We start from the raw sequence: 65,729 nt of genomic DNA, 5'->3' as shown, positions 1-65,729 counted from the left end.
CCAAACCTTTTTCTGACAATTGTTGCTTACAAGTTAAAAAACAAATTTTTTGATAGAAAATTACTTAAGTTGTACTCCACCCACAAAAAAAAAAAAGATGCTTAAAATTCTTTAAAAAAAATAAATAAAAAACATTTGGAATTTTTTTTTTAACTCACCTCTAAATGCCTGTTGCTAGGGGGTCCCTCGTAGTCTCATATTATCCAGAATCATGCAGCTCTAGCCTACATCATAGGCTCTTCACCGTGATCGGAGCTGCGGTGTGTCCGAGTGCCACACACCGCCACTCTGCAGGACACCGGGGACACATGCAAGCGGCATTTTCTGAAGGACATCATAAGACATCCAGTCAGAATGGGAGAGCCACCACCTGCCCATCATTTTGCTATAGGCCAGGCGGGATGTGGTTAAAAAACATTTTAGGGTTTAATATTGTTTGAAGTAAAACTTTATCCAAAAGGAGAAGTTCAGCTTTAAGGTCTTCTACCCCTCTCCTCTTTAACAGGTGGCACATTATTTGAGGGTGGGGCAGGGAGGGAGCAAGTACCTAGGGGAACGCAGTAGTTCTCTTCTTTCCCTGCAGTCTTCTGGGACACGTCACAGGTCTGAGACCATTGGGGGACTATTCACAATGCATGGCACACACATTCACAGTGTGCAGCTGGCTGTGAAGTCACAGCCGGGTGCAGCGTGCCCACAGATAAGAAGCCAGCACCAAAATCAAAAACGGTCCCCGATGCCCCCTTGGGTGAGCATATCGCTTGATTCTGGGACAGGCGAGTGTCCATTTATTAAAAGTCAGCAGCTACAGTTTTTGAAGCTGCTGACTTATAATTTTCATAAATATGGCTGGAGCTCCTTTTTAAAACCCCCAAATGTTATCCATTATCTTGAAAAGCAGACATCCTATAGGACAAAGATTAGGCCAGTGGTTTAAGAAACACAAAAGTCAAAAGTATACTAAAGTTAACTTTAGGGCACAGTGACGCAATATATCTTCCAATTTTCTATTATAAAATAAAAAAAACTGGAGGTTGCACAGAGTAAATTGATACCCAACATGTCAAACCTTAAAATTGTGCACACTCGTGAAATAGCAACAAACTTCAATACCTCTATACTTTCCATAGGTGATGCTTTAAAAGCCCCTACAGGTCATCAGTTTCAAGTTAACCATAATGGACCTAGAATTATTGATCTCACACTAGCGTGCACGGTGATATATAGCATGTGAAGGACAATCGTGATTTTTTGTACATAGATGCTCCAACAAGATTTAACTTTTTCTTAATTCTCTTTGAATTTAATTTCACACTGGGACGGGAGCAGCGTCGGCGGTAAAGCGGCGCCATTTTTAGCACCGCTTTACTGTTTTAGTGGCGGTATTCGGCCGCTAGCGGGGGTGGTTTTAACCCCTGCTAGCTGATGAAAAAGAGTTAAAACCGTCCGCAAAGCACAGCTGTAGCGGTATAGCCACACTTCTCCATTGATTTCAATGGGTAGGAGTGGTTTAGGATCGGCAAATACACCGCTCCTTCACCGCTCCAAAGATGCTGCTAGAAGGACTTTTTTCACTGTCCTGCTAGCGCACCGCTCCAGTGTGAAAGCCCTCCGGCTTTCACACTAAAGTGAAAGGGGCCGTTTTTTTTTCCAGGCGCTATTTTTAGCGCTGTAGCGCCTGAAAACCGACTCAGTGTAAAAAGGGGCCTAAATGTTTAAAACCCTTAAAAAGACCCCTATGTAATGGCATAAAGGTGACAAGTTCTCTTTATAGAGACATCCGGGTCTATTAGACCCTGGATGTCTCCGCTGCACTCCACTGCATCTAATGGAACACAAATTGTGTGAATGACAGCACAAGACCAGAAAGTGATGTAAAACATATTGCTTCTGTGTCTATTCACAGGAGGGAGGATCATCAATCGGATATTCATAGAGCTCCCTCTGCACCACCCAGTGAAAACCACAATGACAGCTCCAGGCCAACAGGCAGGACATCAGTGCTCAGTATACATGGCGGCGATGGTGAAAGTAAATGGGCAGCTTCATAGACGCTTGCCTTGTATCACTTCTACCTGAGATCCAACAATCTGCTTTACAAATGTATACAGTAAAACCTTGGATTGCGAGCATAATTCGTTCCGGAAACATGCTTGTAATCCAAAGCACTTAGCGAATTTCCCCATAAGAAATAATGGAAACTCAGATGATTCATTCCACAACCATTTATTCATTAGGTCTTTCAGTTTATAGTCCATATAAAAAGATTATAGCAATGTGATAGGTTGTATAACCATAACATGTCCATTCACAAATGGCAGCCTCCACAAGGGGATTAGATAGGGTTGCCACCTCATCCCTTTAAAACCGAACACATATGAATTACACAGGTTCTGTGGCCAATTAAGGTGGTAATTAAACTGACTTGGTGCCTTATCTGCATTCAATTAGCCTCAGAACCTGTGTAATTCACATGTGTTCAGGTTTAAAGGGATGAGGTGGCAACTCTAGGATTAGAAGCAAAATCCAGTAAGAGCTACAGAGTATAAAAGAGAAGAGAGGAACCTCTAAGTGTAGCAATATGGTTACATTTAATGAAGGTCATTTAGCAGCTCACATGGTTGATTAAAAGAGGTACATCTAAATATGCAAGCACCTGGGTAAAGCTGTCCACATAGACCGTCCTCCGGACTCATTGCTGTCAATCTACAATCATGACCGGGAAGACTACCCTGCAGTAGAGCAATCTGAAAATGAGGCTTGAAGCACTCAAAGCTCAACGTGGAAGGGATGATGTCAATGCTGGTGTGGAGGATGATCTATGTGGACAGATTTACCCCGGATGCCTGCATACACAGAAGTGCCTGTTTTAATCATCAACCATGTGAGTTGCTAAATGTTGAACCTTCATTAAATGTTGAACCTTCATTAAATGTAACCATATTGCTACACTTAGAGGCGCTTCTCTTCTCTTTTATACACAGTTGTGACTTGACGCTACTTGTATATCAAGACATTACTTGTATATAAAGTCAAAATTTGTGAAAAAAAAAAAAAAAAACTGCTTGTCTTGCAAAATGCTCTCAAACCAAGTTACTCTCAAATCAATGGTTTTACTGTACACACTCCAGGCCAGTATAGAAGCTGGGAGTTTGTTTAAAAAACTCCTGATTCCAGTGCCATTTTGAAACAGCACTGATACTAAATATTTATCACAACTGAATAGAGTAGTGTTATGTGCTCTACCTGCCTGGGTGGCCAACTTATTTGTATGAGCAAAAGGCAAAGACTTCCTGGATAATTGTAACAGACACCTTAAACTCATTATTAGGTATACCTTGCTAGCACCGGATGAAATCACTTTTTCCTTCAGAACTGCTGTAATTCTTCATAGCATAGATTCAACAAGGTGTTCCTCAAAGATTTTGGTCCATATTGACATGATAGCATCACACAGTAGCTACAGATTTGTCAGCTGTACATCCATGATGTGAATCTTCCTTTCCACCTCATCACAAAGGTGCTCTATTGGGTCGAAATCTGGTGACGTGGAGGCCATTGGAGTTCAGTGAACTCATTATCATGTTCAAGAAACCGGTGGTGAGATGATTGGAGCTTTGTGACCTGGTGCATTATGCTGCTGGAAGGAGCCATCAGAAGATGGGTACACTGTAGTCATAAAGGGATGGACACAGTCAGCAATAATACTCAGGTTCTGTAGGCCATGGCATTTAAATGATGCTGGCATTAAGGGGCTCAAAGTGTGCCAGGAAAATATCCCTTACACTATAACACCACCACCAGCCTGAACTGTTGAAACAAGGCAATATGGATCCACGCTTTCACGTTTACACCAAATTCTAACCCTACCATCTGAATGTTGCAGGTGAAATCGGCACTCATCAGGCAACATTTTTCAAGTCTTCTATTGTCCAATTTTGGGGAGTCTGTGTGAATTGTAGCCGCAGTTCCCTGTTCTTAGCTGGCAGGAGTGGCACCCAGGGTGGTCATCTGCTGCTGTAGCCCATCTGCTTGAAGGTTCAATGTGTTGTGCATTCAGAAATGGTATTCTGCATGCCTTGGTTGTAAAGAGTGGTTATTTGAGTTTCTGTTGCCTATCATCTCAAACCAGTCTGCCTATTCTACTCTGACCTCAACAAGGTATTTTCATCCACACAATTGCCACTCACTGGATATTTCTATTTTGGACCATTCCCTAGAGATAGTCATGTGCAAAAATCCAATTAGATCAGCAGTTTTTGAAATACTCAGACCAGCCCATCTGGCACCAACAACAATGCCACATTCCATGTCACTTAAATGCCCTTTCTCCCCCATTCTGATTCTCAGTTTGAGCTTCAGCAAGTCGCCTTCACTACATTTAGATGCCTAAATGCATTTAGTTGCGACCATGTGATTGGCTGATTAGCAATTTGTGTTCCCAAGCAATTGAACAATAAAGTGTCTGGTGAGTGTATATTTTATAGGATAGCACAATATGGTACATGTAACCATTAACCACTTAACAACCGCCCTATAGCCGAATGACGGCTACAGGGCGGTTTCTTAACTCTGGGAGGCCGTCATATGACATCCTCCCAGAATTCCGCTCTTGCGCGCCCCTTGGGGCGCGCACTCGAGAGCATCTGTGACCGCCGGGTCCACAGGACCCGGCGCATCACGATAAACGGCCGCTCATAGCGGCCGTTTACCACGTGATCGCTCCGTCAAATGACGGAGTGATCACTTGTAAACAAACCGGCGTCATGTTATAACACCGGTTCCTCCCTCCCCCTCTCTGTACTGATCGGAACAGCGGAGGGGGAAGAGATCGGTGTCAGCAGCGATGTGGGCTGCATCTGCAGTGCCCACATCGCTGCTCACCGAAAATTAACCCCTCAATTCCCTGCCAATACTCTGCAATACCCTGCCATTACTCTGCAATACCCTGCACTACCCTGCAATGCTCTGCAACACCCGCCAATATCCTGCAATGCTCTGCAACGCAATACTCTGCAACGCCATACTCTGAGATACCCAGCCATAGTCGGTGATACCCTGCAATACCCAGCCATAGACACCCCCCCCCCCCCTCCCGCCGCCCTCCGGTGCTTCTACTGACTCGCCAATACGATCAGATCCAGAATCTTTTTTTTTCAGGCTTCCCAGCTTAGAGGTGAGATGCGGGGTCTTATTGACCCCATATCTCACTGTAAAGAGGACCTGTCATGCCATATTCCTATTACAAGGGATGTTTACATTCCTTGTAATAGGAATAAAAGTGATCTAAAAATGTATTTTTGGGGAAAAAAATGTCTAAAATAAATAAAGTAAAATTAAAAAAAAATAAAAAAATTTATTGTTCAAGCGCCCCTGTCCCCATGTGCTCGCATGCAGAAGCGAACACATACGTAAGTCCCGCCCACATATGAAAACGGTGTTCAAACCACACATGTGAGGTATCGCTGCGAACGTTAGAGCGAGAGCAATAATTCTAGCCCTAGACCTCCTCTGTAACTCAAAACATATAACCAGTAAAAAAAATTTAATCGTTGCCTATGGGGATTTTTAAGTAGCGACATTTGGCGCCATTCCACGAGCCTGTGCAATTTTGAAGAGTGACATGTTAGGTATCTATTTACTCTGTGTAACTTCATCTTTCACATTATGCAAAAATTGGGCTAACTTTACTGTGTTTTTTTTTTTTTAAGCACAAAACGACCACCATTGTATTCTCCAGGGTCTTTGCTAAAAAAACATTTATAATGTTTTGGGATTCTATGTAATTTTCTAGCAAATAAATGATGATTTTTACATGTAGGAGAGAAATGTCAGAATTGTGCTGGGTGCTCCAGAACACCTGATGGCGCTCCCTGCATGTTGGGCCTCTGTGTGTGGCTACACTGTGTAAAAGTCTCACACATGTGGTATCACCGTACTCGGGAGTAATAGCAGAATGTGTTTTGGGGTGTAATTTGTGGTATGCATATGCTGTGTGAGAAATAAACTGATAATATGACAATTTTGTGAAAAAAAAAAAATCTTGATTTTGCAAAGAATTGTGGGAAAAAATGACAACTTCAAAAAACTCATCATGCCTCTTACTAAATACCTTGGAAGGTCTTCTTTCCAAAAAGGGGTCATTTAGGGGGTATTTGTACTTTTCTGGCATGTTAGGGTCTCAAGAATTGAAATAGGCCGTCAGTACTTCAGGTGTGATAAATTTTCAAATTTTGGCACCATAGCTTGTGGACTCTATAACTTTCACAAAGACCAAATAATATCCACCAATTTGTACTTATTTTTACCAAAGATATGTAGTAGTATAAATTTTGCCCAAAATTTATGAAGAAAAAATTACTAATCTGCTAAATTTTATAACAGAAACAAAGAAAAATTCATTTTTTTTTACAGAATTTTCTGTATTTTTTCTTTTATAGCACAAAAAATAAAAAACCGAGCGGTGAATAAATACCACCAAAAGAAAGCTCTATTTGTGTGAAAAAAAGGACAAAAATTTCATATAGGTCCAGTGTTGCATGACTGAGTAATTGTCATTCAAAATGTGAGAGCACCGAAAGCTGAAAATATGTCTGGTTATTAAGGGTGTTTAAGTGCCCAGTGGTCAAGTGGTTAAAGGCTTGTTAACACCTGATCCGTGGTGGCTTTTCAGAGAACCGTTCAGAAGTGGCTGACAGAAATGCAGGAGGTGATATTTGACGCTTGAAAATCTATCTAACCCTGTGCAGCGGTGTAGTTGCCACTCATACCAAACACCCCGCTGCCAGACTCCAATATATCACTTCCAGAAAAAATAAAAATTTATTTGCTGTGTCTTGTTTATTGGGGGTACAACTTGGTTAGGGGGAAGGGGTATATGAGATGCCCATAGAACAGATCACTTTGACATCATATTTAGATATTTTACAGATATAGCACCTAGTTTGAGTCTGAAGGAATGATGCACATGTTTAAAAGCTACAATCTTTTTTTTTTTCCTGCATCAACCTGCAGACTATTGCTAATCCTCCTGCTTAACTCCCGCAGACTATTGCTTCCATAATCGTGTAATGATGAATACATCACCCTTGACCGTGTAAGGGTGATAGTCCCCGAAATTCTCTATGCAAAAGAACCCACTGAATAGATCCTCATGCTGACTGTAGTTGTTTGCTGCTGCTAGGCCTGTAGTACCTCTCCCCAGAGGCCTAGTAGTTTAAAAGCATGGTCTGGATGGTGGACTACTGTTCCCAGACAGCCTAACTCCCAAATCCTGTGCCCTCAGGCCACATTGATTTGACACAACTCCCCACAGTCTCTGATCCAGGACTCCTCATCAATGAGAGTGTAATGATGAGGACTTCACTAATGACCGTGTAAAAGTGAAGTTCCCTTACAGCCTGCCTGGCACATCCAGCCCTCCACTGTGGTACACTCACCGACCTTTCTCTAGCCCGAGTCCATGATGGAGAACTTAACTGTACAGTACATTCTGACAGCTTCACTTGCCCTTCTGCAGGAATTCCACATCAATGACCCTGTAAAGATGCACTCTCCTCCAATGACCATGTAAAGGTGGAGTTCCCTCACAGTTCTCCCCGGGCCTCCTGCTGCTCTCCGTGCACACCCCCGCCCCCAAGGGGGCGCCCTCCTGCTGCTGTCTAATACTCCATTCTCCACTTCACCCAGCCGACAACTCTGCCCAGTGACATATTACCTCAGCTTATATAGGAGGCCCATCCCCTGCCAATACCAGTTGGGGATTGGTCAGGGCTCCCACGTGAGCTGCCTGCCACTCCAGTTCCAGGCCCTGCCCCTCTTCTAGAACATTCTCCCTGGAAGCAAGAGAGGCACCTCAGAACTAAAGTACAGATAGTCACATCCTCTGCTACAATAACCACTCCCTGCCCCCAGATCAAAACAAACAGGGCTAGCGCAAAGAATAGGCCTGCCTAAATTTACAGACGCTGATAGTCTCCCTAGTAAAAATCCCTTACTAGCACCTACATAGTGGTAGAGGGTGCTACACCCATAAAGAAAACAAAAAGCTGGTCTCCAGCAGCAGCTGCTGTGTGCAGGACAGAACCGACAGCGGCTATGAAATGCTTACTATGGTGCTTCAGTTGTCGGCCGCCTTACCTGCACACTCCCGCACACTGAAGCTGCCGCTGACAACGCAGCATGCAACTGGAGCAGGCACAATGCAGGTAAGTATATTACAATTTCTTCTTTACAGGGCTAGAAAGATTATGCTTAGATTGTGGCAGAGTGGGTTTAGTGTCTACTGTGTAAAAATGAAAAGTCAGCAGCTAGGTGATCCAAGTGGAAGCGGGTTGTGGTACCTGTAAAAATTAGGGAGGACTTTACCCCCTGCCTAAAAATTCCACTCTTGAAAGCGGATTTGGGGTTAGGAGGCCTATAATATATGACATTGGTTTTAGGTTTAATATTGCTTTAAAGCCTCTTCTGTTTTACTTTCTTTTGGTCGCAGGTCCTCCGATGCCATCAAATGCAATGCATTATCCATAGCCTTGCGTTGTACATGAGGACATCAAGGCACAATTCACTGCCGAAGCACAGAGGACAGGATAGGATAGGATAGGATTTGGTAGGCTGAAGTGTTTTATGAAGCCCCCTAGACCTAAACAAGCATTTACCAGTTGCAGTGCAGAGGCAACCCCATTGCTCCCCAGACATGTCTTTTAGGTCAGGAAATCCACTTGGTGGACTTTTATCTGAGTCCCATGTAATCCATTTCAGCCAGGGAACTGGAGAGTCTGCAATCACTAAGAGGGTGTGGGGTTAATTCATGAACTACAGCAATGCTTAGTGAAAAACCAGGGACCCTTAACAGAATGGATACGCTCTCTGCATATAGTCTAAGCTTTCTTTTCTATTTTGACTGATTGCCTTTTAAAGTACCTTTTTTTCCTTAAAAGTACAGAGACAAATTGTATGTGACAACTTTCTAAATTAGACCCATGCTGAAAAAGTAAACTCAGCTGTGTACATGCCACCAAAGATTGTGAATAGGCAGGCAGGTTTATTTTATTACAGAAGGGATATCTTTTCTCCAATGAAGAGCATGCCTGTTAGGAGGTATATTTTTAACTTTCATTCCACTTTAGGTGTACTTCTACTTAAACAAATGCACCCTACTTTGTGTTAAAATATAATCTATTGTAGTAAAGCATCTAACACATAGTAGGGTGCATTTGTCTAAACTACAAGACATCTGGGAGAAGAACACCTAAAGTAGAACGAAAAAAAAAAGTCTATTTACAAATCAGACATTCCTTCATAACATATAATCTATTGAAGAGGCTATCTGTAAAGAGGCCCTTTTTATTTATTTATTTTTATAATTTTTTTAAACTTGCACAAAGCTTCTTTTAAAGTAGCCCTCTGGTGCTTTATTCTATTTCATCTCAACTTCCTCCTTTTCTCCACTAGAAGTCACACTTCTCCCAGTGTCCCCGAAGAGGCTACACTACCCCCAGTACACCACAAGATGTCTCTCCTTCCCCATCTTTTTTTTCCTCCCTTTTGACTAGATCGCTCTAAAGACACCCCTGCAGACAAAGCTTTTTTTGAAAGGCCCTATTGCTTAAACAAGTTACAGATCATAGCAAAGAGTAGAGAGTAGAAGGCAAAGAAAATCCTTCTGGTGTTAATGTATATGGATGGAATTTTGTGAACCGTTTACCTCATTTTAAAGTAGATCTTCACTGCACCTGAGCACCCAAAACACTATTTACTTCATTTTTAATATTATACGCAAACTCCCATCGCTCCATGCTTTATTTTGTTGAGAAATCACTTTGAACATCACCCTAGCATTTCCATTGCCTACCCATGGCAGTATTTGTGCCTCCCTTTTGTGTGTTCTACTTACAAGAATGAAAGGGAGCCATATGTCTCTTTTATAGTGTTGTAATGGTCCTGTCGGTTGGATGACCAACCATGCGTATGCTTGCACAGATAATAAAACAATGGAAAATGTAATTCTTACTTTTTCTGGTGCCTGAGTTTTGGTAACACTAAAACACATTTGCTGTCTATTGATAGGTTAGATGCTTTGAAAATTCAGTCCTTCCATTAGTAGAACCTTTAGCATTTCTTCTACACTCTCTGAGCACCAGTGTCTATATTACACAAAAAAAAAAAAGCCTGCTGGTCAGGCCAGGCCCCTGTGTTGTTGGTGCAATGGTTTGCGTTCCCACAGGGTGTTACCTATTGCAGACTCAGTGCATTCCCAGCAGCACCCACAACTATCCTGTCAAATGTAGTCACTGTTGAGGTACTGAGGCAGGCACAGGTGCTGAAGCCGATTGAATACAATAGCCAGATGCAGAGATTCCTTCATGAGCGCTGTTTAGCGTAGCTGGAGGACGCCATCAAATTTTGTCGTGCTTGGCCAACAGGTCTCGGAGACCCTGTGAGAATGGGTTTACTAAAACTGGAGTGCAAAATCTGGGGCAGTTCTGCATAGAAACCAATCAGCTTCCAGGTTTTTTTTTTTTCAAAGCTGAAGTGTAACGGCACATGGTAGCCAAACGCCTGTATTTAATAACCCAGTGGAGAAAAATGGAATAAAAATATCCTGCCTGTGAAATGTGAATACAAGAGAAGGGTAGTGTTTTCTTTCTGTTGCCAAAAATAAAAGGTCTGCCCTAATGCAATGTTCAAGTGTGACGCCACCCCGTGGAATGACATTCAAGTTGCTGGCAGGATTCAACACTGTCCTACAAGAACTTTGCTATGGCACCACATCATATTTCTAACCCCAGTGAAAGTAGGGGGGAAAACACAGCGCTATGTCTAACTAGCACAAAAACGTGCAGATACAGCTGCCAACACTTCAAACAAACAAAGTTCAACAATATAAAACAACAAATAGTGTAGCACTAATTTAAATAATAATATAAATCACAAGAAAAAATATCTGTGTATGAACAATCATGAATACTACGGAGAACAGTGAGTAAAGTCCTCTATAATATAGCTGGTGCACAAAAGTTGTGATAAATCTTCTTCAGAAGGAATAGACGTTTCACTGATCAGGTGTAACCAAATGTATCAACTTGTCTGAAGTGATCTAAAAGGTAGGTAGAATACTCTTACCAGATGAGGTGGACTCGCCAGTCTTACAACAGAAGAGTCAAAAACGCTTGGGATCCAAACATGGGACCAGATGATGGATTGAAGGTAGTCAGACCAGATTCTAGGGAGACTCCAAATGACGAAAGACCATGGGGGGCATCTCTCAGAATGTTCCTCAAGTTGTTCGAATCAGGTGTGGCCCAATTAGGATTCCAGTCCCGAGTGCAGGGGGGGTTCACGAAAATTGTAATAGAGAAAAAAAGAAAGCTCCAAATGGTGCAGGTCAAAAAATAACCGTCAGGTTTTATTAAAAGGTCATAAAAATGGACAAAGATTATGACAAGTGATCACAGAAGAACAGGATAAAAGCAATGTGGGGTGCCAGATGCGAGCCCGACGCGTTTCGACAAAGAATGTCTTCAACAGGGGCATGCCTGTGAACCCCCCCCCCCCTGCACTCGGGGCTGGAATCCTAATTGGACCACACCTAATTCGAACAACTTGAGGAACATTCCGAGAGATGCCCCCCATGGTCTTTTGTCATTTGGAGTCTCCCTAGAATCCGGTCTGACTACCTTCAATCCATCATCTGGTTCCATGTTTGGATCCCAAGCGTTTTTGACTCATCTGTCGTAAGACTGGCGAGTCCACCTCATCTGGTAAGAGTATTCTACCTACCTTTTAGATCACTTCAGACAAGTTGATACATTTGGTTACACCTGATCAGTGAAACGTCTATTCCTTCTGAAGAAGATTTATCACAACTTTTGTGCACCAGCTATATTATAGAGGACTTTACTCACTGTTCTCCGTAGTATTCATGATTGTTCATACACAGATATTTTTTCTTGTGATTATATTATTATTTAAATTAGCGCTACACTATTTGTTGTTTTATATTTCTAACCCCAACTGAATTCCTAACTGCAAGTCACCACAAGCAAAGTAGGCCAGTATGGACATTCTTGATTCAAAAAATTACCCCAATCAGTATATATTATTGCTTATAAAATATGTGAACGTTTCGTAATGATCTTATTTCCTGTAAATGGACAGGCTTTGATTTAAATAAAAATGGAGGAGGACTGGAACCAGTCAGGTTCTTACTATTTCTGGTGCTCAGTAAGGCTGCCCATAGCCAGAGCAATTTTCTTTCTTGTAACCACAGTTCGCAAGGGGAAGCCCTTCCAAGAGAACACAGTGATTACTGCTAGCTGCTATAATAGCCATTAGCAATATTTGCATGTAAAACCTGACAGGCTGGTTGTACCCAAGGTGATCAAGCACCTTGGGTACATTCAGCCTGCCCATAAATGGTTCGAATTCAATTCCGTCAGTCTATGGCCGACTTAAGAGATTTCTCCTCATTTACTGTCTTAATGACAATGGAGATTTTATTTTCCGGTGTAGAAAAACCAAAGTACAGGAAGACATGTTTTAGCAATAAAGGGCTAAGATATAATCCCTTTTAGATTCTTATTGCTCTATCCCAGTTTGATTTTTTTTTCTTCACTTCCTGACTGGTTAAGTTGCAACAGTGAGGGTCAATCTCTCCAACAGCATCCCAGATGTCAGTACAAACCCCAACAGCCGGTCCAATCTTTCCTCACCCTATTCAAAATTATTTTGGCTTCAATTGCACATTACAGATGCAGTGTTCCCTCCTCACCTACTCTTGTTGTCAAAGTTGTTCTTTCAGGAAGTATGAAGCACTAAACACCAAATAATGATCTTCCCTAGAAGAGCCTAACCTCAGAATAGCTTTCCTAAAAAAGTTTAGATAGGAGAGACACCACTAACTCTAAAAACTCAGAACATATGGGGGGCTAGTAGACAGATGGGGACAACATCAGTTTGCTTTAAAAAAAAAAAAAAAAAAAGTGTAGTTTTTCCTTCAGAGCAGGAGTTAGACATGAAACATAGAAATGGCTTTTACCTAAATGTGGTCAGATGTATTTATTTATACAATCTGCACACACACACACACACACACACACACACACACACACACACACACACACACACACACACACACACACACACAAAAAAAGTGTTAAGTTCAGAATGAAAGGAAACTGAAAACAGCTGTACAATAGCATAAATACTGTAATATGTTACAGTCTTCCAAAATACAACACAAAACAACAAAGAACCTCAATACATAGTTTAGAACAATATCCCTGACAAATCAAAACAATACATGAAAAAGACACACAACATATAAATAAAATACAATCCTGCAGATTGGTAGCTTAATACTTTCCAAAACCTTGAACTGAGGTCAGGCTTGAACCAAGCAAAAAAAAAATAAAAAAAAAAATAAAAAAAATTAAAAATAAAAGTTAGCTTGGACTGTATTCCCGCTTGCTATATTTTTAACGGACCAAAATATTTTGTATATAAAATAAATCTTTGTGATCCACTTAAAGCAGACTTTCCAGTAAAATGCAAGGTTTAGTTACACTATTTGCCCCCCACCCCCTTTCAAAATCACCCTATTAATTAGGTATAAAATATACCTGTAAAAAATAAAATAAAAGAAAGTTAGGCTTTATCCTTACCTCACAACCTTCTAACAGTAGGTGGTGTGTAGAGGAGGGGGCAGGGCAATTTGAGCAAACTTTCCATTTTAATGCAAGATCTGCTTTAATATCCATTTCAACAACATGCAGCAAAAAGGTCATTTAAGTGACATTTGCCATTTCACATGAGGCTTTACAGTTTGGAGAAATCCTATAAATGCATTTTGTCTTGCATTTATTACAAAGACATTTTTTTATTTTTTTTTACCCTTTTTCCCCATAGATATATAAAAAGTTATACAGTATTTATGGGATGGGAAAAATGCTTAAAGTGGATGTAAACCCAATTCATGGAATTTGACCTAGGCATAGATATCTGTATGGTACTATGGTTTACTTATCTCTAAAGCCCTGAGTCCCGTGTCTTTCTGCGGTTTCGTTCTCTGTTATCAGCTTGATAACTTCTGACAAGTTCTCAGAGACAAGAGATAAAATCAGCCCAAGATTTGTATTAGGGCGGGTGCTATAAATAAATTAGCAGAGAGCTGGTCTGGTCACAGCACAGCTATGAAAGAATCTTCATTCTTCTGCCTATGTGGGGTGGGGGATGGCCGTTGTGTGCCTTTCCTCATCTGTCACACAGTGTATGCCAAGGCTAGACTCCTACTGTTGAATGAGAAGTAAAAATTCTAACAAAATGTAATAATTCTAAAGAATATAGAAAGCTGAAGGCAGCAGATATACATGTAAAACATATGTAGGTAGATTTGTTTCTACCCTGTGTATCATCTGAGGTTGTTCACTTCACTGGGTACAAGTGAGGTTTTACATCCACTTTAAGGACTGTTTATAAACTGAATTTTTACTTACCTGGTAATTATCTTGGAGTACAGTATAGGACGCAGGCTGGTTATTCACAGATCCTGGGTTGTAGGATGGTACCTTCATGTGATTGGACACTGGCAAAGCTTTTGGAGGATACAACCCCTAGCCATCTCGCTATAACCCTACTTCACTCCGTGAGTCCTAAACTTTAAGAGCAATGCAGGAGAACACAGGAACAGCTTGGCCTGTGCCCTGTACTGAATTCCAAGACATGGACTAAGCGAACAGCGATTGCCTTGTAAGGGGGAAGAGGTCCATTGGCTTAGGACACTAGCAAATACCTGGACTCCTGGAGTGAGGTAGGATTATAGGGGGGCACCCAGATAGCACGTCCTTGAAAGCTTTGCCAGTGTCCAATCACCTGAAGGTACACGCTAAAAGCTTTGCCAGTGTCCAGTCACCTGAAGGTACACGCTAAAAGCTTTGCCAGTGTCCAGTCACCTGAAGGTACACACTAAAAGCTTTGCCAGTGTCCAATCACCTGCAGGTACATGCCTATAACCAGGTCTATGAATACCAAGACCAAGTCCTGTACTGTATGATTAATATATCTATATAACTCCCAAAAATAGAAAAGTTGAAGTTATTTATTCTCATGCCTAGCGGCTGTTCTAGCTGCTTGATTTTTTGGCAGCAACATCACAATTAGTCTATTCCCCAGAAACCTAATGCCTATTTATATCAGGAATTTTTTCCTATCCTTACTGTCTATCATAAAAGAGTGGAACATCACTCTTGTAAAGAAAAAAAAAAATATATATATATATTTTTTTTTTAAATCACAGAATACTAAAACATCCGCTTCTGGAAACAAAAAGCACCAAATATGCACCCAAGACACTGGGTCTTAACGATTTAGGTAACCCTTAACATCAGTTCTCAGTTAGAAAAAAGAAACAAAAAAAGGATTAACAAGGAAGTGCAATGTCCTCACATCCTCATGGAGGGATTGCACATACATATACACAAATATATGTATCAAATTGTGGCCAATCACTTCTGAAGTCATTGTAATGAGCCACATGTACCCTCCCCCCTCTAGGTCTGAGGTGTGACACAGCAGCAAGAAACACAACAAATATATAAGAATGTTATGTTTTGCACAGTGCATCACATATGGCCTTGTCCATGCTTTTTCTGAACGCGCGGTAGGCATTCTTCCCTGGAACCTCAATACAATTCTTGTTTTTCCATGCTGTGGGAATGATAGGTGTGTAATGAAACAGAATGGATGGTAGTGGATGAAAACCAGCTGGAGGTATGTGGTCCAAACCCGTTGCAAAACTCAGAATGCTTTCTAGCGAAACAGAGGTGACTCCATCTGCAAATAATGAACACGCGTTACATTAACAGACTACATAGAGAATGCGTAAACATAAGCATTATAAAACATATTAAAAGGCATTATAAACCTGTTATTCCAAGTTATTAAACACAGGCACATCTGGAAAATATGCAAGGGGGGAAAAAAAACAAACAAACAAAAAAAAACAAACACACTCACCTTTCCCGCTGCCCACACCTCCAAAACTTCACTTAGATCACATTAAATATTCATGTGAAGTCCACAGAAAAAGTTTCTCCCTTGCCGTCCCCCACCCCACCCAAAACTCTCAATGGTTTCTCTTACAGACGACCTTGTTTTTTCAGGATACAGTAAAAAGGCGGGAATCAAAGAAGGTTAACACTGCCAAAATAAAATATCCCTGCGGACTTTGCATGACAATTCCTCAGACAGTGGGGAAAGCATTATTTTCGAGGTGGGATGGTTTTCAATCATTTCTGTTAATAACATGGTCACTTTAAAACATAATTTTAATAACAACTAACCTTCTGTGTCTTGAAGATACTCCTTCCAAAGGTTGACAGCATTATACTTCTGAATGTTTGCTGGGTCTGCATAATGAGTAACAGTGAATAAGTCTGCCATAGCTTTGGCGGTTAGCCTTTCAGGCTTCATACACAGGATGCTCCAAAATGCAGCTGGATAAGCCTGGATCTTCTCAAGTACACCTAGTGTCTGTAACCCCCGCTTAAAGCTGAAAATATACCGTAAATATAAAAAAAATTAGTCTACAAAATAATTTAACCACAAAAAGTTTACATGCGACAGATATCTGTCTCTTTTGTGGAGGATAGATTGAACCCTTGTGTGTTGCTGTGATTATGGAACATTGGCTCCTCTGAAGGTAATGCAGCTTGCTTCTGTTGACAGCAATGTAAAAAAACATTGGATTGTTGGCTAGTATGTTCCATTATTCAGAATCAGATGGGTAAACCTGAAGAAGTTGAACTCCAGTCAAACCACAAAACACACATAAAGGAGCACCATTACTATCTGAACTAGCTGGAAGGGTGATGCCGCTGCTAGCAACAGTTCATGCTTGAATTTTTTAACCTCAATGTAAAGTTAGTAAAACGTTGGGCTGATTTACACTATGTGGCTTCTCGCTTTTCTATATAAAATCGCTGGATATATGGAGTCTATCCCTGCAAGCATATGAAGACATGCCATTTGAAATGTCTACACCTGCGATCATTTCTTCACAAGCCATCTTGATCTCTGTAACAGGGATTCATCAGAACTGGTAAGAGGACATCCCCTTTTTTGCGGACGGAGCACCTTATTTTTTGAGCACTGGTGGACATAGAGCATTGCTAAATGCCTTTTTTTTATTAAGTGTATGGACTTCATTTTTGGCACACTGAATAATTTGTTTGATCAGTTATACTATAAATAATTTTTTTTTTTTTTTTTTTATTAGATTTTTAAGGGATTTATTTGCACAAATGAGGAGATTGGTGAATGATCAATCTCAATGAGCACACAGTCACATGTGTTTAAGGACACTTTCACACTGAAGGCATTTTTCAGGCGTTTTAGCACTAAAAATAGCACCTTCCATGCCAGCCCAGTGTGAAAGCCAGAGTGTGCTTGTGGGACGTTACAAAGTCCTGCAAGCAGCATCTTTTGGGTGGTTTGGGAGCACTATATACAGCATTCCTAAAACACCCCTGCCTATTGGAATGCATGGGCAGCACTTCGGACGTGCCGCAACATGGGCGATTTTAAACCTTTCTTCGGCCGATAGCGGGAGGGGGTTAAAAGCGCCCCCCACTAGCAGTGCTTTACCATTAACGCGGCGTAGCCCCAGTGTGAAAGAGCCTCTAAAAAGGACAGCACACCATTAGTATTTTTGTTTCGTTTTATTCTTTTCCAGAATTTGCGCTGCAGTAGTTCAATACCAGACCAGCTCAGAGATACATTTGTAGTTAACAAAATCCATAGGCAAACTTCCACTGAAAAAAATCTTAAGACCCCTTTTTCACACTGAGGCGCTTAAAATAACACCTGAAAACCATTCATTTCAATGGATGCTTTCACACTGCGCTGATGGGGCGATGAAACAAGTCCTGCAAGCAGCATCTTTGGAGCACTTAAAAAAGCTCCTCAAAAATGCCCCTCTCCATTGATGAATGGGAAACGCTTCAAAATCCCCGCAAAGTGTTTTTTTTTTTGTTTTGTTTTTGGCCCAATGTTTTATGGGTGCCTTCGCGTGAAAGGGGTCTTAGAATTTTCAGAGGCACATCCATTACCTAAGGACACTAGCACAAAACTAGGGCTGTGCTGAGATGGCAGTATCAATGGGTGGGCATCTGCTTTTTTTAACCATTGTCCATTTGACTGTTGGTGGCAGCATAACCCATGTAGTCATGAAAAGAGAAATGCTGTAACCTGCAATGTACAATTAAAGTGGTTGTAAAGGAAGGGTTTTTTTTTTTATCTTGATGCTTTCTATTCATACAAATAGCACCACAACATGTAATATGTGCATCGTTTAATCAAAAATGACGTCATATGTCGGGACAGATGCGTACACACGCTACTGCGCATGCACGATCACTGTCTGAATTTTAAAGGAATTGTTTGGATTGTGCCATGCTCTCAGCTTGAATGTTACAATCTGATGCAAGTGCACTACTTTTATTAAACTGCAAAGAAGATACAATATCAAACTTTGTAGAGTGTGTTTGTTTCTATATACACGCTGGCTCTGAGGCTTCCTAATTAACATGCCTTGATCAGCTGTGGGGGGGGGGGGGGGGGTTAACTGGTAAGCCTTCATTTTGTGTGTGGTTATGGGTATCGCACTGTAAAGTGTTTGATCATCATTTCCAAAAGCACCTTTCCTCCATGGGACTTTTTCTGATGAAACTCAGCTGCATCTGAACATTTTTCTGTTTGCACAATATTTTTCACATGCAATGCATATATATATATATATATATATATATATATATATATATATATATATATATATATATATATATATATATATATATATATATTATAGATTTTAACGTTAGATACACTGTGTAAACTTACATTTCGTTTACACGGTTGATATTTAAATGATTTCACTTACTCATAAATTTGGTTGTTTTTGCACATATCACATGCATTGTGCCATTTGTATGAATTAAACTATTATTCTAGCGCTGCACTTTATTTAAACATGTTTGTGCCCGATATCTGGGTTATAGTGCACAGCTGCTGGTTGCTTTATTATTCTAAGTGCGGATATATTTTTCACATTTAATCAAAATCAGTGAGCCAATAAGGAGAAAGAGGGGGCGGGTGCCCCCATAGCAAGCTCTTGCTGTGGGGGTGACTCAACAGGAGGGACGGGTCAGGAGCACTGACGAGGGACCCAAGAGGAAGATTGGGGCTGTGCTATACAAAACCACTGCACATAAAAAAAAAAAATTAAAAAAAAACCACACACACACAAAGAGGACTTTAGTATCACATTAAAGTAGAACTATAGATATTTTTTTCCCCCAATTTGGATAAAGTAAGGGAGGGTTATAACCAGTGTCAGATTTTTATAACCAGTGCCAGAACTAGTGTCCCCATTGAAAGATTTCCCCTCTATTACTTTTCTGGGGACAAACCAAAATTTAGGATTTTATTTTTTATTAAATGGTTAACAGGAAAAAATGGAGAGGTTGAATCTGCCTAATGGGGACACAGACGGCAATAGAATTCAAATCCCACTTCACTATATCCAAACACGTAAAAAAATAAAATAAAAAAGGGAAGAAAGGGGAAGGAGGTTTGGCTTTAGTTTTACTTTAAGATGAGAATGGCCAAAGCTCTGTTTGCTATACTTCTATAGATCAAAGGGCTGCATTCCTATGACCCACCTATTTTCAGCCAATAGCGGGCTAAATAAAGCTCACCGTCAGCAGACGTCACTCAGCCCAGTCCAGGGCTGTGGAGAGATTCCCGACTTTAAACTCGGGATCCACCCAGATACCTTCACCGGCAGTTGGCTCAACCTCTAAGCCAGCTGCTCCCACCCCCTCCACAGCACAGTGCTTTGGTAAGCGCTAGAGGGGCATTGCCCAGTTCTCAGCAGCAAGGGACAGATGCAGCATCAGACCGATGCTATATCTACCTAGGCCACATTTTTTTATTTTTTTTATTGGAACCCTATATCTTTTAAGAAAAATATACCTGTAACATTTCCCAGTAAAGTTATGGCAGAACAGTATGGATCTTGTCAGTATACAAGTGAAGAGGGTTAAAAATGAATTACCTTTCAAGTGGTTCCTGCACTCTGCGAATCACATGGTACGTTAGCATGTTCTTCACCAGGTGAACTTTATCACTCACATTCTGTACAAGGTGCAATGTGTCAGTCTTCTGCAGGTAATCATAGTAATGGATAATAGCTGCCTTTAACTCATTAATCCTCTGGCAAGACTGAATCTGTCACAAATAAGAAAATTACATAATATGCAACACCTAATGGTAACATTGTCTAATTAAAATGTAAAAGGCTACACACCCCTGTTAAAATGTCAGATTTCTGTGATGGAAAAAAATAAATAAAAGAGAAATAATTTCAGAACTTTTTTTTACCTTTAATGTGACCTATAAACAGCACAACTCAATTGAAAAACAAACTGAAATCTTTTAGGACGGGGAAGTAATACTAAAAAAACTCAAATAATGGGGTTGCATAAGTGTGCACACCCTCTTATAAGTGGGGATGTAGCTGTGTTCAGAATTAAGGAATCACATTCAAACTCATGTTTAAATAGGAGTCAGTATGCGCCTGCTATCATTTAAAGTGCTTCTGATTAATCCCAAATAAAATTTAGCTGTTCTAGTAGGTCTTTCCTGCCAATTTTCCTAGTCACATCATACAGCAAATGCCATGGTCTGTAGAGAGCTTCCAAATCAGAGGGATCTCATTGTTAAAAGGTATCAGTCAGGAGAAGGGTTCAAAAGAATTTAACAATAGAGGAGTTTGGCTCCCATGGTTGAGACGCAGGATCTTTCATTCTATTACTAGGGTAGGACCCACTATTTTGGGGTACTTTGACGCAGTAAGTGGGCTTAGCACTATATAACCATATAGTGTGACCAAACCCCCGTATTTTTTGAATATGTTCGGGTGTTTTTAACTAGCCTGCAGGAAATGGCATTCTTGAATGTGTGCGCTGTAATATGTATTTTACTTATAAACCCACTTCCATTTCATTAAGACAATATCAAACCAAGTGTCCTATCATCCTAAGTCTGTCAGTTCTATTGGCTCTCCCCTCTCCAATGGGCTTAAAAATCATCTCTTTAAAAGCGGGAGGTCCACCCCCCCAAAAAAATATTTAAAAGCCAGCAGCTACACATACTGCAGCTACTGGATTTTAATAATAGTATACTTAAGGCTCAGTTCACACAGAGGCGGCACGACTTGCAGCGCGACTCACAGACGCGACCTGCACACGACTTCAGCGGCGACTTGCAAAACGACTTCTGTATAGAAGTCAATGCAAGTTGCCTGAAGTCGCCCCAAAAATAGTACAGGAACCTGTTTTCTAAGTCGGAGCGACTTGAGTCGCTCCTATTAGAACGGTTCCATAGTACAGAACGGAGCGCGACTTGTCAGGCGGCTAAGTCGCCCCTGTGTGAACCGAGCCTAACTGTCCCAGAGTCCAGCGATGTCGGCACCGCAGCTGATGTTTCCATCAGCTGTCGGGTGCTGCCTCCGCCATTGTGGGTCAGGAAACCCGGCAGTGTAGCCTCACGGCATTTAAGAAAAATAAAATGTTTTTAGCACTTAGAAAACTTGTGCACTTCACCTATCAGAGGAATATTTATAAATGATTGACAGTAAAACACACACACACCTCCAATCACCATTCATACCCACTAGGCTTTCTGCTAAAAAATATAGTCAGCCACCCAAGCATAATTGAATTTTTTATCCTTGTGAAGAATTCAGCAGCCAAAGATCACAGACACAGTACAGTATAAGCAGCCAGCTGGTCTACATTACAATATACATTCAAAACAGAAAAAAAAAAAGGCAATTTTTACACATAATATTCACTGAATTCTCCTGAATAAACAGCCTAGCAATGCCTCCAACAAAAGGGTAATTTGCTAGATTTTGACAATTGTAATTTACAAGAGGCAAGATGATTGTATTCCCCCTCACACTTACCATTAGTATTGCTTCTAAGATATTACGATCTGCTACATCCTCTAACACTGGCTGAACATGCTGAGAATCAGAGATCAGGCAAGAAAAGAGTGTTTGGGAAAGAAATCCTGGAGCTGGTCCTCCATGTACTAAAGCAATTGCCAGCATCCTACCAGCTTCGTAGTACAGGTTATCTTGCAGAGCTGTAAGGTGACAACGTATAGAAGAGCTGGATCAATATAAGCAAAACATTCATAAATTATCACTCTACAGAAAGTGACACATCTTCCAAACAAAACCAGCCACCCAGAACTATTTTGCATGGATATTGGATGGTAGAAAGGAAGGATGAAGACTGAATGAAGGTGGGAAGGCTCAAATCAATTCTGCCATGATGCCCTGCAGTTTATATCTATACCCAGTCATGTGTATTTCTAAAAAAAAAAAAAAAAAAAAAAATTCTGATCAGCACTGTTCCCAAAAGTGCTTTAGTAAATAAAATCAGAACGGAAAATAATTTATTTAATTTTCTCTTTAAAAGGGGCACTCCAGTCTGTGTAAAAATGTAAAAGTCAGCTACAAAAACCGTAGCGGTTGACTTTTATTAAAACAGACACTCACCTTTCCCAGGATCCAGCACTGTGCAGTCAGTTTCACCTTCGGTCTTCTGTCCCTGGCATCTTAACTGTGTGGACTCGGCTATGACAGCTTGATGCTTCAGAGCTGTGTGCCTGCGCCACATTGTGACCGGTCCCGCCATCTCCGGGGACACATCACGTTGGGGGGGAGTGAGGAGAGCTTCCGCTCCTAGGTCCCTCCCCAAAAGTGCCTTTCCATAAATAGGAGCAGGCCTTAAAAACAAAACTTTTGGGTGAAGCTCTGCTTTAACCACTTTCCGACCGGACCAATTTGCTGGTCAAAGACCAGACCACTTTTTGCGATTCGGCACTGCGTCGCTTTAACTGACAATTGCGCGGTCGTGCGACGTGGCTCCAAAACAAAATTGACGTCCTTTTTTTCCCACAAATAGAGCTTTCTTTTGGTGGTATTTGATCACCCCTGGGGTTTTTATTTTTTGCGCTATAAACAAAAATAGAGCGACAATTTTGAAAAAAAACGCATTATTTTTTACTTTTTGTTATAATAAATATCCCCTAAAATATATAAAAATAATTTTTTCCCTCAGTTTAGGCCGATACGTATTCTTCTACATATTTTTGGTAAAAAAAAAAAAAAAAAAAAAAAAAAAAAAAAAAAAAAAAAAAAATCGCAATAAGCGATTATTGATTGGTTTGCACAAAAGTTATAGCGTTTACAAAATAGGGATAGTTTTATAGCATTTTTATTAATTTTTTATTATTTTTTTTTTACTAGTAATGGCGGCGATCAGCGATTTTTATTGTAACTGCGACATTGTGGGGGACCCATCGGACATTTTTGGGACCATTGTCATTTATACAGTAATCACTGCTATATAAATGCAGTGATTCCTGTGTAAATGACACTGGCAGTGAAGGGGTTAACCAGTGGGTGGCAGTGTAGGGGTTAAGTGTTCCTAGGGGTGTGTTACTAACTGTGGGGGGGGTTGGGCTTTCATTTAGTGAACACTGATCTCTGCTCCAATCACATGGAGCAGAGATCAGCGTCACTAGTTGCTAGGCAGAATGGAGAAATGCTGTTTACAACGGCATTTCTTCATTTGGCCGCTCCGTGAGACGATCGTGGGGATGCCCTCGGCGATCGAGTTTGCGAGTCCCGCGACCGGACTCACGGAGGTCCCGACCAGCGCAGGAGCGCGCCGCCGGTGGCGCGCTCCCGATGGCAGGGCGGCAAATTTAAAGGGACGTACATGTACGCCCATTTGCCTGCCCGTGCCATTCTGTCGACGTACATCGTTGTGCGCTGGTCGGCAAGTGGTTAAGTTACAACTTTTTTTTTTTTTTTTTTTTACTATTAAAAGTGTTCACTGAATTAGTTAACTAGATGTTTATTAAAAGAAAAGTAAATCTAACTAGAGCAAAATCAGTATGTTGCCGACTTACCTTCTGGATCTAAAGAAAGATTCTTCCGTTCAGATCCCTCAAAAACATCAGAGTTCTCAATATCGATCAGCACATTTTTGAAATACTGAGAAAGGGACATGTCTGCTTGCTGGCTTGCATTTTGAGTGTCATCTGTGATTGATACATGTAGGGTGCTACATGGAGAAAAGGTGCTTTTAAGGAAGCAGCAAATAGAACTTTTCCAAAGGGATGTCTTTTTCACCTTTAGTATACACACGGAGTTCATGATCTGAGATCTCAATTCCTGCAGAATGTCAAAAATTTGCTTGTTTTCCATTTGAATTTGTCTGGGGGGAAAAAAAAAAAAAAAAAGGAGAAAAAAATAAATAAAAAATCAGATTGCCTTTCATGAATTTGGAAAATAGGGTACCCTTCTTTATAACTGTGCATCCCCAGCTCTGATACAGAGAAGAATTATGTAAAACCATGACTTGGTTTAGAGTGGAACTGAATTTAACCACTTCCATACCGGGCCTATTCTGGCACATGCAAAAACAATTTTTTTTGGTAGAAAATTACTCAGAACCCCCAAACGTATACATATATATAATTTTTTTTTATTTTTTTTTTAGCAGGCACCCTAGGGAATAAAACGGCGGTCAATGCAACTTTTTATCTAACACGGTATTTGCGCAACCATTTTTTCAAATGTGTTTGTTTTTTTTTTAAAAATCACAATTTTTCACAATTTAAAAAATAAAACAGTAAAAGGTAGCCAATTTTTTTTATATATAAATGTGAAAGATGTTAGGCCGAGTAAATGGATACCCAACATGTCACACTTTAAAATTGCGCAGACTCATGGAATGACGGCAAACTTCAGTACTTAAAAGTCTCCATAGGCGACGCTTTAAAATTTGTTTACAGGCTACATATTTAGTTACAGAGGAGGTCTAGTGCTAGAATTGTTGCTCACGCTCTAACGCACGAAGCAATACCGCATGTGTGGTTTGAACGGCGTTTACATATGTCGGCAGAACGAACGTGTGCGTTCACTTCTGAGCACGAGTTACCGGGGAAAATTTTCTTCTTCTTTTACAAGATTTTTTTCTTGATCACTTTTATTGCCATTGCAAGGAATGTAAACGCTGAGCCAAGTGCCAGTCCAGAGTTCTGGCCAGTGGTCGCGATCTTTCCCCAGCCTGGACTGACTCTGTGACATCAGCCGAATGCTTAAAATGGGACACAGGAGTGCAGAGCTTCTCCACAGAAGTAAGGCCAAAACAAGCTTTGGCTGTATGAGTTATCAGGTGGTTTGTAACACGCCGACAGCACAAGGTTGCATGCACCATCACAGGGAGCACCAACCTTTATAGGCCAGTGTGCCAAGAGACATCGGGAGCTGTGCAGCTGGTGCTATTCTAACCACATGATCTAGCGGGCCGCATTTGGCCCGGTGGCCTTGTGTTTGGCATATGGTTTAGATCAATGATTTAAAAACAAAGCTCAGCCAGCAGCTTTATATGCAGATAAATGCATGATGTCAAACGGAGCATTAGCTTTGATACTTACTTTAAAATAATTCTCCTGGGCGTTTTTGATCGCCTGGGGCATTTTGGTGAAGGCTGTGCAACCCCAGTTTCTGCATTATCAGATGCATTATGGCAGGAGGGATGTGGTCGCTTTACTGTTTAAAAAGAACAAAAAAAAAAAAAAAAAAGAGAAGTGAAGAAAAAAAATAAATAAGCCATGCTATGTTCAGACTCTGGAATTCATTACATGTTACATAGTCAGGTTGGAAAAAAATAAAAAAAAATAAAAAAAGACAAGTCCATCTAGTTTAACCATAAAAATAGTATCAAACAATCCCATATATCCACAGTTGATCAAGAGGAAGGTGAAAAACCCCAGCAAAGCACAATCCAATTTACTACTGCAGGGAAAAAAAAAAAAAAAATCATTCCTGACCCCGAAGAGGCAATTGGATTAACTTTACTATAATTGTTAGTACGGTACCCATTTATATTGTGTGCATTTAGGAAAAATAGCCAGACCTTTTTTTAAAGCAATCTAATGAGCTGGCCAGAACCACCTCTGGAGTCTATTCCACATCTCTTACTGTGAAGAAACCTTTCCGTATTTGAAGAGGAAATCTTTTCCTCTAGGTGTAAAGAGTGCCCCCTTGTCCTCTGTGTTGACCGTAAAGTGAATAACTCAACAGCAATTTCACTATATGGACCATATTTTATATCTCTCTCTCTATATCTATATCTATCTCTCTCTCTCTATATCTATATCTATATCGCGGAGCTCCTCCGTGCCCCTTTTCTGCACTTTCTCCAGTTCCGATATCCTTTTTGTGAAATGGTGCCCAAAAACGGAGCTGCATATTCCAGCTGAGGTCTTACTAATGATTTGTACAGGGGCAAAAACCATCTCTCTCTGGAGTCCATACCTCTCAATACAAGAAAGGACTTTGTTCGCTTTGTAAACTACAGCTTGGCAATGCATGTTATTATTGAGCTTATGATCTACCAAATCTCCCAGATCATTCTCCACCATTGATTCCCCCGGTTTTCCTACCTTAGTATGTATGATGCATGCATATTCTTAGCCCTCAAATGCATAAACTTTACATTTATCAACATTAAACCTCATCTGCCACATAGTCAACCAATTAGACAGAGCACTGAGGTCGGCTTGTAAATTGGAGACATCCTGGAAGGACGTTATTCCACTGCATAGCTTGGTGTCTACTACCTCTTTAAAGTAGAACTAAAGGCAAAACTTTTTTTCAATTTTGGATAGAGTAAGGGAGGGTTATAAGCTCATAAAATCCCCCCCATCCGTGTGCCAGTAGGGAGATTTTCCTTCAATTTCAGTCTCATAGCCAAAACAGGGAGGGGGATCCAGGATTTTCTCCAGGGTCACTAGAACTAGTATCCCCATTGGAAGATTAACAAGATATTTGGGGGGGGGGCACACCCTAAAAGATGCATCTTTCCATTGGAAGATTGCCTTCTATGTTCTGGGGACAGCCCAAATTTTGGGGTTTTTACTTTAACTTTTGATGATTAAGATAAACAGGACAAACAGATGCAGCAAATCTCCCCAACAGGGGCATAGACGGCAATAAAAACCATGACAGGGTTGTAATCCCTCCCCACTCTAGCCAAAATTAAATAAAAAATAAATATTCGGGATGCACCGAAATTTCAGCCGCCAAAACATATCGACTGAAAATGGCCCTTTCGGCAAAAAGCCGTAAGAGAATTTTCGCTGATACTGGTGACAAAAATGGGGCGGGCCTGCTGGGCTTGGCCCCGCCCCCGATGCCGCCCATCACGGGGTTATCCTTCTGTCTTTAGCTCTCCTCCTCCCCTCCCACCTCACCCATGCTGCAGTCAGCCTGTGGAGTCTCGCTCTAAAGTCCCCCTCTCCACAGCGGGGGCTGCATATATCTCCTCAGCCAATGTGTAAATCGGCTGTGCAGGAGCTGGGCATGCTGTTTACTGTGAAAGCAAAGGAGAGGCGTCTAGCAGTGTGTGCTGTGCTCTCTGTCTCCCCCTAGAGTGCAGTACTCAGCATGGAGATTAATGTACAGAGCTGCAGCTGCCAATTTAAAAAAAAAAAAAAAAAAAAAAAAGACTATATATATATATATATATATATATATATATATATATATATATATATATATATATATATATATATATATATATATATATATATATATATATATATATATATATATATATATATATATATGCACTGGTGAGGCACAGGCAGACTACATGATGGGCACTGGTAGGCTGCTGGGCACAGTGAGGCTGCATTGATCTCCTGTACCATGCCCGCAGTCTCTGACCATCTCCTGTAGCATGTCCCCAGTCTCTGACCATCTCCTGTAGCATGTCCCCAGTCTCTGACCATCTCCTGTAGCATGTCCCCAGTCTCTGACCATCTCATGTAGCATGTCCCCAGTCTCTGACCATCTCATGTAGCATGTCCCCAGTCTCTGACCATCTCATGTAGCATGTCCCCAGTCTCTGACCATCTCATGTAGCATGTCCCCAGTCTCTGACCATCTCCTGTAGCATGTCCCCAGTCTCTGACCATCTCCTGTAGCATGTCCCCAGTCTCTGACCATCTCATGTAGCATGTCCCCAGTCTCTGACCATCTCATGTAGCATGTCCCCAGTCTCTGACCATCTCATGTAGCATGTCCCGAGTCTCTGACCATCTCCTGTAGTTTCATAGTTAGTAAGGTTGAATAAAGACACAAGTCCATCCAGTTCAACCTGAGTGAGTATCTACAATTGCCCCTATCCCTGTACATTGCACACTCACATCAGTCCCTACCCTCAAAGAGCCCACAATCCAAGGTCCCCATTCATATACTAGGGCCAATTTTGGACAGAAGCCAATTAACCTACCTGCATGTCTTTGGATTGTGGGAGGAAACCGGAGTACCCGGAGGAAACCCATGCAGGCACAGGGAGAACATGCAAACTCCAGGCAGGTAGTGTTGTGGTTGGGATTTGAACCAGTGACCCTTCTTACTGCTAGGTGAGAGTGCTAACCACTACAACACTGTACTGCAACTGTAGCATGTCCCCAGTCTCTGACCATCTCCTGTATAAAAATATTTTTTTTAAATAGTCAATTTCGGTATCGGTGCTGTTTCGATATCGGTTTCGGGATCAAGGAAGATTTATTTTCAGAATCGGTGTCGGCACCAAAAAACCCATTCGGTGCATCCCTAATTTAAATATATGTCTTTAGGAATACCTACCCCAGACTCCAAGACGCTTAAAAAGGATTGTAATACTAAACCCAAGAACAAAACTGTATTATATTACAGCTTACCGGTCTTTGGATTCAATGTCTGTATTCGCTTTCATAACACCCCCCCCCCCCCCCCCCCCCAAAAGAGTTCAAAATCTGATGCAGCTCTGCATAGAAATCAATAGGTTTTCAGGTTTTATTGTCAAAGCTTCATTTAAATAGCCGAGGTTGGAAGCGGATTGGCTACCATGCACAGCTGCACCAGATTTTGCACTTGCCACTGGTTATATTGGAACCTGAAGCAGATTGTTCTGTACAAGGACCCTCAGTAAACAAGGACAAATAGAATCAGACTGTTGAAAGATGGCAGATTGGGCAATAATTTGAATTCCTAGCTTTCACACAGTAATTCCCAGAAAAGGTCAGGTTCTCTGTGGCAAAGATGAGGAAAAACGCAGTTACCTGGTGTACAGCCAACAATGCGACAGTCTGAGCATTCCCATGTCTGGTTCATGTGTTCTAACGAGGAGCAAGCCATATGTGTACCACGGGATCCACAGCACTGGCAGCGCAGAATCTCCCATTTGCTATAGGTTAAAATTTAATAAACAAACTGAATAATCAAGATAACATGATGTAGACTGAAAACACAAAAAGGGAAAAAAGAGGGGCACAAACAGCCACACAGTGCAGTGCAGACTTTATTAACCAAAAGTAACGCACTCACAGAGGGGGAGAACTGGCAGGCGTGAACTGTGCGGCAGGTGGGATTCCAGAGCACGGGCAATAAGGGGGGAAGAGCCAACAAGTGCCGCAGGTAGAAGCCGACATCCAGTATATTGAAAAGCCACACCTGTCCCCAACAGCCACTGCAATCTCTGCTCAAGTCTCCTCCTTCAGTGGGCGAGTGTAAAGAGTTCTGGGATACACACTTGTCCATGCTTGTTTATATGCTGATCAAAAAAGTGTGCCCCAAGTAAATTTTATTTTTGTTTGTTGTTTTATGTTGACTGGGCTAGGTAAAAGAATGAGAGGAGTTTTTCCAGGCATAAACTCACGTGTTGCGCATTTGCAGGTGCTCCCACTTTAGTCTCTGGGGCCAAAAATGCTGGATCAACTTAAAAAAAATATATATAGCTCATATACTTCGTAGAACATAGGACATCAAGTGAACAGGCACAAAATACAAAAACAATGGACCGTGTATGTATAAATTATAGAGTGCGCTTGCTCCACTTAAAGTTATATTAAATTAGCAGTAATATACAAGGTCTATTACTAGACCTTATCAGTGAACCGCCAGTGATGACTCTGGAGCTCCAGGATCCAGGTATGGAGAGAGAAACTCCTCATAGTATAAAATCATCAAATGATTTATTGTGTATCGGTATCATACATAGTTAAAAGCCATTAAAATTGTATTGTTGTGAATTAAATATGTCCAATCTGAATGTCACAATAGCAAAATGGCCCTACTTGTGTGCGAGTAGTGGTCGCTGCCTAGAGCATGGCATGTGGACACATGGGAGATGCAGATTGACGCATTTTGTCATCTGTATGTTATCAAAAGCAAGATTGCACATTTTGATCCTGGAGCTCCAGAGTCATCACTGGCGGTAACCCATACCAGCAGGGGTAACCAGAGGACACCGTAGGTTCCCAGAAAGACCTAAAAGCACAGCAGAATTCTCTTGCTATATGGTAAGGGAGTCCAACATATCTGGCGAGTGTGAAGTGTTCACAGACCTTCACGAGGTGGACACACAGATAATATTGGGATACGGCGTACCACATCACTTTTTTTTTTTACAAGGAAAAGACTTTGCTTTGCACAGCCATCACTTTATGCAATTTAATTTTGTCATGGATTAATTTGAAAATACTTTGGTTCACAAACCTATTAATGTATGCACTTTCAAATGTCATTTATTGATATAATTCTTTCATTGACTTTATTCATTCATCTAGGACAGGGATCTCCAAACTACGGCACTCCAGCTGTTGCGGAACTCCACATCCCATGAGGCATTGTAAAACTCTGACATTCACAGACATGACTAGGTATGATGGGAATAAAAGTTCCTGAACAACTGGAAGGTCATCGTTTGGAGACCCCTGATCTAGGACAAGTTGGTTCATGATATGGTCTAGCAATAGACCTTGTATATTATAGCACTGATAATTTACGATAAGTTTAGGTGGAGCAAGCGCTGTCTATAATTTATACATTCATTTTTGGCCCATATTTACAGCAGTGGCCCAACTGTATCACCAAGGCAAGGGTGTCCAATATTTTTAATCGACTGTATATTCTGTATAGTCAGGTTTGGGGGAAAAAAAAATCTACACAACATTCAGGTGTGAATGGGGGCTTATAGTGCTTTTGCTACATGTTCAAAATACTTTAAAGTAGTATTAAACCCTTTAGTTACTTATTCACATACACAGTAAGGTTTTTAACATAATGTCCTTACGCACATACATGTGTTCTTTAAACTCCAGCTGGCTTTTCTGAACTTCATGTAGAGGAAGTGTGCACAGTACAAGTCACAAGACCAGTCCTCTTGTATCCTCAAAATATTTAAATAAACATGTGAAATTCCAATTTTTACCATCTCGAATGCTGATATATGAGATAGACATTGAAATTATGCACACGCACGCACACTTATATACCCAGTTTAAATTGATAGAGGTTTTTGTACATACCTGCAGCAGCCTCCCAAAACCCTGTCATGGCGAAAAGCAAGGCCCTGCTTGGATAGGGAAAGTTCCACTTGCAACCAGGCCACGCCTGTACTTGTAAGCAACTAGCCAACCGCGATGTGCGTACCGTGACTGGGGTATATGAGGAACTAAAGGAATAAGGGGGAACTTATACTGAGCATGCAAGACTGGCTGTGGTACTTTCACAGCCTGCACTACCTTTGGCCACCACTAGAGGGAGACTCCACTCCAATCCAGCTGGCTGACCACACACAGGCAGATACTAATCTTACATACAATCTGGTGCACTCTAAGAGTTGGGGAGCAGTCTAGCAATTACTACACACTTCTAGGGTTCCTCCAGCTATCCTGCAAGCTTAAACCCCGGTGTTAATCACTGTTCCCACACCCACACACACAATAAACGATAGCCTGCCATCACCCAACAGTTTGTCCGCAGACTGGTCTGCTGAGCCACCACACACACAGATCTCTGTCTGGAAGATCTGTTAGCTTACAATCTGCATGCAATCTGCCAACACACAGTGCAATTGCATACCGATTGGTGCGTAACTTAGACCGAGTACTTATGCACTAAAATACAACAACCTCTCCAGAGATATGAGTTCTAGCTTAGTACACAGAAGTGACTTATTAATTTTATCATTTAATATCCCTAAAGTGGGCAGCGCATAAATGATATACAAAGAAAAAGAAGTTACCAAAAAGATACAAAAAAATACAGAGAGACACACAATTGGCAATTTGCTATGAAAATAAAAGGGGATAAAAAAAAAAAACAGAAATAAAAAAAACTTTACTAAAGTCTGTCCATTAGTAGAAGCATACTGAAACATGGGAACTCCCCAGTTTCGAACTGGCTTCATGGAAGAACAATGTCCATATCTCTGGCTACCCAAGTTATTGAAATAGATGCGGAAAGGATGCCTCAGCGGGACTTTAAAGGGACAGGACAAATATTTAGTAGGCAATATCTTACTTTAAAACAAATATTTTTATTTTACTACAAGTAAAATCAAAGGGGTAGTTATATGGGCAAACTAGGAGCCCAAATGGGCTCCTAGTTTGCCCATATAACTACCCCTTTGATTTTACTTGTAGTAAAATAAAAATATTTGTTTTAAAGTAAGATATTGCCTACTAAATATTTGTCCTGCCCCTTTAAAGTCCTGCTGAGGCACCCTTTCCGCATCTACCATTAACTGGGATGTGGGTCAGGCCATCTCCAGACCATTTTCAGCACTTACCCTCCTCCTTTGAAGTTATTGAAATATGGATTTGGGCTGGACTTTAGCCCCTGGCCAATCAACCCTGGGGGTGTCCCTGTCTCAACCCTCAGGATGTTTTGTGTTCTGAAATTACCAGAGTTGAATTGGCCCAGAACGGCACTGGATTGCTGGGTCATGGATTGGATTTCCGATGCCAGCGAATCAGTCCGATCGCAACAGTACCAATCAATGCCTGCCTGCCGCAATCAGGCGCCATATAACGGTTTTGTGTGGTTCTCTAGGATTCCACACATGCTAAAAATACAGAGTTACATGTCCATGTAACCCATCACGTGTACGATCAAAAGGAATTATTTTCATCTCTCTGTCACTAATATTTTAGCTTTTATGAGAGATAAAATAAGTTCCTATATTATCTATTAATATTAATCAAAGTTTGCAGACCGGCCGGGGCCTTGTGAATGCCCCCTGCAGATCTGTGTAGCCAAAATGACTAGCAGTTTTCTTTGAGGCCTCAGGAAGGTGGCAATCTATGCTTACTCTAATGGGAACTTTTATTGGCATCTAGGTGTCAATTCGATCCTGGAAAACTGGCTCTGTTCTTTTCAAATGCTAATGAAAAAACATATGTGCATGACTGACATAGAATACTATATTTTTAATAACCCAGAATTAAACTACATCTACAATTACACTACTTCTACAGATCACATCACATCTTGCCAAGGAAAAACTATCCTACGCTTACATTTTCGATACAGTGCCGTCACCCATAGAGCTACTATGGGGCTTCTGTTATCAGCTGCCTCCTCTCCACCCGACCTTACAGCGAAGCTGCTGCTGTCAGGTCAGCGTGGGACTGGAGCGGAGTGGAGTGGCTTCAGAAAAAGGTATGTACACAGATTTCTCAGGGCTAGATAAGATACTCTTAGGCCCCTTTCACACGGGCTGATAGAATTCAGCTTTTAGCTATAGATTAAGTTACCTCCCCGCAGCTAAACTCAGACAATGCTTTCCTATGGCTCCATTCACACACTGCATTTAGCAACAGTTTAGTTACAAGGGGTTTGGTGTGGTTAGAAAAAAAAAAAATTTGACTGCGTCCAGGACAAATTTATTGCAGCTATTTGCACATAACTGCAGGTAATCTCAGTGTAATATTTCACCTGCAGATAGCAGCAGCAACAAGGAAAGAAAAACCGGAAGCACATCAGAAATGGCAAGAATGTTCCAATGCAGCCGCATGTAAAACGCAAGTAAGTGCAGCTAATCACAATGTACAAATGATCGCTGTGCCTGCAGTCTTGGCATTTCAAAACAAAACATGCTTTTAACGGCAGCAAACAGCCGCCCATGTGAAAGGGGCCTTAGATCGTGGATGCCTGTAGATGTAATGATTTTAGCTTTAGGATGGACTTCCCCTTTACGGTCAGTAAAATTATACTTTAATGAGCAAATAATGTCTGGCTAAGTTTAACCACTTCAGCCCCAGACCATTTTGCTAGTCAAAGACCAGACCACTTTTTGCGATTCGGCACTGCGTCGCTTTAACTGACAATTGCGCGGTCATACAACGTGGCTCCCAAACAAAATTGATGTCCTTTTTTTCCCCCACAAATAGAGCTTTCTTTTGGTGGTATTTGATCACCCCTGCAGTTTTTACTTTTTGCGCTATAAAACTAAAAAAAAAAAAAAAATGGAGCGACCATTTCTTTTTTAAAAAAACAAAACAAACGCATTATTTTTTACTTTTTGTTATAATAAATATCCCCAAAAAATATATAAAAAAAACAAAAAACAAAACAAAACAAAAAAAAAAAAAAAAAAAACATTTTTTCCCTCAGTTTAGGCCGATATGTATTCTTCTACATTTTTTTTTTCAAAAAATATCGCAATAAGCGATTATTGGTTTGCGCAAAAGTTATAGCGTTTAGAAAATAGGGGATAGTTTTATGGCATTTTTTTTTTTTTTTTTTTACTAGTAATGGCGGCGATCAGTGATTTTTATTGTGACTGCGACATTATGGCGGACACATTGGACATTTTTGGGACCATTGTCATTTATACAGCAATCACTGCTATATAAATGCAGTGATTCCTGTGTAAATGACACTGGCAGTGAAGGGTTTAACCGGTGGGTGGCAGTGTAGGGGTTAAGTGTTCCTAGGTGTTACTAACTGTGGGGGGCTGGGCTTTCATTTAGCGAACACTGGTCTCTGCTCCAATCACATGGAGCAGAGATCAGCGTCACTAGTTGCTAGGCAGAACGGGGAAATTTTGTTTACAACGGCATCTCTCCATTCAGCTGCCCCGTGAGACTATCGCGGGTATGCCCGCGGCGATCGAGTCCGCGGGGCCCACGACCGGACTCACGGGGGTCCTGACCGGCACGTGATGGCAGGGCGGCAAATTTAAGGGGACGTACAGGTACGCCCATTTGCCCGCCTGTGCTATTCTGCCGACGTAGATCGGCGTGCGCCGGTCGGGAACCGATTAAAGTGGTACTAAACCCACAACAGTAAAATCAGTATATCTACTTAAGGACCGCCTCATGTACATATACGTCGGTACTTTGAAGAGGGATATCTCGGTAACGGCAGCAGCTGCTGCCACAACTGAGACATCCCTCTTTACAGTAGGCGGTCCTGTGTGAGATAATGGTGGTCTCTGCAGTGGGTTCGCCGCGAGATCACCGTTATCGGTGGCGCGAGAGGTGCCACCCCCCCCTCCCGCCGCTTAGCGGAGGGGTCGGTAGCGGCGGAGGCGATCGGGTCCTTTCATCTGCTGAGTATGGAGACGAGTGAGGCCAAGATGGCCCCCACTTGTCTCTATACCATAGGAGGGCAGAAGCAATGTCAAAACGTCACTACCACCCATATCTCTTTCAAAATTACTTTTTTTTTTATTATTGCATTTAAGTCCAAATATGAGATCTGAGGACTTTTTGACCCCAGATCTCATATTTAAGAGGACCTGTCATGCTTTTTTTCTATTACAAGGGATGTTTACATTCCTTGTAATAGGAATAAAAGGGATCCATTTTTTTATTTTTTTTTTAAAGTGTAAAAATAAATAAAATCAAGTAAAATTTTTTTAAAAACACCCCATCCCGACGAGCTCGCGCACAGAAGCGGACGCATACGTGAGTAGCGCCCGCATATGAAAACGGCAGTCAAACCACACGTGAGGTATCGCCGCCATCGGTAGCGCGAGAGCAATAATTCTAGCCCTAGATCTCCTCTAACGCAAAACATGCAACCTGTAGAATTTTTTAAATGTCGCTTATGGTGATTTTTGAGAGTAAAAGTTTGATGCTATTCCACGAGCAGGCACAATTTAGAAGCGTGACAGGTTGGGTATCAATTTACTCGGCATAACATTATCTTTCACAATATAAAAAAAATAAAAAAATGGGGGCTAATTTTACTGTTGTCTTATTTTTTTATTCAAAAAAGTGAATTTTTTCCCAAAAAAGTGCGCTTGTAAGACCCCTGCAGCAAATACGGTGTGAAACAAAGTATTACAATGACCGCCATTTTATTCTCTAGGGTGTTAGAACGCCCAAACATTATATTTGTTTTTTTTCTAAGTAATTTTCTAGCAAAAAAAAAAAAAAAACTGTTAAACATGTAAACACCAAATCTGAAAAAGAGGCCTGGTCCTTAAGTGGATATATGCAGTAAAGCAAGCTGGTTGTACTCACTGGAGGAACCTAAGGGGCTAATCCTCTGCATTGTCCAAAAAGGCTGTTTGATCCTGTCTTCTCGGATCCTCACCTTATTCCAGTATCTCCGGATATTATAGAGGCCAGGGGACAAGCTGCACATGCTCAGTTTGGTTCGTATTGCTAGAGAGTGTATTCATTTTTTTCTTGGGAGAGTGCATGTGGTCAGCACTTTTCAGACTGAGGGTCAGGGGTGGTCCTGCAGTATTATAAGACAACCAGAGTAGAATTTAAAAAAAAAAACCTCTTCCTACAAGCTTTACCTAGCCACTGATATGAGTAACTAGACTGTTATATACTGCTGATGAGAAAGGGTATTGATAGTGCCTTGAAAAAGTATTCATACACCTTGAAATGTTCCACATTTTGTCATGTTACAACTAAAAATTTAAAATCTTATTGGGATTTTTATGTAATAGACCAACATAAAATGGCTCGTAATTGTGAAGTGAAAAAAAATATTTGTATGATAAAATGGTTTACAACATTTTTTAGAAATGTGAAAAGTGTGGTCCACGGATTTGGGTCAGAACTTTGACTGGGCCATTCTAACACATGAATATGCTTTGATCTAAACTATTCCATTTTAGCTCTGGCTGTAGGTTTAGGATAATTTTCCTGCTGAAAGGTGAACTTCCACCCCAGTCTCAAGTCTTTTGCAGACCCCAACAGGGTTTCTTCCAAGATTGCCCTGTATTTGGCTCTATCCATCTTCCCGTCAACTGACTAGCTTCTCTGTTCCTGCTGAAGAAAATGGTGTGCTCAGGGTGAAGTGCAGTGTTAGTTTTCCACCACACAAAGAGTATCAGAGTAAAAAGGGGACTGAATACAAATGCACACAAAACTTTTCAGATATTTGTAAAAAAAAAAAAAAAAAAAAAAAAAAAAACTCCCACACCCCCCCATTTGGAAAACATTTATCATTTTCCTTCCACTTCACAATTATGTGCCACTTTGTATGTTGGTCTATTACATAAAATCCCAAAAAAAAAAAAAAAAAATTTGGTTTTTGGTTTTAACATGACAAAAGTTTGGAACATTTCAAGGGGTAGGAATACTTTTTTTTGGCACTGCAGCCGTTTATATTTACTAAAATCGTTGCATTACAATGTTCTGTGGGAGACAAGATATAGTGAATGCAGGGTCCTGGGTTGAGGAACACCTTAATAAAATAATGGAAGATTGGCTTACTATTGCATGTGTAGCACCTACAACACAATCTTAGATAAGCTACTTTCTTGACAATCTATTAGTTGCTCTGGTTATAATGCACCACCTTTTCATAGTGCTGGTCCTTCTCTTTGGGCCTCACCGTATGAGAACACTATTCAGCTGGAAACTGAACACAAGGAATGGAAAAGTTGTAAGCTGCTCGAAGGTTACAAAGATGACATGAGATCTAGACACATTCTAAAAACTATATATTATGATAAGTACTCCTTTATTGCACAACCATCATAAGCACCAACATATGCTCAGATAGATCACGTTTTACCAGCATTTGTTTGCAATTTGTTACTGTGCTTTCTGTATGGGTAACCCCACTATTGTCTAAATTGTTTGAGGGGTGGGAGGATTTTTATTTTTTTTTGTTTGTGAAAAAATGTTGGTTTCTTTTTGTAAGCCATGTAAAAATCTTAATTATCATATTCAAAAAGACTTTAAGGTCAGTTTTTCTTCAAAGTATATTGAGTTAGGCGTTAGATTTTAGCTGCATAGCATTATTACCTCACCGACTAGTTTTATGCATTGTTGGAACTGCTTTTTATCACTTCACAGCAAAGTGTGATTGCCAAAACCAGATACTCACCTCTCTGGTTCACTATATTCCCGACCAAATTGGCACACGCACTTTTTAACATCACAGCGCTCATATCTGACCAATAGCTCTTGAAAAGCGTTTTCCTCCAATTCCCATGAGGCATCTCTATACAGAGAAAAAAAAAACATTTTTTCACCTCTCAGCCAAAATCTTTGTGGATAACAGCAAAATATGGATTTTTACTGCCTGGTTAATAAAGCCATTTGGCCTGTTGAATTTATCTTGGAATGTCAGTAAAAGCAAGTTTACCTAAAGTGTTTGTAACAAGGAGTTGAAAATGGGAATCCCTCTTCTGAAGGATGTTCTTGCATAGGCCTCCTAAAGCGATGTAAGGCGGGATAGAGGAGCATCAGCTAAGACCTCCTAGTGAGGTGAGAATTAAAGTAACTGGATTTCCTGACTTGCAGCAACATCAAAGGCCAGCTGATCTGGGTCAAGAAGTTTGATGGTAATATAGCAGTGCCACCTGGTAGAGACAGCAACATGTTTCCTGGAAGATTTTCAAGGAAATAACATACTTCCTAGTGATTAGGAAGAACAGCCCCTTGTAGCTTCTCATTGGACAGAGGACTACACAGGCAGGCAGGCAGGCAGGCAGAGGGTGTTTGTGTGGGTAGTGTGTGAGCGTGCTTTAACCACTTCCTGACCAGCTCATGCCGATATACGTCAGCACTTAGAAGGGGGATAGCGTTGTTATGGCAGCAGCTAGCTACCATAGCCCCAGTATCCTCTTCAGTGAGCGATCCCGTTTCAGATAAAAGTGGTCTCTGCGGAGGATTCCCGGTGCCCTCTGCGACTTACCAGAGCCGTCTCTTGCGGCGGAGGTGATCGGGTCCTCTTCCTGGCTTGGTATGGAGACGAGTGAGGGCAAAGATGGCACCCCACCTGTCCCCAAACCATTGTAGGGTGGAAGCGACGTCAAAACGTCACTTGCACCCATAGCTCTTAAAAGCAACATTTAATGACATTTTATTTTTTTATTGCATTTTAGTGTAAAGTGACATCTGAGGTCACTTTACACTTATGCTTTTTTTTCTATTACAAGGGATGTTTACGTCCCTTGTAATAGGAATAAAAGTAACACCTTTGTTAAAAAAAAAGGAAGAAGAAGAAAGTGACACTTTTATTCCTATTACAAGGAATGTAAACATCCCTTGTAATAGAAAAAAAAAAGCATAAGTTAAAATAAATAAAAAAAGCTCACGTGCAGAAACGAACGCATACGTGAGCAGCGCCTACATACGAAAACAGTGTTCAAACCACGCGTGAGCTATCACCACGATCGGTAGAGAGAGTGTAATAATTCTAGTCATAGACCTCCTCTAACTCAAAACATGCAACCTGTAAATTATTTATTTATTTATTTTTTTAAACGTCACCTATGGAGATTAAATGTAAAAGTTTGTCGACATTCCACGAGCGGGCACAATTTTGAAGAGTGACATGTTGGGTACCAAAAAGAAAACAGTTTTAACTTGTAAACAACAAATCTCAGGAAGAGGCGTGATCCTTAAGTGGTTAAAAGGGCAATAGCCAGCGATGGTCTGCTTCTTTTCTCTTTGTCCTGGAGCTCTGCCAGCATATAGACCCAAAAGGAAGGACGTACAGTATAGTATCATCCTTTGCTTTGTTTATATATGCTCTGTAGTTTGCTAGCATTTCTACTTGCTTTGTAAATAAAATAAGACCTTTGCTATTTTGAGTATTGTGTTTTTTTTCTAATCATTCATTGTTATTAACCTTATCAGAGCTGTGATAGACTAGCGAACTATAGGAATAGACAAGATAATACACATTTAGAATTTAAATAGGGGAAATCCAAAACCACCCCATATTTAAGTCATCAGGAGGCCTATGCCATAACATCCTTTAATCAGGGACCCCATTTTACAATGCTGAGGGCTGGACTCCAAGACTTGTGGAGATAAATAAATGAAAGGACTACTATAGTGTTGCAGCTTTCTAAAGCCCAGTGGAGCACAAAAACGGGTCTCAAAGAGTCAGCTGGAAATGAGGAAGAAGGGAGAAGAAGAAAGGGGGGGGGGGGGGAAGAAGGAGGAGGAAGAAGAAAGGGGGAAGAAGGAAGAAGGAGGAAGGAGGGCACAAAGCTGCAGGGATCAGTCCAGATATAAAAAGGTTTGACGGTCTTCAAAGGGCTATAACAAAAAAAAACATACCTTTCTGGAATATGGATTCCCATATGTAGCATCTCTTCCTGAAACATATCCTTGTTGTTGCATACTGTGCAGCGGAAGAAAAATAATCCAGCACTAAGTGCTTGGTACTGTTAGTGAGGGGATAAAAAAAAAAAAAAAAATGTATATATACTTTATTTCGATTTTGCAGAGGAAAAATAAATAAATAAAACACAACACCACAAAATCCTCTGAAGATTACCCCATTTATTGCAAGTCTATCAAATGTAAACAAGCCAGGGATTCTCTAAGGCACAGGTGTCAAACTGGCAGCCCTCCAACTGTTGCAAAACTACAAGTCCCACGAGGCATTGCAAGGATGACAGTTGCAAACACGACTCCCTCAGGCAGAGCAACAGCTGGAGGGCCACCAGTTTGACACCCCTGCTAAGGGATGAGCAAACCAGGTAACATTCAGTTTACTGGACATTTGTTGAAACCCAGCAGAAGATCCAGGGACCCTAAACATAGCATCCAAACAATCTAAAGAGTTAATTTTCTACCCAATTTGCTGTGGAGGAAATAAAACAATGCAAAAAGGGTTTAACAGGGGTGTAAGATTTTAATTGCAACTTAAAGAGGAAGTAAACCCTGATGAGTTTACTTCCTCTTTTTTTCCCTGCAAAGGTAAAGCATAATGGACTACTATGCATCGCATAGTAGCCCATTATGTGTCACTTACCTGACACAGGAGCCAGCGAAGTCGCCGCTGTCCCCTGTAGTCCGCCGCATCCATCTTGCTTGTGGCGTCTCGCAGCTCCGCCGAATGACAGCGGCGAAGCCGCGATGACGTCACTCCCGCGCATGCGCACGGGAGTCGACAAATGCGGCAGCTCCATTCTTGGAACTGCCGCGTTTAGTGCGCCTGCGCGCCGCTGTCTACGGCGCATGCACCGTAGACAGCGGTGCCCGTTTTCGGGCAAATATCTCCTAAACCATATAGGTTTAGGAGATATTTCTTGGACCTACAGGTAAGCCTTAATCTAGGCTTACCTGTAGGTCAAAGTGGTTTGTAAGGGTTTACTTCCTCTTTAAGCCTTCATGCACACTTTAAGCTCTTAGAAGCTATTAGCGTTTATTTATTTTTATTTGCTCCTAGAAGTTAAATAATGTTATCCTATTTGTCCATGCACACTACTTAAGGCTATTGCCATTTTTTTTGAGCTTTAGTATCTAGGGAGCAGAAGAAAAAAAAATGTTTTTTGTAGAGTTTCTAGAGCTTTCTTTTAAACTTAGTTTTAGAGATTTTACAGTAAAAAGGAAAAATAAAACACTCCTATAACAATACTACAAAAAGCTATTACCAGCGTTTTTTTTAGCTTAAAAATTGATAGTGTGCATGGAGCCTAAAAGGCAAAAATTAAAACACACAATTGCTTTAAATAGTATGCTTGGGAGAAACCTCAAGTCTGTACATAAAGTGGCACGCCTTTAGAAAAATTATATAAAAATAAATAAAATGGGATGATTTCTGGCTGCAGGTTAAGGTGTGTGTGAAATGGCCAACTCTAGTAGTCAGTCAATCTGAACCCGAAGCTCATGCCAGGTCACCTTTGAAGAGCAAGTATCACAAATAATCAGAAAACTAAAAAAAAAAAAAAAAAAAAAAAAAAGAAGAAGTGTAGGATCGGAACCATGGAGCACGGGATTGAAAGTGGAACTCTCCATTTCTGGAGGTTCATACATCGATTTATCAGCATAGAATAGTGTAAGTCTCTGGAAGCCTTTAGGTTAGACTAGCTTTAAAGTAATTGTAAAAAGTTAAAAATATTTCTCTATAAAATAACAAAAGCATGACACGCTAACCTGCTTTGTGCAATAGTTTTGCACAGAGCAGCCCCAATCCTTCTCTTCTTAGTCCCCCCCACCAGCACTCCTGGCTCCTCTCTCCTGCTGAATTCTCATAGCAAGCAGAATATGATGGACACACTTATGTGGGCTCGCTCCCAAGCCATGCTTTGTGTGTGTGCATTGACACAGAGCGTGGCTCAGCTCCAACTCTTTCTATATACTGCTCTCATGCACATCAGCCTTTAAAACCAATTTATCTCTCTAATACAGTTAACAATATTACAGATCAGACCGCAGGATTACAAATTATAATGCATGCAAAACCAAGGCTTTTCACATGAACTTAACCTAACTACCCAGTGCAGCAAAGTCCATCCACAATGCAAAGAAAGATGCAAATCATTATCCACCTCTCACAGGGTTGTAACAGAGGAGTTGCAATGGTTTTACTTTATACCCAACTGCTATGTAGTAACAGGGTAGCGGAGATGAACACATATCCAAACATTCAGCACAGTGTGATAGTCAACTTGTGGATATTGCATATTAAAGTGATCTGCTTTGTTTTATAGGAGGGAGAGATATATCACTGCATTAGCCAATTATTGGTGTACGTGTTTTTTATTTTTTTTTTGTTTTGTTTGCAACATGTAAGGAGGTGTATAAAACATCCACATAAATCACAATGGTGGCATAATCTTGTTTTAATCCACACATCACAAAGGGCATAATGATAGGAAATATCCGAGTGAAGCACATACCTGCAGACATTCTCTATGAAACCATGATGTTTTGCAACAAGGTCCTCGTAAGACATGGTAAGAAGGAACATGGTTCACTGGTTCCAAGCAAATTGTGCAGGCTGAAGATTCATTTGGTTCGCTTCGTGGAAAGGTTTGCACTGGCCGATGTTCCCAGCAGTATGACCTACAAAAAAAAAAAAAAAAAAAAAGTGTTGCTAAAACTGGTGGAAAATATTCCTCTTGGTACAGAATTATCTGAGCTGCCAATAAGATGTCACACCACTTCCTCAAAATCAATCTATCCAAAACCGAACTTATAATTTTTCCTCCCCCATATGCCCCTTCCCCTAATCTCACTGTCAAAATTGATGGCACAACCATAAGCCCATCCCCTCATGCCAAGGTTCTAGGTGTAGTCCTGGACTCTGAACTCTCCTTCAAGCAACACATCCAATCACTGTCCAAATCCTGCCGCCTCAACCTCCGCAACATCGCCAAAATACGCCCCTTTCTAACCAATGAGACAACAAAGCTCTTAATTCACTCGCTTGTCATCTCTCGCCTTGACTACTGCAACTCCCTTCTCATTGGCTTACCTCTACATAGTCTATCACCTCTTCAATCCATTATGAATGCCGCTGCCAGACTCATCCACCTTACCAATCGCTCGGTGTCTGCTACTCCTCTCTGTCAATCCCTCCACTGGCTTCCGCTCAACCAAAGAATTAAATTCAAAATACTAACAATTACATACAAAGCCATCCACAACTCTGCCCCCAGCTACATCACTAGCTTAGTCTCTAAATACCAACCTACTCGTCCTCTTCGTTCCTCTCAAGACCTCCTGCTCTCTAGCTCCCTCATCACCTCCTCCCATACTCGCCTCCAGGACTTTTCCAAAGCCTCCCCAATCCTATGGAATGCCTTACCCCAATCTGTCCGCTTATCTCCTACTTTATTAGCTTTTAGACGATCCCTGAAAACACTTCTCTTCAGAGAAGCCTACCCCACCCACACCTAATTGTATTTTCATTTTCTCCATCAGCTCATCCCCCACAGTTATTACCTTTTGTTTCAACTTGACCCTCCCTCCTAGATTGTAAGCTCTAACGAGCAGGGCCCTCTGATCCCTCCTGTATTGATTTGTATTGTAAGTGTACTGTCTGCCCTCATATTGTAAAGCGCTGCGCAAACTGTTGGCGCTATATAAATCCTGAATAATAATAATAAGGCCAAAAAAAAATAAAAAATTAGTAAAACACTGTGGTACAAAATAATAAAAAAATAAATAAATATCAGTCACTAAAAATACAAAGGCCCCTAAAAGAATTTTTAGAACTGGACCCAGCAAAAAAATTATCAAACAAATCTGCAGTAAAATGCATGGAGACATGTCATTATGTTGATCAATTTTTAAAATGCTCTTAGGATAGACAGTAAATGACTTGGCGTATATGTTAATAAAAGCATATCATTAATATACATTGAAGAAGCGTAGTGTTAACCACTCAGATAAATGCTAGGAGATAAGAAGATACTACAAATGCTAGGAAAAGCACATGGCTTGAACAGAGCACAGGCAAAATTCAGTGTAAAATGCAGAGACAGGAATACACTGAGGAGCTAGGCAGGGTGGGGGAGAGAGTCAACAGGAGGCAGAGAAACAGCAGCACATTGATCTTTGCAGTGAAGAACTGTACAGAGGAACAGCAGTATATTGATCTTCCTAGTGAGGAGCTGTGACAAGTTTTCCCTGTCAATCAAGTACTTTGTACAGATGAAGGAACTCAAGATTCACCCCAGCCATAGGGCCTGATGTTTGTAGGGAGAACCATTCAAGGCACTGAGCGGAAGGGATTCTGTCCAAATTCAGCATCAAAATAAAGGAAAGCCTGGTCCTGCCAAACAGGAGAATGGGACGATCGAGAGATTGCATCCACATTTCCCACACTGTCAGAATGCCGAACTTCAATGTACAGGATTGAAAATATCTAAACATAGGAGCAAAGTCTCTGAAACTTGTCCAGGTTAAGGAAAACCCCTAAATAGGGCCAAGACCAAAATGCTGCTCTCATTTCTCGACTGATGAGTCGGTTCCAGGTGCTGAATTCTGGAGATCCAGAGTCGTCCTGCAGCTCAGTAAGGTCTGCAAAGTTTGAAGGACATTTGCTCACCAAGTTAGATGCATAGGGGCACCAGCAAAATAAATATGGGACCAGCAAAAAAAGCATTAAACAACCCTGTTCCCCCTGAAGATAAGATCTAGCGTTGGTGATAGCTGCAATATAAGCCCTACCCCCAAAATATGCCCTAGTTAAATACCTTTTAGGTCTTATTTTCAAGGTAGGGCTTATATTGCAGCCATCACCGACAATCACACTAGGTCTTATTTTCGGGGAAACAGGGAAGAATCACAAGGGCAAGAGATCCCCATATGGAGGGGAGTGGCAACCAGCCTGTCTGTTACCAAACAGGACTTGGTACCTAATGGAAGGAGTATATGAACAGATGCCTTTCTGCTATGTTCCTATGGGAGAAAAGCTGTCTTCGAGCAGCGCAGAGGTTCGAAATAATCAAGGCAACCAAGATTCAATGGGATTTACTAAAACTGGTGCACTGAGAATCTGGCGCAGCTGTGCATGGTAGCCAATCAGCTTCTAACCTCAGCTTGTTCAGGTAAACTTTGGCAATGAAACCTGGAAGCTGATTGGTTTCTATGTGGAGCTGCACCAGATTTTGCACTCTTCAGTTTTAGTAAAATAACCCCAAATGTCTGAAAGCCCTAGGATCACTAATGGTGGAGGCTTAAATCTGCATTCTACCCAAAAGTGGAACTTCCCCTTTAAGCACTCCTCGCCCCCCGACATGGCACTTGATTTTTATTTTTTGACGGGGGGGGGATGGGGGGGGTGTTGAGTGGGTACTTCGTTTAGAGTGGGACTTCCTGTCCCACTTCCTCCTTCCTGCTCTTGGCTGCCTAGGCGACTCCTCCTTTCCCCTTAGGCGACCCCTCCCTCTCTGCAATCTTCTGGGACACGTAACAGGTCCCAGAAGATTGCCTGGCCACTACTAGAGTGCAACGTGACTCGTGCAAGCACATTGCATGCCGAGCCGTGAAGCCGAAAACTGTCAGGACTGGGTGCCCACAGTGGCTATGACGGCGCCGGAGGAGAGGAGCAAGGCTGCGGATGGCCACAACGCTGGAACATGGGACAGGCGAGTGTCTGTTTATTAAAAATGTCAGCACCTACACTTTTTGTAGTTTGTACTTAAGGAAAAAAAACGTGTGGAACTCCACTTTCATAAGGACTCAAGGAGATCATTCCAAAAAACTTAACCTCCCCAATGTACCAATGCATCCAAAAGGAATAAGGTACACCTACACATAATTGTAGGGGAGAGAGAGAGGCAGACAATTGCTATGCAATTACAATGCATATGACTGGAATTGGTAGACATGGTAGGTTGCGATGTGAACATATCGCTAGGGCCAAAACAACTAATCGATTAAGAAAATAGTTGACATCTATTTTCATAATCGATTAAATCGGTTAGCCAACTACTTAGCCTGCATACAGAATGCATTATTTGTTTAAATATAAGGAAATACAGTGCAGCACACATACAGCTCAGTACACTGTCCATGCATATCAGTAAGTGCCTGAGAACTTGTGAATGTGAGCAGCAATGCCTCATGGGGCATGTAGTCCTGGGCAGAAAGTGAGTGGTTCTAAAAAGGCAGAAGTTTTATTTTTACCTTGCTATAGGGGCGCTCTATATTATACTGTACGAGAATTCCTCTGACCAAGAAGTTTTCTATTCTGTTCCTTAGTTTTCACCCACAGAGATGGGAAAATTCAAACATCGATCTGACTCCACTGAAGGAAGACAGTGACAGCAAGTGCAAGTAGCTTTTATCACCTGCCTATGACAAGGGAGTCTGTCATACATATTACAGTTCTGTCTGAAAAAAGGGCTAACTTTTTTTTTTCTTTAAATAAAAAATGTGATATCTGAGTCTGATGATATTTGCCAGAGTCAACCTCTAATAGTACATACACTGTATATCTCTTCTGTCTATTATTCTCAGAGTGAATTCAGGATTTTGCTCCCTAACCATGTATAATTGGTTATTTATATTTACCACTGCATAGGAGATATTTATGAATAAAATTGCCCTTTTTTTTAACTTTACATATTAACTAAATTATACGCCACACTTTTTTTAAACAAAACAATAAAATCGGCCAACTAATCAATTATGAAAATAAGTTAGTTCAGCCCTACAGATAGCCAAAAGTATATATAATTGGTACCCCACCAGTGTATGGATGCAAGATTCTCAATCATGCAGGTTAAGGAGCTCCAGTTTATTCGCTTATTTGGGAGGAAACTGGCTTTTCAGTTTCTTCATTATTTACTAAAGTCCACTTTGGGACCTGGAGCCCGGGGATTTTGTAGTGATCCGGGTGGAATGAAATCCTCAGTCCTGGGTCTGGTTTTTGAGATCCACCAGCATACTGACTGCTCAGGTGTGTGCTGGGCTATTTGTAGACACCTGACAATGGTTCTGGGCTCCACCCTCCCGAGGAGTCCAGGCGAGCAAGGAATAAGTGTGCATGTTTGCACAGTTCTGTCTTTCAGCAGACAGAGAGTCCAAGCCTGAGGGCTGGAACAGCAAGGAAACTGGAAGAGAGTGCTGGAGGTACAGGGTTTGTTCAGGAACTCCGTTGATTTTTTCTGGAAAGCAAGCTACTGCATCAAAGCTATGGAGAGGAATGACATCTTAAAGCGGTTGTAAACAACTGCACTTTTTTTTCTTACCCGCAAGGCAAAAGGCATAATGTGCTAGTATGCATCACATACTAGTACATTGCGTGAAAGTGAAAAAGAGGGTATATGCTGCGCTGTGAAAAAAAATCATATAAATAAAGCAGCAAACAAACGCCTAAAGACAAACAGTAAGTAAACATTATGTGAAACTTACCTGAAAATGAAGCCTTCCAGCGATGCAATGTCATCGCTGATGACAGTTTCCATACTCACCCATCTTGCTTCTAGGTTTGCGGGAGTTACCAGTCATGGCACAGTCTGTCAAGTCATTCCATCCCTCCCTCCCACAACTTGCACTATAATAAACACATCTATGCTTTCTGCTGCAACACAATTACAAAAGAATGCCTACCTGAAGCTATCCATAAACTGGAATATACACTGCTTTTCCAGGCCACAAGGATAGTGGTAGCTGCGTTTACACCGAGAAATCACGCAGCCAATTGAAGCTCCTGCCAATTTACATATACGGCACCTCTAAAAAAAAGGGAGGAAAAAATAAAAAATAAAGCGTGCAATGTTCTTTATAAGCGGGAGAGACAGATAAGACTCTTCATAGAGAATAGGAAATCTTATGCTTACCAGTCTCTTGGCTCTATTCAGCTCTTTCTTAATGTCACTAACCAAGAAGCCATGAATGCCTTCATGCTCTTCACCCCGCTGCCAAATACCACTGGAAAGCAACTACAGAAAGTAATATACAATAGAAATTATTCACCAATAACACTATAGGAGCTGATAGCAAATTTAGATATCTAAAATGTAAAAGTTCACTTTTTAGACCACGTTTCTTTTTACACCCCAATTTATGCAACATAAAACACAGCCTCATTCCCCATTACACCCCAACCTCAAGACGATGCATCAGGAGAATAATCTTACAGCCTGGAGAAAGCTTGTGCGGAGGGGTATAACTGGGAAAATAAAAGTGACAGCCCCACTCCAAGGAAGCATTTCGATCATTTAAAATTATAATGACGCAGAATCATTACAAACCTTGCAACAGTCTTTGGAATGTGCATTCATATTAAAAGAAGATGGGAGATTTGTGGAAAATACAAAAAAAGAAAAAACACACACACACACACACACACACACACACACACACACGCCTTTATACTCACCTATATGCTGCTACTGCCCCCCTAAGCCCAAGAAAAGAGCGATGTGACCACTGGTTGCTCAGTTTTTCAGGTCTGCTCTGCCCCTCCAATGTTCAATGGGGCACCAGGCTGGGGAGGGGGAAGTTGCAGGAGCAACTCTCAATGGCCTGCTAAGAAGCTGAAACAGCTGCCAGTCAGGCATCTGGGTGGAACCTGACATTATTGTCGGGATTCATCTAGAGACTTGAGTGGCTCTGTGACATCAGCCGAGAGTGCACCCAAATTCTGGGACACGGGTGTGCAAAAGTAAGTGCACTCCGGTGACCCACGTGATTAGTATGGTCAAAAAAAGACTTGGCCATACCCATTTCTCTCACAGACTCTCTTGGTGAGAGATGAATGCTTCAATTCCTGGGTCCACACATCTGTAAGCAACAGGAGATTCTAAAAACACACAAAATGTAGGCATAACACCCAAAACTCCCTGGTGAAGAATTGTTTCAGGAAGTACGGTAGGAACATTTTTGAAGCTGGAGTATCAAAAACATTTAAAGAAGCCAGAGCTTGACCAAGCCCACCAGGCTCCATCTATAGCTGAAATATCAATTTGGATGGTCCAACACTTAATGAGGTATTGAAATTTCACAAATATAAAAACTACTGTACAGAGCAATGAGTCCTTGATTGAGAAAATGTAGCTCCAGGATTTTGCCTTAGGTTTTTATAGCAGCTTCTGCCAGTCCCAGTCCTTACACCCCTCCAATAACAAAACTACAGGGCTTTGACAAAGGCCACAACTAACACAAGGTTTGATGGAAACATGGGATTTGAGATTAGATTTAGAATTTTCATTATGCAGACATTCCACATATTAAACCCCCATATTGGGTAGTTTTTTTGTACTCATCTCCATTTTTTTTTTTTTTTTATTGAAAAACAAACTTTATTGAAAGGAGCAGAAAACAGGGTAAAAAGCAGACATAGCAAACATGCCATCGGTACAGAGGGTAACATAGGCCAACATGGCCAAGACAGTATCGCCTATATGAGTACATTAGATTAGCTGTGCTGTAGAAAAATAAACACTAAACATTGGCAAAGTCATGATAGAGCCATTGTGTATCAGCCGGGGTAGGGGGGGTAAGCAGAGAGAAAGGAAAAAAATAAAGAAAAAGGGGAGAAGTTTAATACAAAAGTAACTGAAAAAAAGGGGGGGGGGGGAAGGAGGAGGATGGGGAAATAATAAGAGGAGGCCCAATGGGTGGAAGATACACAGAAAGGGAGAGGCAGAGGGGGGAGGGGGGTAAGGGATCAATATAGCAGCAAATCAGGTACATGTCTCCCCATCTTCCAACCATCTACCCCAGATCTGCTCATATTTAAGTGGACATCCTCTATGTGCATAAATCAATTTCTTATATGGAAGGGTATCGTTAATCTCCTTCTTCCAGCACTGGACAGTGGGGGGGGAGGGCCTGCATCCAGCCACGAGCAATCCCTTTTCTCGCCAGGAACAGCGTTTCATGTAAAAAGGTGCGAAGAGGTTTGTCAGCGTCTAACTCCGGCAACAGACCAAGCAGGCACATCTTCGGGTCAAGGCTAGCAGGAGAGCCCATCTGATCATGGAGAAAGCGAATCACCTGTATCCAGTATGTTTGGACAACCGGACAGGACCATATGAGGTGATAGAAGGTGCCTGGGGTGTGGTCGCATAAGCGGCATCCCGGATTATACATTGGTTTAAACCGTGCTATCCTCTGGGGAGTCAAGTATGTCCTATGAATGATGTACAACTGCGTAAGGCGGTCCGACAGCTTGGGGGAAACTCTCTTCACATCCCCCAAGACTTCATCCCACTCCTCATCCTCAATTATTCCAACATCCACCTCCCATCGGGTCTTAGCAGCATATGCCAATTTCACGGTGCCTGGGAGACGGATGGTGGAGTAGAGGGCGGAAATCAACCTGGTTGGCTCATCACCTTTAATGATATCAACTATAGGAGGGACTGTCAGGGTTGGGTTGGAGCCGGCGAATTGGGTCTGTAAAGCATGTCGGAGCTGTAAGTACCTGAAAAGGACATGATTAGGGAGTGAGAATTCTTCCTTCAACGTTTGAAATGATTTGAGCCCAGCGTTAGTCATAGTTTGGTGCACGTATAGGATCCCATAACGTATCCAGACCGCGGGGTCTGGAACGGACAACAGTTCGGGCAAATGAGTGTTAAACCAGAGAGGTGTATAGGAATGGACCTGCGGGGTCCCGATTTTTTTTCAGGGCCGTCCGCCAGATCCTCCGGTGATGTGTGAGCATGTCTACTTTGTGATGGGGGGAATGTCCTGACAATGGGGCCCGAAGGACCGACTGAAGTGGGGTATGGGCCGGGTCGCCCGGACGTTGGCAAAGTAGTGTCTGGTATCTTGGTAGCTCGCTCTTGTCAAAATGATAAAAGTGGGACAATTGGGAGGCAAGATAGTAATCCTGGAAATCTGGAAGAGCAGCCCCTCCCAATGTCGTTGGATTCTTCAGAATGTTCCAAGACAATTTGTGTCTGCTGTGACCCCATACGAATGAATTAAGAATTGACTCGATTGTTTTGAAAAACTTTTGTGGTATGTATAGGGGTGCATGCCACACCAAATAAAGTATCTTAGGTAGAAGTATCATTTTGACCAGACTGATGCGTCCCATAACACCTAGAGGTAGTCTGGCCCAGGTTTGTGTCTTGTTCTTGATCAGGGTATACAGGGGTTCAATGTTTAGAGGCACGTAGTCCGTCAGTGATCTAGTGACCTGCACTCCTAGATACTTGATCACAGAGACTCTAGGGAGATTCAGAGGAGGGGAAGTGGGTACAGGGGGGAAATGATCAAGTGGGAGGATCTGCGATTTGGACCAGTTAATACTCAGACCCGAGTGACTACCAATACTGTCAATGGTGTGAAGGGCTGCAAGAAGGGAGGGACCCGAATCGGCTAAGTAGAGGAGTGTATCGTCAGCGTACATCCCGATCTTTTCCTCCAGATTCCCTATCTTAAGGCCACGGATTCTGGTGTCTGCACGAACCATAATAGCAAGTGGTTCCACAGCCAAAGCATATAGCATGGGAGAGAGGGGGCAGCCTTGTCTGGTCCCTCTCTCCAGCGGGAACTGGTCAGAGAGCCAGCCATTTACTAACACCTTGGCCTTAGGGGATTGATACAGGAGCTGGACCCATCGAATAAAATTGGGGCCAAGTCCAAATCCCGAAAGGCACTCCCACAGGTAGTTCCACTCCACGGAGTCGAAGGCCTTGGCAGCATCTAGAGCCACCACGACCCGCGAGCCGACTTCATCATGGGATCCCTGAATATTCATGAGTAAACGGCGGATATTCATGGCAGTGTTTTTTCCTGGCATAAAGCCAGTCTGGTCTGGGTGGATCAGTGAAAGGATGACCTGGTTAAGACGGGAGGCAAGAATCTTAGCCAATATTTTAATGTCGACCTGTAGTAGGGAGATGGGTCTATATGATTCCGGATAGTGTGGGTCCTTCCCGGGCTTGGGAATTACTACTATTTGAGCTTCTCTCATAGAGGGGGGTAGGATTCCCGTGTCAAATATCGATTCATATAGATTGTGAAGTTTAGGGGTCAAAATTTCAGAGTAGGTGGCATAAAATTCAAGCGGTAAACCGTCCAGTCCAGGTGCTTTAGAGGTGGCCAGAGAGGAGATAGCCCCGGAAATATCCTCCTCAGTAATGGGGGCCTCCAAGAGCTCGCGTTGGGCATCTGTCAGTTTGGGAAACGTAATTCTCGCTAAGTAGTCTCTGGTGTCCTGGGGGGTATGAGTGACCCGGGTGGTGTAGAGCGTGCGATAAAAGCTCGCAAACTCCTCCGCCACTTGTTGTGGATCAGTAACATCATTCCCCTGGATGTCTTTCAGTGATACCACAACTGGGGGACGGGAATCTAAGTGGGCGAGGTAAGCGAGTAGTTTGCCCGATCTTTCTCCGTACTCAAATATCCTTTGCCTACAGAAAAAAAATGCGCTGCTTGGCCTTCTCCGTATGCAGTTGGGAGACCTGCCGTAACTGAATCTTAAGAGCATTGGCTGTGTCATGTGAGGGGTCTCGATGAAACGCCTCCTCTAGTCTTTGTAGGTGATCCGTAGCCTGTTGGACAAGAAGGTTGGAGGACCGCTTCAGTCTGTTAATGCGCGTGGTGAGCAGGGAGCGGGCGTAAAGCTTAAATGTCTCCCACACTATGCCGTGCGTAGCGGAGTCCCTGTTAACGGTAAAATAGTGGAGCAACTCCGTCGGGATGTCTTCCTGCTCCCGCAGGGCGGTCAACCAAAATGGGTTAAGCCGCCAAGCAGGAGGGGGAGAGGCCTTCAGGAGCCGCATCGTGATCCAATAGGGGGCATGGTCCGAGAGGATTCTTGGAGCGAAACCCACATCTCCCAGTCTGGGTGTCAAGGTCTGTGAAATAAGGATGAAGTCGATCCGGGACATCGTGTTATGGCTAGCGGAGAAGCACGAATATGCTCTAGCATGCGGATACCTGTGTCGCCAAGTATCCACAAGGGCAAAGTCGGTCCATATACGATGTAGTCTAGTATGGGCTGGCGGGTCAGCAGGGGAGTCCGGTGCGCTCATTCGGTCCAGAGCGGGAGTGAGGGTCATATTAAAGTCCCCCATCCACACTGCCGGCACCGAGGGGTATTGTGCCATAAATGCGAGGCCTTCCTTAATTACAACCGTATTATAGGGAGGGGGGACATAGCAGGCTAGTATCAAAATAGGGGATCCGTTAATGGTGGCGTGTAGAAACACGTATCTGCCCTGCCGATCCACTCATCTCCATTTTTAATCACAGCTATGGATCAATTGACAGCTGCACTGCAGTAGGAAAGGTTTTACAGTAAAATGATTGCAATATAAATGAGAAAAAAATATATATTATTTGTCAGGGTACAGTCTGCCACAATAGATAGATTTCAGAAACTGGACTTCAAACTAAATACTAAAAAGGTATACTCACCAAACAGTAATAGTGCAAAGTCAAGTTATGCTCCGCATAGGTCTTTTTCTCTCCATATTTCTCTATACAGTTTTCAGTTCTTCCACAAAGCATGCAGGCTACAACATACAACAAATGTATTATTTAGGTTATTTTATATTATTCAACTAGAAAGCCTTGTAAAATGTCTTTCCTCAAAAAATAAAATAAAATAAAAAAAAAAAAAAAAGGGGGAAGGAGAAGAAAACAGCTTAAAGCAAGCATTGCATGAAAATAATTCACATGATCTGACTTGGAAGTGTGTTGACTATTTTTTTTATTTTTATTTTTTTTAAGATTTGGCCACATTCTTCTAAGCATATGATTTTTTTGAGTACTATAGTCATAGCAGGGCACAAAATTTCAAAGCCTGAGCTACTTGTCAGGCCTCAAGGGTTACTCACCACCAGTTGCCCCACCCAACCCCAACCCTGCCCCGCCCCTAAACACACCCTCATAAATTATCTTTAGAAATAACACTTAAATGTTTTATGCAGAATTAAGTTATAAAAATAAATATTAACTTCATCCATGTCCACACATGCAGCCTACCTGTGCAGGGGAGGAGAGGAACAGGAAAGCTGCCCCGGATGATCAGAGCGCAGGGAGCACAGCGATAACAGATTTCAATTGCTGTGTTCCCTCATTTAGACCTGAAAACGGACCAGAAGATGCACAAGACTCTTCTGCAAACCACTCCACAGCCGTCCTGGAGCTGTGTGAACCGGCTCCATTGAGAGCCAGTCACAGTCTCCTGACATGCGAACTGGATGCAGGGAAACCCACATCTAATTCTCACTAGTGTGAACCCAGCCTTAAGCTCTTCGCACAAATTACAATTTGGATGTACAATCTGCTTTAGACGTAACAACTACTATGTAGTGCAGGGGTGCCCAACCAGTGGCCCACGACCTCCTTCTGTGGGATGGCAGATTGGCAAGCCCAGATTATGGGTTGCCGACCCGCCATCCCAGAGCATCTGTGTTGTTAATGAAGCCGGCAAAGCAAGCGGCTGTGGAGCAGAGCTGTATAAGCCGATGCTTTCTGTACAGCGCTGTCTCCTACCACAGGCAGAGTGATACCAAATGCACTCTGCCAGGGACAGCAACAGCCAGCGATACCTGAATGAAAGACTGTTATTAAAGGTCCGTAGGTACAGTGCACCTTCAGGTTACCTGCACTGAGGCATAGATTTCTGTTATGTGCGGGTTTGGAGAGCTTTCAGAAAGTACACCACACCTGCAGGATAGAATAGAAGTCTATGGCAAAGTGTAGCTAACCTGCAGGAAAGACACAGGTACACTGCACTAGTGTGAAAGGCCCCTTTCACACAATCGGTCCGACCCAATCGGACCCACCATTCACCTCTATGAAACGGCAGATGTAAACAGATTTGTGTCCATTTACACCCGCCTACCTCCAATCTAATTCGGAAACAAAAAACAAAAAAACAGAGGGGATCAATCCCCTTCCGTCTGGGTGGATCAGATCAGAGGACCCATAGAGTAGAGTGGGCTGTGTCCATGGACCTATCATCCACCTGCACTTTCATTGTGGTCCACGACCAGTTACCAAGTCGCTTAAGTGGCCCTTGCTCTTCAAAAGTTTGGGCACCCCTGATGTAGTGTAAGGGCCTCCCTAAAAGATGATGTCAGACCACAGTATGTCCTCCCCTGGGGTTTGCCTACATGCTAAATTAAAAAGTTTATCTACAGTACAGTCACAATGTAAAAATCATATACATTTATACACAGAAGTTCAATTATTTCCAGCCTACTCCTATTAACCCCAAGCTATAGGTTTGTTTGAATCCTAGCCTGTATAGATCTCTTCTCTCCCTGCCAACCATACAGTAAGTGCGTAGTCAGCGGCCATAGAAATAAGGGACAGCACCATTCATCCACATAGAGATGATCTGGAGATAACTGCACACACGCAGTTAGAAAATAGCGCCAAGCGCTTAAAGGATGATAAAAGAGCCACAGCTTAGGGGGAAGAAGATGTCAGACCAGGGTATGTCCTCACCTGGGGTTTGTAATATATACTGTAGTGGTACACAGGAGGGTGGGGTTTGATATAACTGCACTACATTGTTTAAAAAAAAAAATATTCTAAAATAAGTGTGTGCAACAGTTTTCTGATATATTTAAAGACTAAAGTTCAAATACTCACGCAGGTCCTTGGATGGAGTCCTATGCTGGCTCATTGTGGGACAGCTACCTTTGTGCCTGTACAGTGCTTAAAAAAAAATTAAAAAAAAAGGGAAGAAGATTACTCACAAAGAGCAGTGAAGATGCACAAGAGCACTCACAGCGGGCTCCATTCACAAAGTACCGTAGTATCTTTAAGATGTAAAAGATCCCTGACTGTATTTCAAAAGTTGTTAGCAATTCACTAAATGACACTACTAAAACACTATGAGCTATTTTATGAAGTGATGCTGTATTTTAGTAGCAAAAGGGCAGCATTTTTTTTTTTTTTTTTTTTTAATGGCGGTGGTTGCCAGCGTCCTTAAAGCGGGAGTTCCGCCGTTTTTTTTTTATTTATTTTTTATTTTTTTTAAAGCCAGCAGCTACAAATACTGCAGCTGCTGACTTTTAAAATAAGGACACTTACCCGCCCAGCGCGCCCGCAATGTCGGCACCCGAAGCCGATCTCTCGATCGTCTCTCGGGTGCTGCCGCCGCCATCTTGGGTATGGGAATCAGGAAGTGGAGCCTTGCGGCTTCATTTCTCGGTTCCCTACTGGGCATGCGTGAGTCGCGCTGCACAATAAGGATGGTCCCGCTGCCTCTGGGATCCGTGTGTTTCCCAGCAAACAGCGGGGGACCTGCGGGAAGTGGCATAAATATTCGCAGATATCTATGCCCAAAGTGGGTGTAGATACCTGTACTGTACAGGTATCTGCACCCCCCTGAAAGGTGCCAATTGTGGCGCCGGGGGGGGGGGGGGGTTCCAATGAGCGGAAGTTCCACTTTAGGGTGGAGCTCCGCCTTAACAACCAGTGAATAGCTGGTTGGTATGAAGTGACCTGCCTCCGTGTCCTCAACAACTACTAAATAGCCAGTTGTTAAGGACCAGGCGGCTGCCGCATCCTCAACAACCATGACTCATGTGTCAGCAGGGTTAAATGCTGGCACTTTGTTTACATTCCACCGTCAGCACGCAACCACGCTGGACAAGAGATGAGTCATGGTTGTTAAGGACGTAGCGGTCGCCCGATCCTTGATAACCAGCTATTTACTGGCTGTTAGGACACCAATGGTTTCGGACTCCTTAACCAGCTAAAATGAAACATATTCCTTAACTATCGCATGCCTGGGCCACAATGTATTTACTGCATTATTTTTTCTTATTATTATTTCCTTTAGTGAATTGACTTAGGCTCCTTTCACACGGGACGGATCTGTGACGATCCGCCCTGTGAACATCCACTTGCCAGCGGGGATAGCTCCGTTGATCCCGGCTGAGAAAGCGGATGGCAGGGCACCCTGCCAGATCTGTGCTCTCCCCTATGGGGGGGGGGAAATCGGATGAACATGGACCGTCTGTCCATGTTCATCCGATCCGCTCTGCAGACGGAAAGAAAAATAGGATTTTCCTCCGTCTGCAGAATTGGACCATAGCAAAGACGGATGATATCATCCGCTGACATCCGCTATCCCATAGGGATGCATGAATGTCCGTATTTCATCCGAAAACGGATGGATGAAATACGGACATACGGTCCGCATGTGTGAAAGGGGCCTAACACTGTTTTCTGAGGTATTTGCTGAGTGTTTTTGCTTTTTGGAGGTAAACGCTGCATAAACTGACATTTTCGGCAACGCATTCGGTATTTGGGAAAAATTTGTCAGTTTACCTAAATACCGCAGGCAATCTGCTTTAGTGTATGGCGCCCAGTATCTTTAAAGTGGTTGTAAACTCCCATAGATGAATTGTACCTATAGGCAAGCCTTATTATAGTTACTGAAAATATCGCCTAAACGTGCACCCTTTAGGAGATATCCACTGTCGGCGTTTTACCGCCCACGCTAAGGGTGGTGTGGGTGTGAAAGGGGTCTAAAAATAAAAGGTTTCTAGCTCCCTTTAATCCTTCATATCTGATTCTCAGTTAAAATGCATGTGCGTGTATATGTATATATATATATATATATATATATATATATATATACACATACACACACACACACACATAGATATATATACACACATACATAGATATATATACACACACATATTTTTTTGTTTTTTTCACTGTTTAACAGTATAAATGAACCCCTTATAGTAGCTATTATCTGCTCCTTTATATTATAAAGGGCTAATTTTAGTTTTTTTTAACCCCATGAGGACATTTAACATAGTTCCTTATGGGACACGGTCAAATCTATGCTTTTTTTCAGCCGCTGCATATTTGGAACGGGTCAAGGACCTGTTTCAACGCAAAACTGCTTTTTTTGGTTTAATAGACTTCAATGGAGAAGCAGTGTAGTGCGTTGTTTGCAGCCATTTATGTTCGCATAATGCACAGCAAAAAGCACTGCAGCAAACAGATCAAAGGCAAACTGTATAGGGTTTACGTCCTTTTTATTTTATTGACAATCAATAACACACATCAATTCTGTAAATAGCAATATTAATATAGAGAGTCTCATCATATTAAGATTAGATGTCGATCGATATGGGTTTTTCTCTGGCCGATGCCGATATTTAGAAATTGTGGTGGTCAATGGCCGATATATAATGCAGATTTTTTTTGGGGCCGATAATTTTTTTTTTCCCCTTTTTTCCCCCCCTTCATCTCATAAAATCTAACAGACACCTTTCACACTGAGGCATCTTTCAGGCGCTTTTGGATTAAAAATACCGCCTGTAAAACGTTAAAAAAAGTCCTGCAAGCAGCACCCTTGGAGCAGTGCACACCGCTCCTCCACCACTCCTGCCCATTTGAAATGAATGGGCACTACTGCCGAAGCGCATGCAATGCGATTTGGCAGCGGCACTTCACGGGCGCATTTAACCTCTTCCTCAGCCACAAGCAGGGTTATAAGTGCCCCGCTAGCAGCCGAATAGCGCCGCCAAAATGACGGTAAAGCACCGCTAAAAATAGCAGCGTTTTACCGTCAACGCCAGCCCGCTCCAGTGTGAAAGCAGCCTTCAGTGATACAGAAAATTTCTTACATTTAACTTCTTGAGATCCGCGCTATAGCCGAATGACGGCTACAGTGCGGACCTGCCTTGCCAGGACTACGTCTATTGACGTTGTCCCGTTCACGAGCGGCCTGCGATCACGGCAAGCTGGGGACAGCTCATCAGTGCCCACCTGCCCCCTGCCAGTGCCACCTAAAATATGGTAAAAAGTGACGCCCACAGTGCCACCTATAAGTGCCCAAAATATGCCTCGCACACACAGTGCTGCACCTCAGTGCCACATATCTGTGCCCCATCAGTGTCATGTACCAGTTCCCATCAGAGCCACCTATCAGTGGTACCTATCAGTGCCCATCCATGCCACCCATCAGTGCCATCTTATCTGTGCCCATCAGTAATGCCTTATTTGTGCCCATCAGTACTGCCTTATCTGTGCCCATAAGTGCCCACCAGCGCCGCCACCAGCGCCGCCTATCAGTGCCCATCAGCGCCGCCTATCAGTGCCCACCAGCACCGCCTCATCAGCGCATTTCAATGAAGGAGAAAAAATTATCTGTTTGCAAAATTTTATAACAAACTTTTAAACATGATTTTTTATTTTTTTTATTTTGTATTTTTTTTGTTTGTTTAGAAAACAAAAAAACTCCCAGCTGTAATTAAATACCACCAAAAGAAAGCTCTATTTGTGGGAAAAAAATGATAAAAATTTAATTTGGGTACAGCGTTGTATGACCGCGTAATTGTCATTCAAAGTGCATCAGCGCTGAAAATTGGTCTGGGCAGGAGGGGGGGTTGAAGTGCCTAGTAAGCAAGTGGTTAAACATTTATTAAACAAAACAAACCTCCAAACAGTTCACTTGGATGGAAAAAAAAAATGGGCTAACTACTGTTTTAAAAAAAAATAAAAAATAAATCATTAGTGTCTTTTTTTTTCCAAAAAAAAAATTGCGTTTGAAAGACCTCTGCGCAAATGCCGTTTGACATAAAATATTGCAATAACCGCTATTTTATTCCCTAGGGTCTCTGCTAAAATATATTATATATATATATAATTGTTGGGGGTTCTAAATGATTTTCTAGCAGAAAAATGGTTCTGCGGCGGTCTGGCCGGAAGTGTGTGCAGTTACCTGGATTATCCAGGTAACTGCACCCCCCTCCCCCCTGAAAGGTGCCGATTGTGGCACCGGAGGGGGGGAGGGATCAGAATAGCGGAACTTCCCCTTTAGGGTGAAGAACCGCTTTAAGATTATATACTGTAATAATAGTAAGGCTGCTTTCACACTGGAGTGTCAGCGGTAAAGCGCTGCTATTTTTAGTAATGCTTTACCGTAGTTTTTTTTATGACATTTTTGGCCATTAGCGGGGCACTTTAAAACCCCCGCTAGTGGCTGCAAAAAGGGTTAAAATGGCCCGCAATTGTCAACCCTGCCCATTAATTTAAATGGGCAGCAGCGGTGGAGGTGCAGTGTATACACCACTTCTAAGATGCTGCTTGCAGGAGTTTTTTTAACGTCAATTTACCCAATTCCTCAATTTCAGGACGCTGCATTGCCGCCCCCGATGTTCTGGACATCACACAGTCCCTTTAACTGCTTCCCGCCTACTGGCCGTCAAATGGTGGCTGGGCAGCGCAGCTCTCCTTCTGGGTAGACGTCGTAAGGCGGCCCTCCAGAATGACCGATCTTGCGCGCCCATGGGGGCTCGCATCGTGGCAATGTGTCAGTTTGACACGCCGCTACGATGATCTCGGTAACGATCCTCTGGCGGAGGCTCTTTGCCACTTGATCAGCCATGTCCAATAAACAGGAAGTGCCGCTGATCGGCTTTTCCTCACTTGCGTCTGACAGACAGACGCGAGTAGAAGAGAACCAGTCAGCTGCTCTCCTGACAGGGGGAGGGGTCTGTGCTGATTGTTTATCAGAGCTGCCCCCCCCCTCGGATGCCCGCCCAGGACCACCAGAATTGCTACCACACTGGACCACCAGGTATGCCACCCTAGACCACCAGGGAAATTCCAATCAGTGCCCAGGCAGCTGCCAATCAATGCTATTAGTGCCGCCCATCAGTGCCACCTATCAATACCCATGAGTGCTGCATGTCAATGCCACCCATTAGTACCTATCAGTGCTGCCTTATCAGTGCCCATCAGTGAAGGAGAAAACTTATTTACACAATTTTAGAACAGAAACAAAAGAAAAAAAAACTTTTAGGTTTTTTTATTTGTTTAGCAAAAAATAAAAAACCGCAGAGGTGATCAAATACCACCGAAAGAAATCTCTATTTGTGGGAACAAAACGGTAACAATTCAGTTTGTGTACAGCGTAGCACGACCGCGCAATTGTCATTTGAACAGCGCCAGCCCTGAAAGCTAGCCTGGGCAGCAAGGGGGTGTAAATGCCTGGTATTGAAGTGGTTAAATATTGAGAGTAAACAAAAAAAAAAAAAGGAAGGAGAAATCCTTCACAAGACCCGGAAAACAAACAGACCACCCCGCAGATCTCGTGTCTGTGGTTGAACTCAATGGGCAGATGTCTGCTTCCAGGAATGCATGTCTCCACTGATGTTTACCACTAATGACCACCTAATAATAATCCATGCCCTCCACACTATCGCTCTGACCAATGAGCATGCCGAACCTACCTGGAAGCCGGTCTCCCGGGTCGGTAGTTCCCTCTTCCCTAATATTCTATACGTTCCCTTCTCCTTTCAATTCTGTGTTCGAAGTTACCACAAAATTCAAATCCTAACATCCGGTCCCTCCCGGAGGCAGCGCTCCCCACACCCGCAGCGCTCATTGGTCCGGAAAACGGAAGGGAAGCATTTCTGGCGTTCCAAGCCTCGTTATGGGCCTCCTGTTTGACCAATCAGAACACGAATGCGCTCTGTAGCGTTCAATCACTTAGCAGGCACGTAGTCATATTATGCGGCTCAGGCGGAGTTGTACTGAGGACTCGGAGTGTTTTGTGCTCAGACAGAGAACTAATTTCTGTCAGAGATCCCTCGTTTACATTTTGCATAATGTAACCATCCAGCCTGTACAAAAACAGCACTATCCTTACCACACTATGCGTGTTTCCAATGGTCCATTCATCTAAGAGGGTTCCCAAACACATGGGAACACACAAAGGATGGCAGGCGTGACTTTCAGGACCCCTTCACACCGGAATGGGGTTCAGGAAAGGCACATTCTGTGTTCAGTTCCCTGTGACGCGTGTGAGGATACCATTAATTGTTAACCTCAAACATCTCACAAAGGCAGAGCGTGTACAACCACTAAACTGCAGAGAATCGCAAGCGATCTGCATATGTAGTGCTTGTATTACCTTTTCCACCTTCTGGTACACTTGGCAACCCATTAAAATGAATGAGCTGTCAAAACCAGAACATGTGCATTCCAGTGTGATCCAGCCCTGAAAACCAAGCTGCATAGTACTGCAGCACCATGCATTTTGATGGCCGCATGTGAGGCAGGTGTTCTGCACCTGTGAAGAAGGGGGTACCCTTTGCGCAAAGCATGCTCATTAATGCCCGGGACCAGGGGGACACTGCAGTCATGCAGGGAAGCCATCAAAAATGTTTGCACACCTTATACAGCTTTAGGCCTACCCCCTCCCAAGCCTGACCACCAACATTCACCAGTGCTTGCCCATGGGCCATCCCATCAACTCCACACACCATCCACCTTATTTGTACGCACTCAGCCCCCCCCCCCCCCCCCACCCCAATCATGTATATATGCCAGCTAGGGATGAGCTCAGGCGGGTTCGCATGGAACACACACAGAGCCCGCCAGGAAGTGAGCGCAGTGCTGCGCTAATCACAGGCAGTGAGACATTGCCTCGATGTGCGGCTGCAGAGATCCGGCAATGTCCCCCTGCCTGTGATTAGCGCAGCGCTGCGCTCACTTCCCGGCGGGCTCTGCACGTGTTCCATGCGAACACGCCTGAGCTCATCCCTAATGCCAGCCCCCCCACACCTGTATATATATCAGCCCCCTCATACCTGTATATATGTCAGCCCACCCCCCCACACTTGTATATATGCCAGCCCCCCTCTCACCTGTATATATGTCAGTGCCCACCCCCCCACGCTTGTATATATGCCAGCCCACGCCCCCCACTTGTATATATGCCAGCCCCCTCACACCTGTATATATGTGAGTGCCCACCCCCCTACGCTTGTATATATGCCAGCCCCCTTCACACCTGTATATATGTCAGCCCGCCCTCCCAAACTTGTATATATGTCAGCCCCCCACCTGTATATATGCCAGTCCCCTTCACACCTATATATATATATAAATATATATGCCAGCCCCCTTCACACCCCTGTATATATATATATATATATATATATATATATATATATATATATATATATATGTCAGCCTGCCCACATACACCTGTATATATGTCAGCCCCCCACCTGTACATATGTCAGCCCACCCCCCCACTTGTATATTTGCCAGCCCCCTCACACCTGTATATATGTCAGCCCACCCCCCACACTTGTATATATGCCAGCCCCTCCACCTGTATATATGCCAGCCCGTGTCACACCTGTATATATTTGCCAGCCCCGTCACACCTGTATATATATGTCAGCCCCCCCCCCCACACCTGTATATATGTCAGCCCACTTCCCCCCACACTTGTATATTTGCCAGCCCCCCTCACACCTGTATATATGTCAGCCCACCCCCCCATACTTGTATATGTCAGCCCCCCTCACACCTGTATATATGCCAGCCCCCTTCACACCTGTATATATATATATGCCAACCCCCTTCACACCTGTATATATATGTCAGCCCCCCTTCACACCTGTATATATATATATGTCAGCCCCCCCACCCAAGTACCTATCACAGCCCATTAGAATATCAAGTACCTGTCACAGCCCATCAGAGTAACCGAGTACCTGTCACAGCCCATCAGAATATCGAGGACCTGTCACAGCCCATTAGAGTAACCGAGTACCTGTCACAGCCCATCAGAGTAAACGAGTACCTGTCACAGTCCATCAGAGTACCCGAGTATTTCCACACAAAAAATAAAAAAAAACACTAGTGATTAAATACCACTAAAAGAAAGCTCTATTTGTGTGGAAAAAAGGACGCAAGTTTCATATGGGTACAGTGTTGCATGACTGAGTAATTGTCATTCAAACTGTGAGAGCGCTGAAAGCTGATAATTGGTCTGGTCAGGAAGGGGGTGTAATTGCACTGTATTGAGGTGGTTAATACAAGAAAGGACTTTGCTTGCTTTGGAAACTGCAGCTTGGCATTGCATGATATTATTGAACTTATAATTTACCAAAATCCCCAGACCCCCCCCCCCCCCTTCTTCATTATTGATTCCCCCAGTTGTACACTCTCTAGTATGTAGGATGCATCCTTGCCTACTTATTGGTTCCACCCAGCTCCTGCTGTGACACACAGCAGGAACCTGTGAGCAAGTCCTGACTAGGGATGAGCTTCGTGTTTGAGTCGAACGTACGTTCGACTCGAACACTGGCTGTTCGGCCGTTCGGCGAATTCCGAACGTTTGGGCCGTTCGCGTCAAAATTCGAGTGGCGCGCGCGGACCACAATGCACTGCGGTGGCGCAGTGCATTGCTGGCTCATGATTGGCCAAGCATGCACTGTGACCCCGCATGCTTGGCCAATCGTAGCGCCAGCAGCGAGGAGAGCCATGATTGGCCACAGGCATCCTGCCTGTGGCCAATCATAGCTCAGGCTGTGTAGTGCACGCCCCACACTATATAAGGCCGCCTTTGAGGCGGCCTCGTGTAGTGTGTTAGCATCTGAAGCAGTGGGTGTTCTGTGTACCTTCAACACAGTACACACCGATCGTTTTTGGCTGATTTCCTATCTTGCTGCTGTGTAGTGGTTGTTGTCTGTGCCCTGACCGCAGTATACACCACTATATTCACCTCACCTATATAGCTAGTGATCTAGCTTTAACCACTTAACAACTGCCCATTGCCGATTAACGGCTTCAGGGCGGTTGTTTAACTCTGAGAGGCCGTTAATTAACGGCCTCCCAGAATTCTGCTCTTGCGCGCCCCCTGGGGCGCGCACTCGAGAGCATCCGTGACCGCCGGGTCCACGGGACCCGGCGGATCACGGTAAACGGCCGCTCGTCGCGGCCGTTTACCACGTGATTGCTCCGTCAAATGACGGAGTGATCACTTGTAAACAAACCGGCGTCATGTTATGACGCCGGTTCCTCCCTCCCCTCTCTGTACCGATCGGTACAGCGGAGGGGAAAGAGATCGGTGTCAGCAGCGATGTGGGCTGCATCTGCAGTGCCCACATCGCTGCTCACCGAATTTAACCCCTCAATTCCCTGCCAATACTCTGCAATACCAGTGCATACTCTGCAGTACCCCGCCATTACTCTGCAGTACCCCGCCATTACTCTGCAGTGCAGTACCCTGCCATTACTCTGCAGTACCCTGCCATTACTCTGCAGTACCCCCCATTACTCTGCAGTACCCTGCCATTACTCTGCAGTACCCCCCATTACTCTGCAGTACCCCCCAATACTCTGCAGTACCCGCCATTACTCTGCAG

The 65,729-nt window shown here is 42.7% G+C and overlaps 1 protein-coding gene across 2 annotated transcripts; it reads right to left on the bottom strand.

Moving 5' to 3' along the window:
* Window positions 1-13,191: 13,191 nt before the first annotated feature.
* G2E3 (G2/M-phase specific E3 ubiquitin protein ligase) lies at window positions 13,192-61,919 on the bottom strand. Of its 2 annotated transcripts, XR_013264891.1 has the most exons (16): window positions 61,794-61,919; window positions 56,176-56,241; window positions 53,986-54,083; window positions 48,444-48,545; window positions 48,214-48,338; window positions 43,047-43,212; window positions 40,477-40,583; window positions 38,288-38,404; window positions 29,260-29,384; window positions 25,582-25,696; window positions 24,049-24,356; window positions 22,028-22,209; window positions 20,114-20,286; window positions 16,341-16,549; window positions 14,992-15,831; window positions 13,192-14,951 (listed from the first exon to the last, which is right to left on the bottom strand). XR_013264891.1 is itself a non-coding variant. In XM_077464792.1 (15 exons), the coding sequence occupies exons 2-15, from the start codon at window positions 56,207-56,209 to the stop codon at window positions 15,602-15,604; spliced, it is 2,091 nt and encodes a 696-aa protein (XP_077320918.1). In that variant the 5' UTR covers window positions 56,210-56,241; window positions 61,794-61,919; the 3' UTR covers window positions 13,192-15,601. The 2 variants fall into 2 exon arrangements, 1 of the variants encoding a protein (XP_077320918.1); XM_077464792.1 differs by having other exon boundaries at window positions 13,192-15,831.
* Between the last annotated feature and the right edge of the window lie 3,810 nt (window positions 61,920-65,729).

The sequence above is a fragment of the Lithobates pipiens genome, unplaced genomic scaffold (genome assembly GCF_037356315.1).
Source record: "Lithobates pipiens isolate NorthernLeopardFrog02 unplaced genomic scaffold, aLitPip1_a1.2 Scaffold_30, whole genome shotgun sequence".
In the NCBI taxonomy this organism is placed as follows: Eukaryota; Metazoa; Chordata; class Amphibia; order Anura; family Ranidae; genus Lithobates; species Lithobates pipiens.
The sequence above is the reverse complement of the archived record's forward strand: the minus strand, read 5'-3'. Positions and strand labels throughout refer to the sequence as shown.

What these genes read in the sequence shown, in the direction of transcription:
- G2E3 (XM_077464792.1), bottom strand. Translation starts at nt 56,209, where the DNA reads ATGAGCCAGCATAGGACTCCATCCAAGGACCTGC. An exon ending in TGAATAGAGCCAAGAGACTG is followed by an intron (nt 48,339 to 48,443) that starts GTAAGCATAAGA and finishes CCTTTTTTTTAG; the next exon opens with AGGTGCCGTATATGTAAATT. An exon ending in CATTGTTGGCTGTACACCAG is followed by an intron (nt 25,697 to 29,259) that starts GTAACTGCGTTT and finishes CTTTTTAAACAG; the next exon opens with TAAAGCGACCACATCCCTCC.